The sequence below is a fragment of the Pantherophis guttatus genome, chromosome 2 (genome assembly GCF_059756535.1).
Source record: "Pantherophis guttatus breed Tessera chromosome 2, ASM5975653v1, whole genome shotgun sequence".
Classification (NCBI taxonomy): domain Eukaryota; kingdom Metazoa; phylum Chordata; class Lepidosauria; order Squamata; family Colubridae; genus Pantherophis; species Pantherophis guttatus.
In genome coordinates, this window is record NC_142064.1 from 261,185,084 (window position 1) to 261,242,161 (window position 57,078).

Genomic DNA, 57,078 nt, shown 5'->3' on the forward strand with positions numbered 1-57,078 from the left:
TATTGCCTGAAAGCCCGGTATATTCTTTCAAGAAAAGTCCTCAGGACTCTCATCTTTCTTTCTGCCTTATTTCAGATACTTTTGCAAGATTCTTACTTTAGGGAACTCCATTTTGGATTCCATAGAAGACTAAAGATTGAGAATTCTGTAGCCTCATATTGTCCCCATCATCATCCGGATCCCTTTCTGGCTCCCTGAGGTGGAATTCCCAGCCGGTTGTCACTCTCATGCTCTCTCTTTTTTTTTTTTAACTGCTGCTCCATCATCCCCCCCTCACCTGTCTCTGTTCCTCTGGTGTTAGAAGGACATTCATCTGTGTCTGAATGTCTGCCCAAGTGGGGTTATGTGTCCTTATAACAGGTAAGAATAGTGAGCACATTTTCTCTGGGTCTTCCCTATAAGTGCGATTTTGTTGCTTCTATTATAAGGGTCTGAAATAGAAAATGATGTGTAAACTAGGATGGAATCTATTTCCTCCTCGTACCACTATATTTTCTCTAAGTGGAGCCTGCATCTCAGGTTTCAGTTTTGAATGAGATTGGATATCACAAGAGTCACTCATTTTTTATTATGTTGTTCCTCAGCCTCCCCGCTTCTCTGAGATCTCCTTGTCTGGGGCCTCCCATTCCATGAGTAAGTAGGGGGTGGCAGACCAGATCTCAGTCCTCCAGTCCACCCTTCTCCTTTCTTGCCATAATATCCTTCTCCGTCTCTTCCATTTGAGTCAACAGAAGCTTCTCCTGTCCTTCTAACCAGAGTTGTAGCTCTCTGAATTCAGCCACTACATCTTTTTTCACTTCTTTGATGAGGTCCTAGAACAAGAAGGACAAAAGACATAATTTTATTTTATTTTTATTGTTTTACTTAATTATTTTTACTTTTATTTTAATTGTTATAATAATTAAACAGATTCCTTGAAGAATCCAGAAGTGAGGTGGGAGAATATCCGAAGAAGACAAAAAACCCATTTGATATTAAAAAGTGGAGGGGGGAAAGGGTTTTTTTTTAAAGGCTCTAGTTTAATGATCTCTCATGAAAATTTTCTTGGCAATCAGGGATTCCAAAAAAAGAGATAGAAAAATGTTTGTGTCACAATTTTTTCAATAGGAGGAAATATGGTTTGCCTTAATTTATTAAACAAAACAAACCCATTGTATAAAACACGGCTCATGGGATAGATGCACTTAACCCAACTGTGACTCATTCAGCCGATGGTGACATCTCAGTCCCCAGGTTAAGAACAAGTTCTGTGCCCTAATACCGTCTTTAACTTGAATTTCATTTAAGTCAGAATTTGTACTAAAACACAGGCTGCCTATTATCAAAGATGGCAGACGGTGTTTTCCTTCCTATTAGCTCAGAAGCTCTTCACCCTTGGATCAATACTTACAAGCATCTCCTTCACTGTTTGCTCTGTGTCTCCTTTGTATGTAGCTATTTTTCCTTTCTCCTCCTTCTGAGCCTTCAGGCAATCCTCCAGCTTGATCTGAAAAATACAAGTTTTGAGTTTCTTTTCCGTAAAGGATTACATCGGAGGGAAGACCCAGTTAGAAGATATATGCAATCGTCATAAATACATGGCAGTTGGCAAGCATCCAAATTTTGATCATGTGACCACAGAATGCTGCAATGATCACAAGGGTGAAAAGCATTATGTCACTTTTTTCATTGTCATCGTAACTTTGAACAGTCGCTAAACGAATGGTTTTAAGTCGAGGACTACCTGTAATGGCATTAAAGTGAGCTGCCTGAGTCTCCTGGTTGCAGTCATCCAGAAGCATCACTGAGAAATGAACGTTTGGCCTGATCCAGCAGGAGTGTTTTTCGGGGTCTGCACTCAAGACTTTGGAGGAATGACAATTTCGTTCTAGAGCAAATGTGGAAAGGGAGCTGGCAAAGGGAGCCTATTTCCCCCTACAGGCAATTTCCCTTGCTAAGCAAGACAGTTAAGTGATGTTCTTGCTGCAGTTGTTTTTTTAAAAAATAATATTTATTAAATTTTCAAACATTAAAATATACAGTATAAAAAAATAGAAAAGAACAAAAAATAAAAAACTATAACAAACAACAAAAACTGGCCGCACCTCCAACAATCCGGGGACCTGTTTTGAGAATATCCTTGCCAATCTCGCTTGTGGCAGGTGCCATCGGTAAAACATCTTATAAAGATTCTCCTTGTAAGCAGCTGACATTGTTATTTTATAGTTTCTCTCCCATAATTTATCCCATTGAGCCAAATGAATGTTATAGCCAAAATTTCTTGCCCAGCTAATCATTGTTTCCTTCACGGTTTCTTCTTCCATTTTAAATTTTAACAGAAAATTATACATTTTTGTGATCATTTTTTCTCCTGGTCCTAATAATATCTTATCCAATTCCAATTGTTCTCTGTGTATACCATATTGTTCCCTGTCTTTTTTATATTTTGTCCTAATTTGCAAATATGGCCACCAGTCAATTTTTATTCCTTATTTTTTTAAAATCCTGTTCTGTTTTTAAATTTCCAAGGTCTTGCTGCAGTTGTTAAGTGAATCACTGCAGTTGTTCACTTTTAGTAACACAGTTGTGAAGTGATTCTGGCTTTTGCTGAAGTACGTCATTAAAAGTCCCTTGAGCCGCCTCTCCAGTCTGGTTTTAATTCGCATCTACGCCAGGCTAAACCCAGTTTGTGGACAACAGAAAAAGTAAATTGGTCCAAGGATTGCCAGGAAGACCAAGGATCTGGATGCCCCTCCGCAGCGATTCCTCCTGGCTGACTCCTACCTGGTATTCCTGGAAAGCCTCCTCCATAGGGATCACCGAGTGGCCCTCGTGCTCTTTGGATCGGTCGCAGACCACGCAGATGAGGGTCTGGTGGTCCTTACAGAATAGCTCGAGGGGCTCCCGGTGCTTCTGGCAGAGGCTCCCTCCTTCCTCGCCCGGATGGCTGCTGCATAGCTTGGCCCCTTCCAGCACCCGCGCCAGCTGCCGGTTGGGGAGGAGGCTGCGGGGCGCGAAGGTCTGTCTGCATTGGGGACAGAAAGCCTCTGATTCCGACGTCCCCCAACTGCGGGTCAGGCAGCCCCGGCAGAAGTTGTGGTCGCACTCCGGGATGAGCACGGGGTCCTGGAAATAGTCCAGGCAGATGGAGCAGGTGGCTTCTTCCAGGAAACCCTGCAAGGGCGCATCGGCCGCCATCGCCGCCTCCTCCGCCGGGACAAAGAAAGAGAAAGTTAAGTTTCGTTTCTTTTCCTCCAAATCAGGTGACCGCCTTTGGGCTCTCCCCAGACGGGAAACCGAAATGAATTGTTGTTATTCTTGCGGTCAGCCTCGCTGGCTTCTTAAAGGGGAAAAAAGTGTTTTAAAAACAACAAACTGGAGAGAAGCAAACATTCACAGGATGGACCCCCGATCAATTATTATTGGCCCAATCAGCTCGTCAAAGAGAGGGGGGGAGTTTTCAAAATAATAATCCTTCTTCTTCTTCCTTCTTTCCTTCCTCCTCCCCCCCCCTCCTCCTCTTCCTTCTCCTTCATATCCCTCGTCGGACGTTGGCGATCATGTTGGCGATCCTATTTTTATCAACAGCCGCACGAAAAAGTGCTGCTTTTTAAAATCTGGGGAGAAGCAAATATTCTTGGGACGGACCCCCCAATCAATTACTGATCCAAGTATCCTGCTAAAGGGAAAGATATTGAAAAATCCTGGGGAGGAAGAAACATTCATGGGGCTGATTCACCATCAATTATTATTCAGCCAGCCACTTGTTAAAGGGGAAAATGCTTTTTTAAAAAATGGGAAGAACGAAACATTTATGGGACAGAAACGGAATGGAGTAAATTTGGCATGGCAGAAACTGGGAGAAACCCTTGATAAAACCCCAAAGCCAATGCTGCAATCGATAGGATGTCTCACAGATAAAGGAGAACGTAGAAATTATAATCCTTCCCCTAACTTCTAATATGAATATCTGGCAAAGGAAGACCTGCCTGGACTGTCCCTTTCCCAGCCAGCCAATCAGGAAATGGATCAGGAAAAGTTCTAAAATTGGGCAAAGACTACCTTGTGGATTATGCAATATATAGAATGTGGAATGGGATCATTTGCTGGATGGAAATCTTCAAGTTTGACCAATGAGCTCCCTTAAGGCAAAAGATGGATAGAAAGAGCCATTAGGAGTCTCAGGCCAACCTAGGACAGGGGGACCCATGGGGGGGGAAGGGAATCTGGTGGGTGGAGAACATCTTATAGGCCCTTTATTCAAGGGCTTTTGGGGGAGGCTTCCTTAGTCACAATGGGCTCCCCAAGGGGACATGGACACTCCCAAGCCCCTTCCTTTATCTTGCCATTTCAGAGGTGGCACCTCATTTATGGAATGTCCTCCCCAGAGAACCTCAGTTGGTACCCACAGTGGCCTCATTTTGGCACCAGGTGAAAACCCTTCTGTGTTGGGAGGGAGGGAGGGAGGGGAAGGAAGGGAGGGAGGGAGGGAGGGAGGGAGGAAGGAAGGAAGGAAGGAAGGAAGGAAGGAAGGAAGGAAGGAAGGAATCACTAATATGACTGAGGCTACTATGATGCTACTAAACAGATTTAGGGCCTGGAAACTATAGATACCAAATTTCCATAATATTCACATCTAAATCCCTTTTTAATATCCCATATTTATGTTGCAGGAAAATCTTCAACCAAGGAAGTTTAAAATTGTATCATCTAGTGTGTTAAAGGGAAGTACTGTATAGCAAAATCCTATCTAATTTTTTAAAGTCTGTATTCTAACTAGTAAAATCACTGAAAACATTTCTCTATATCTTGCTGTAGCATCCTTTTTTTTACACTAATGGACACTCTTAGGTAACAATTCTGTTCCTAACTAATTGTTGTCCCCAATTGGGGTCTGAACCTGGTGCTGAGGCCAATGAAGAATGCCAGACACGAGGTGCAGGTTTTGATTGCTTTTTATTGGGGTACCCCAAGGAAAAGGGCTCCTGGCCAAAATGCCAAGAGAGCCAAGAACAAAGGATGAAGAAAGCTTTATACATTTTCACTAAAGAAGAAGGCAGGACAAGGCGGGATAGTAAGAAATATCATCTAATAAACATTGTAGTAATAATTTTACAGTTTGTTCTATAGGTCTCTAGCTGTCCCTATTCCTAAGCCTTGGCTAATGAATGCCCCAGGAGTTATCTAATGCCCCTTTGATTTGCTGCAGGCCATCTCTATTCCTAACTTTTAGCTGAGGTCTGTAATTTGCCTAACTCTAGTTACTTTTATCAGCTTTCTAACTACCCAGAATTGTTACAAGCTTTACACATGCATATTTCCTGTGAATCAGCAGCCTTTGTTCTTGCCAGACAGACTCCACAATTACAGGCTTCCTGACTTACTTTCAAGTGGGTGCAAGACCTGGCTTCATTTTAGCAGACGGCCCATCATTTGCCCCCCCTCCCCCTTTGAATCTGAAAACTATTTAATTTTCCAAGATTCACCCAACATCATTATTCGGTTCTTAACCAGTTGGAATCAGGCAACCATCCTGTCAGTCAATGCCACCAGCCTTTCCATTCGTCCATGGGGGCTGGGGGGAGGAGTTGCAGCTATCTTTGTGATGTGTGTAGTTCGGCTGTGGAATTCCTCTGATTTGTCCAGAATCTGCACACAGCATTGTTGTCCAAGTAAGGGAGACAAACGTCCTTAGGATGCCATATATCTAGAGCCATCCTATTCTGAACTGAACTGTCATTCTCCGAATGGCTTCTTGATCTTCTGCTGCAGCAATAAAGAAACTCCCCAGTCTCATTAGCTAGGATTTCCTCCACTGCCTGTATACGATACATTTATTTATTTATTTATTTATTTATTTATTTATTTATTTATTTATTTATTTATTTATTTATTTATTTATTTATTTATTTATTGGTTCGATTTATATGCCCCCCTTCTCCGGAGACTCAGGGCGGCTTGCAATACGTTAAGCAATGGCTTTCATACTTTTGTATATACCTGTTTAGTAGGGCTTTTGGCCCCCCTAAGCGGTGTTCTTTTTTATACAAAGTCAGCTTATTGCCCCCACAATCCGGGTCCTCATTTTACCTACCTCGGAAGAATGGAAGGCTGAGTCAACCTTGAGCCTCTTGAGATTTAACCTCGTGGTAATTGCAGGCAGCTAGCAGCTAAGTGCTATTTAACAGCAATTTAGTCCACTTCGCCACCAAGGCTCCTGTAGCTGGCATTATTGAGGGTCCAGAGCCCACTGAACAAAGTAAGAATTGGTAGTTCTTCAGGTACTTTCTGGATTGTTCAAGGTCCCTCTGGTTTCTAATCTTCCTTTCAGGTAAAGTGGGCATAATATAGGTGGGTGGGAGGAGCACAGTTACATAACAAATCATATGGTCTCATCCTGACAGTAGTTAAGTCTACTTGGCTTAATATTTTAGCCTTCACATACACACACCCCAATCAGCTCTTGGTAATAATTGGCTAACTCTCCTAATTCTAGTGTGGGGAGCTACAAATACCTTTTGGGGAAATTTCCTAATTGAGAGAAGACCTATGGGAGATGGTAGTTCTCCTCTCACACAACGATGGTTCCAGAGGCTTTTCTTTCCAGAACAATAACTTAAGTCCCAGTTCTTCTACTGAGGAAGTCCCAGGCTGCACAGTCCAATAATCAGATGGTGGGTATTTCGTCACTCTGGAAGTGATCTGTCCAAGATGCCAGGCCTTCCACTTTTAGTGCCACATATGTGGTCAGAAGCACTTGAAACGGTCCCTTCCACTTCTGATCCAAGGACATTGTTAATCCCCATGTCTTTACAAGCACCCAGTCTGTAGGCTGAAACGGATGTACTGGATGATCTAGTCCAGGGTATTGATTTTTCTGCAGATAACAGGAAAGAAACTTCATAACCCCAGCGAGTTGTCTTACTTATTGTTACAAGGTCAGTTCACCCACCAGTGGGATGGACCTCTCCTCTGCCTTTAGGGAGGGATGTGGTTGCCCAAAAAGGGCCTCAAAAGAGGCTCAAGCCCACTCGCTGTCGAGGTGCAATGTGCAGCCCTAACAACATGAGTGGCAAAGTTTGCGATGAGGACAGGTGAGCCTCCTGGCATAAGTGAGCTAGCTGTTGTTTTTTTTAAATCATTACCTTTTTCTGCTATAGGACTACTTGCCAGGTGGTAGACTGAGTAAACCTCTCTATTAGTCCTGCAAGCAAAAGCCTCAGGCCATCCTGTGAAGGTCCATGCTAGTCCCACAACATACTCAAAAGCTTGCTTTCTAGGTAATTCAGTGAGGTCTATTTCCCAAATTGTCCCTGGGTAGTTGCCTTTAAGTTGGACTCCTAAGGGGTGGGCGCCTGGCTACTTTTGGATTATTTCTGGCATAGATCAGACAAACTGCTACAGCTTGGGAGGCTGCGGAATAGAGACCCTTGTCTACTACACAGCATGTCACTTAGTCTACCAGTCCCTTTGACCCCCCATTGTGTGCTGGCATGTATTTGTTATAAATGAATCCTCTGAGGTGTATTTGGTAGAATAGGTCTGCCCTCTACCTTCCACCACCCATCCTTCCTCTCCCTGCCTCCAACTGATGTGGCCCATGTCCTACCCTTGGGAGTCCAAGAGAGTGGAGAAGTGGGTAGGGAGAAATAGGAGTTAGGTAGGCTGTTTATTGTAAGTGTGGTAGGGAGGCTTCCTTAGCAGCTCCATCTGCAGCCCAATTTCCTTTTGTGTAAAGGGGAATCTTAGAATGTCCCTTGACATGTAAGACTCCTACTTGTTTTGTTTGCCAAGCAGCCTCCAATACTTTTAAAATTTGTGGGCTATATTTAACGGTTGATTCTCTTGCATTTAATACTCCTCTTTCCTTCCACAAGGCTCCATGGGCACGCAAGGCTCCAAAGGTATATTTGCTATTAATGTTTGTCCCACAGCCAGCTGTAAGGCTCTATTTAGAGTGACCAGTTCAGCCAGTTGGGCAGAAATGTTTACTGGTAATGGGTTGACTTCTACAACTTCCCTTGCTGTCACCACTGCATATCCTGCCTTTCTCTGGCCTTCTACCATAAAGCTACCAGCATTCACAGTCAGCATTTGGGATCAACTGATCACAAGTCTACCCGTCTGCCAAGCCCCCGCCAGTAGGTCTTTGGACCTACCCTGTCCTGTAGGGACAGGGGGATAGAGAGGGACCCCTCGGACGGCCGAGAGGAACGGGCAGGTTCCTGGGGCCGGAGGCTTGCCCTCTGAGCCGGCGGCAGTGGAATGGCGGCCATGGCAGCTGGACTGAGACCGCGGCAACCGGGATACAAGAATGTGCAGGAGAAGAGGAGAAGCATTTGAGCAGGGGGCTAGACTAGAAGACCTCCAAGGCCCCTTCCAGTTCTATTCTGATTGATTGATTGATTGATTGACCTTCAGTATTTGTGAGCCAGTTGGCTCAGGAATTTTTTGGAGCTGAAATCTGCAAATTATAAAAAGGCCATCGGTTCCCCCCACCCCAATTGCTAAAGGGAAAGATTTTGAAAAATCCCGGGGAGAAAGAAACATCCATTGTACAGATTGCCAAACAATTATTTATTTTATTTTATTTTATTTTATTTTATTTTATTTTATTTTATTTTATTTTATTTTATTTTATTATTTTATTTTATTTTATTTTATTTTATTTTATTTTATTTTATTTTATTTTATTTTATTTTATTTTATTTTATTTTATTCGGCTTATATGCCGCCCTATCTCACAATGGACTCAGGGCGGCTCACAACAATAAAACACAAGCCACAATATAAAATAAAAATTAAAATCTAAAAAATTTAAAATTAACCCTTAAAACCCTTAAAACCCCATCGTCAGTCCAGGTCAAGGGAATTAAAAAGCCAAGTTTTTAATTCACGGCAGAAGGTGCGAAGGTCAGGCGCTAATCGGAGCTCCAAGGGAAGTTGATTCCAGAGGGTGGGCGCACCGACCGAGAAGGCTCTACCCCTGGGGGCCGCCAGCCGCCACTGTCTAGCCGACGGCACCCTGAGTAGGCCCTCTCTATGGGCGCGAACAGGGCGATGGGATATCGTTGCTGGCTGTAAGTGGTCCGCCAAATATCCTGGTCCTAAGCCATGTTGGGCTTTATAGGTCATCACCAGCACCTTGAATCTCACCCGGAGGGCAACCGGTAGCCAATGCAAACCGCGTAGGAGGGGTGTAACATGGGAGTATCGGGATTCTCCCATCACAACCTGCGCGGCTGCATTCTGCACCAGCTGAAGCCTCCGGGTGGTCCTCAAGGGCAGCCCCATGTAAAGAGCATTGCAGTAGTCAATCTGTGAGGTGACCAGCACATGAGTAACTGTGTGTAGGGCAATTATTATTGATCCAACCAGCTTGTTAAAGGGGAAAATGCTTTTTTTTTCAATATGAAGAAGGAAACATTTATGGGACCGGAGGGAGTAAACCTGGACTGAAAGAGACAGTAAGAAGCCTTTGATAAAAGCCCAAAACTAATCCTGCAATTGATGGGTTGTCTCAGAGATAAAGGGGAAATTAAACTCTTTTCAGTCACTTTTAATTGGAATATCCTTCAGAGAAAGAACTGCCTGGACTGCCCCCTTCCCAGCCATCCAATCAGGAAACGGATCAGGAAAAGCTGGAAAATTGGGCAAAAGTCAACATAAAGAGGCAGCCTGGATCACTCTGTGGAAGGGAGACAGAGAAGACTATCTTGTAGATGTAGAATATGGAATATGTAGAATGTGGGATAGGATCATTTGCTGACTGGAAATCTTCACGTTTGACCAATGAAATGCCTCTTAAGGCAAAAGGAGGATAGAAAGAGGCATTAGGAGTCTCAGGCCAACTTAGGACAGGGGGACCCATGGGAAGAGGTGGGGGGATCTGGTGGGTGGAGAACATCTTATACACCTTTGCCCTTTGTTCAAGGGTTTTTTGGGGATGCTTCTTTAATCCCAACAGGGTCTCTGAGGGGACATAGAGAGTCCCAAGCCCCCTCCTTTATTTTGGCTTTTTGTTGGTGGCACGTAATTTCTGGAATGACCTCCCCAGAGTCCCTTAATTGGCAGCCACAGTGGCCTCATTTTGGCACCAGGTGAAGACCTTTGGAAGGAAGGAAGGAAGGAAGGAAAGGAAGGAAGGAAGGAAGGAAGGAAGGAAGGAAGGAAGGAAGGAAGGAAGGAAGGAAGGAAGGAAGCATGAATATGACTGCAACTACAGTACTACTACTAAACAGGTTTAGGGCTGGGACCTAATTTACAGAACATTCACATCTAAATCTCTTTTAAATATTCCCCAGAAGTGGGGAGATGCAACGCAGAAACAACCCTAGAGGGAGTCAACAAAGACCTAAGGGAGGGAAGCCCCACCCCTTATTTACATATAGGGAAAAGGCGGAGCTGGCTGCCATCTGGAGTTTGTTGACATGCCTTGGGATACCGTGGCCGTAATCCCCATCCCTTTCGATAGTCTGTTGGGCTAGATCAGTGGCTCCCAATTTGACATATGTGAAGTCAAATAATAAGCATTTTAACATTTCTCATTTATTATTATTATTATTATTATTATTATTATTATTATTATTATTATTATTATTATTATTATTATTATTAATTCAACTTGTAAACCGCCCTTCTCCCCAAGGGGACTCAGGGCGGTGAACAGCCAAACTTAAAACACATATAGTACAAAAGTTAAAAAAAAAACTAAAAATAAATTAAATCATCGGCATTTCCAATTTAAAATCCCAGATCTGCAAAATCGAAAAGTTCCCAATTTAAAACCCAGAATCAATAAAATCGAACATTTAAAAACCCCATTAAAACCATTTTAAGCTAGGCCAGCTTGTTGATGTTGTTAATGTATATAGACATTAAAAAGTGCTTTATGAGAGTGTTTCACACTTATGACTATTGCAGCATCCTCATGATTACTTGATCAAAATTCAGTCGCTTGGCTATTGGCTCATATTTATGACGGTTGCAGGGTCCCCGAGTCATGTGATAGATTCCCCTTGCCTTCTTTTGCAACCATCCAGGCGCCTTCCCCTGGTACAGTCCATTCCTTGTGGCTGCCACTCCACTCAGCTCCCTCACATGGTTGGGTGGGGGTCAGATGGCTATTCAGCCAGTTCTCCCTCTCTCTCCTCTCTCCCCCGCCCCCTCCTGCTTGCTGGTCTCTCCTGCCACTGCCTCTGCTCCTCCCGTGATTCCCCTGCCTGCCTCCCTTTCTCTCCATCTTTCTCCTTCCTCCTCCTCCTTTCTCAACCTTTTCCCCCACTCCTTTGTCTCCCTTTCCTCAACCCGTCCTCATGTGTCGCTTCCCCCCCTCACTTGGTGGGGTGGAGGCCAGGTGAGCCAGGAGGCCCCACTTCCCTTCTCTCCCTTCTCCCTCAGGTTTGCCCCCAAAGAGACCCACCTATCCCTCTCGCCCTCTCTCTCTATCCACTGCTCCCCTCCTTTCTCCTGCCAAAACCTCCTCCTTTTCATTCCCTTCTTCCCCCGTGAGAGTTAAAATGGGGCAAAGCTCACTTAACAGCTGTCTCACTTGGGAGCAGAAATTTGGGGCTCAATTGTAAGTCCAGGACTACCTGTATTAGGTATCTTCATTAGGATTCCTCATTTGCTCCTTTGCCAACAGCAGCTTGTCAATCTTCAGTTCTTTAGATGCTTTGAGGGGTTCCAGAGATCTGCTGTCAGCATTCAAAGTCACCATAACAGAGTTAAGTTTCACTCCCCTTATTTATTTTTATCTCGCCTTTATTATTTTTACAAATAACTCAAGGTGGCAAACATATCCAACGCATCTTCCTCCTCCTATACCTGTGAGGCTATAAAGCTTATATCGAGTGTAATACTTGCTGAAGCCCTGCTAGGGTTCCTTGGATTATGACAATTATGTCTTAAAAGGAAACTGGAGGAAAAAAGGGGGAAGGAAAGAAAAAAAGAAGGGGATGATTATAGAATATATGGAGTTATGGACACCTACACAATCATTGATTGCAACTAACATGAAACAAACAAGCATGAAACAAAAATGGGATGAAGAGCTGTGACAGACATATTAAATCATGATTGACAGGCTTAGCTGTAAGGTATCTTTAATACTGATACACCTGAACACATGATGCTAAAGCCGATAAAGCTCCTAGGACACTTCATTTTTTTTTTTATCCAGACAAATAGAAACGATGATCAGGTTATTCCTTTATAATGACTGATTGATTGACCAGGGTGGCATAGAACAATAAAGGAAGCTGAAGTAGCAAAAAGCTAAGGAATCTCTGCTTTAAAGGCTTTCGGAGATCCCTGCTTGGCAAATAGGGAGTTTTCCAAATTTTTGTTTATGGTTATCTCTTCTTTTAGGGGAGTGTCATGCAGGTGCCTTCGAACAAACAGAAAGAGGGCAGAAGGGTCTCTCCAACCAAGGAAGCGTCTGAGAATTTATGGAGCAGAGCTGCTGTGCTGGCATCAAAAAAGCTCACTTGTCCCCCTTCGCAGTTGAGAGAGATGCGGATCCTCGTGGGCTCCTCAGTCAGGAACAGGTCAGAGCGTTTTGATGGAGATACGGCCTGGTATTTCCCTAGGCATTTCCAAAACACCCAGTGTCTGGTCTGCTCATCAACATTTGTTACATTCAGTGGTTTGCTGGCAACCCCTACAGTCCATCCTTCTCTATCTCCTACAATTACTTCCCAGAAATGTCTCCCTGTGGAGAACTTCTGACAGCCAAGGACACAAGGATGACGTACAAATCTCATTGGGTCTGAGGCAAGATATTTTCCTTTAACTGGCTCAACTCCTTTGACACTTTTCCGATCTTCCGAGACTTCAAGGAGGTCAGGATTGGCTGTGTCTGGATCCAGAGTTACATTCTCTGCAAGGGGGAAGAGAAGAAGGAAGGAAGAACAAGAATATCAGCTGCAGGCCTGGTCTGTGTCTTCACCCCCAAGAGTTTAACCGTCTTGTGTGAATGGAGTTCAGCTTCCAAACACCGCCCCGCCCCCAGGACTGGAAGACTCATTGTTCTTTTAAACAACACCTAAGCATTGCCTGGTCAAGAGTCCTCCAACTTTGGCAACTGTAAGACTTGTAGACTTCAACTAACAGAATTCCAATGGCTGATGGGGCTGCTATTGTCCAGGTCCCTCTGCTCCCTTTTCTCCAAGCACTCGGGCTTTCCCACTGTCTTAGTCCCATCCTCTGTTAACTGCCGGCCTGTTCAGCGCTCCTCTGGCCTTCTCCTTCCATTCACTTAGGTTGCCTTCGCCATCTTCCAGTCCATCTCCCTCCCCTCCATCTGCCACTAAGCTGCACACCTTCAGGATACGTTGACTACCTGTACAGCTTTTGGCTCCTCCCCTCAGCTCTTCGTCTCTTGGCTCCACTGGTCAATTCCCCTAGTCTCTAGTCTCCCATGTGGCCGCCACTCTGCTGATTACCGTCCAGCTTCGCCATCCTGGATCAAGAATTCTGGGAACTGAAGTCCACAAGTCTCACAATGGCCAAGTCCTTCAAATACTTCATAGCGCTCCACCTCTTCCAGAAGATCAGGCAGAGCAAGAGGCTGCCATGTTTCAATTCTGAACTGGGAAAAGTCAGAAGGATCCCCCAGAGGTAACTTAGGACACATGATGGGATGTGAGGAGGCTCCGTCTTTTTCTCTACGAGCATCAGGGTATCACAGGGATGTACAAAAGGGGAGGATCTTATACAGGAAACGTGTGCTTTCACCAGTCCGATGGCCCACAGAGTGGAGGCAACCCTGATGCTCCAACTTTGCTATTTGCTTTGACCCAAAGGACCTAATTTCTGCTCCCAAAGACCTGGTCTCTCACCAACTTATAGTCAGGCAGTAAAATCAAGAGGATGTTATTAGCTTGGTAGGAATTCAAGATTCCTTTCACTCCCAGGTCATATTTTCCCATTTGTCCAGGTATTTCATTCTACACCAAGATTGGCTTCAGTTTTTTAGATTACCGTATTTTTCAGAGTATAAGACGCACCAGAGTATAAGACACAGCTTAGTTTTTGGGGAGGAAAATAGAAAAAAAATCTGCCTACCAGGTATTCATCTGGCTATCGTCCTTAGTCTGGTCAGCTTCAGCACATTAGTTTGCTGGTTTTTTATCCCCTGCTTGGGGATAAAAAACAGCTTCTAAGGCACAGCTGAGAGGAAGCAGCAATGAGAAAAGCAGGCAAAGCTTCACTCGGCTGGTACCTGGTTAGGGCAGAAAAAAGCTTCTAAAGAACAGCTGAGAGTCGGAGCAAAGCAGGGAGACCGCTTCACTCGTGGGGAGTTGAGGGAGCAGGCAAAGCTGGGAAGATTGCTTGCTAGTGCTTCATTAGTGCCTCAGTGGGGCTGAAAAAAAGCTTCCAGAAAGCTACATACAGAGTATAAGTTGCACCCAAATTTTCAGCCTCTTTTAGGGGGGGAAAGGTTCGTCTTACATTCCAAAAAATATGGTATCTATAGAACGGAACGGAGCGGAGTAGCAGTAGAGGAGTAGAACAGAACAGAACAGAACAACCGCTTGATTTGGCCAAATGTGATCAGTCACACAAGGAATTTTTCTCCACTGCATTAGCTAATATTGTACATATAAATGGCAAGTAATAGTTCATAAATCATATAATCATTAAAGTTTACTGGATCATCATAGTCTTATATAGTGATTAATCCAATATTTTTCTTTTTGATCTATTATGTTTCTCTTCACGTTACTGCATCAGAGCTTAAAATAGCAAGGAAATCCAATTACTATAACTCATATTTACCTTCCTGTAGTTGAAGTCCACTTTCCAGAGTATCTGGGGAAGAAAAGGGAGGAATTCAGCATCTCATCCCTGGAATTGGAGCAACAGAAGGGCCTCCCTCAGATTCCCTGGTTTGCTTTCCTTGGCCTCAGATCAGGAAATAAGGAATAGGGAAAGCTACAAGCCAGAATGTCATTGGTGGCTATATATATATTCCATCAGGTATAAATATATTCTACTATATATGCACCTCAGTGGTGAAGCGGACTAAAGTGCTATTAAGTGCTAGCACTTAGCTGCCAGCTGCCTGCAATTAGTGCAAGTTCAAATCTCACCAGGCTCAAGGTTGACTCAGCCTTCCATCCTTTCGAGGTAGGTAAATTGAGGACCCGGATTGTGGGGCCAATAAGCCAACTTTGTATAGAACAACACGAAAGCCCTAATAAGCAGGTATATTCAAAAAAGTATGCAGGCTATTGCTATAATGCATTGTAAGCCACCCTGAGTCTACGGAGAAGGACGGCATATAAATTGGACTAATAAATAATAAAAATAAATGAATAAATTCCATATACAGGTAGTCCTCAATTTACAACTATTTTTTTAGTGACGTTATAGCAGCACTGACAAAGGAGCTTTATGATCGGTTCTCACACTTATGACTGTTGCAGCCTCCCCAGTCCCGTGATCAAAATTTGGGCACTTGGGAACCAGCTTGTATTTACGATGGTTGCAGCATCCCGTGATTCTGGGATTGTCCTCTTCAACCTTCTTGGGGAGCTTCTGACACGCAAAATCAATGCATGAATCCAGATTCATTTATCCATGATTCCCTTAACTGCCGTGATTTTCTGAATAACTGTGGCAAAAAAGTTCGTAAAATGGGGCACTGTTCACTTAACAACTGCCTTGCTTAGCCACAGAAATTTTCAGCTCAACTGAGGTCGTAAATCAAGAACTACCTGTATGTATTCCATTATACTTTGTGGAAACTTATTCTGCTTCCCCAGTGATCAGGGCATATGGATTTGGGCCAGGGGTGGGTTCCACTTACCTTCACTACCGGTTCACAATGTGCGTGCGTGCGCAGAGTGTCTGTGATGATGTCCAGGTGGATGGGCAGAGCCTCCCACCGCCGCTACTACCAGTTTGCAAGATCCAGAGCGAACCGGTAGGAACCCACCATTGATTTGGGCTACAAAGACTACAGGTAGTCTCCATTTACAATCCTAACTGAGACACTGATCCTGAAATCGATCCCTGTTTGATCCATGTGACATTGACCCAGAATCTCTCTTGGATGCTCAAAATGTCATCTAGCTTAAAACTCCAGCGGCTGTTTTTTACCTCTCAGTTTTTTCATGGCACCTTTCAGAAGCTCAGTCATATCACTGTAATCCCAGATTGTCCACTTCGGTTCTAGAAGTAAATCCACCGGATTTTCATATGTTTCCTTTGCCTGGTATCTGGCAAGACAAAATAGCAGAACAACAGAGTTGGAAGGGACCTTGTAGGTCATCTAGTCCAACACACATACCACCAACCCCTAAGCAGGAGACCCCACACCGTTTCTGACAGATGGCAGTCCGGCCTCTTCTTGAAAGCTTCCAGTGATGAAGCTCCCACAACGTCTGAAGGCAAAGCTCTTCCAGTGGTTCATTCTCCTCAGTCAGAATTTTTCTCTTATTTCCAGGTTGAATCCCTCCTTGATCAGTTTCCATCCATTATTCCTTGTCTGGCCTTCAGGTGCTTTGGAAAACAGATTGACCCCCTTCTCTCTGTGACAGACCCTCAAATATTGGAAAACTGTTGCTATCATGTCTCCCCTGGTCCTTCTCTTCACTAGACTAGCCATGCCCAGTTCCTGCAACCTTTATCAACCTGCCAATAGAAGCTTTCTAAACCATCAGATGGTGCTTGAGGATTGGCTAGCTACAGGATCCAATCTGAGTTGGTCACTGGACGTTTTGACTTCTGAGCTTTCAGACTCGTGCTGGAGCCCATCCGTAGGGAACTTCTCTCTCTCTCTCTCTCTCTCTCCAGAATGTGTGCACTGGACTGTTCTACGCATTGTATTTATGTGGTGCCTGGTTGTGTGTGGCTTTTAGTTGTTAAGTGGGGTGTTGATGGACAGCTATTAACTCATTGATTGTCATTTTCTTGTGTTGCCCTGTCCTCGGATCCTAAGTACCTGGTAAGCTGGTGGGAAATCAGCACTCCTGTTGACTGAGAAGGGCCCTGTTTCCCAGGCTTCAGTCATTTCTCTGGCTAGCTATTCAAATATGGGCACCATGTGCGACTCAGTGGATCCTGATCCAGAACTGCACTCATCCACCTTCGTCAAGTTCAAGGAGAGATCTAGTAAAGGCCAATAAGTTTCAGTTTTGGGGCTCCCTACTCTTGAAAATTCTTGTGAATCTCTTGGCCAAAACAATGGATTGTATTTTACCAAATGATTGATGACACATGACTACTATGGGTGACGTAGGTAATTAGACGATGGATATAACATTCAAACTGATCTTGATGGATTTTAGTTCTGCATTTAACACAATTCTTCCACATAGACTAGTGTCTATCTAAACTTAAGGACCTTGGACTTTCTCATTCAATCTACCTTTGGATTATGGATTTCCTGTCTGGCTGCTCTCAAGAGGGTCAGATTAGGTAATCACACCTCCTCGGCCCTTATTCTTAACACTGGTAAACCACAGGGTTGTGTGTTGAGTCCCTTACTCTATACTCTTTACGTACATGACTGCATTCTCACTCACGCCACTAATACTATTATTAAATTTGCAGATGATAGAACAATGGTAGGACTCATCTCCAGGGGGGATGAGTCTGCCTATTGAGATGAAGTGGACCAGTTGCTTTCACTGTGTAGAGACAATAATTTCGTCCTTACCACCAATAAGACCAAGGAGTTTATAGTGGACTACAGAAGGAATAGATCAGATATCCAGCCCTCGCTTATCAATGGAAACCAGGTGGAGCAAGTGGCCAGGTTTAGGTTTTTGGGTGTTATCATAAAAGAGGATCTGACCTCGGGTGCTCACACTGCAGCACTGGTCAAAAGGGCCCAGCAGAGATTATACTACTTGAGACTACTCAGGAAAAAACAACCGAATGAAAAACTGCAGGTGACCTTCTACCGCTGCACTATAGAGAGTATCTTAACTTACTGCACCTGTGTATGGTTTGCCAATTGCACCGTGGCAGATAGGACAGCGCTCCAGAGGGTTAACATCATTGCCCAGAGGATCATTGGTTGCCCCCTCCCCTCCTTGGAAGAGCTTTATAGCTCCCGCTGCCTTAAGAAAGTTCAAAACGTTCCTAAAGATCCATCTCATCCTGGGCACCCCTTTTGTTGAACTACTGCCATCTGGCAGACGGTAAATAAAAACAAGGAAAAATAGGCTGAAAAACAGCTTCTATCCCAGAGAGGTAACTATGTTGAATTCTACTGTATAGTGCAATACTAATGCAGTATCACAGGTTTTCAATTTAATTGTGTAGAATGTGAAGCATATGTGTTTTTGTTTTATTATAATTATTAGTAATAATAGATGTATACTGAAGATGGCATTTAATTTCATTGTACGAGGTGCAATGACACCAAAGTAAACTTAAATTTAAAGGTAATGCAATGAAATTGCAGATAACATCTGTCACAATGTCCCTGTAATCACAATTCAGGTGCTTGGCAACTGGCATGTATTTATGACAGTTGCATTACTTGGAATAGCTTACATCCTACAATACCTTTAAAACCATCAAACATCTGTCTCTTCTTAGAAAGGACTCAATAGGTGGAAAAAAATGCCAAATTAAATCTAAACGTCTGGTTGAGTGTGTGACGGACTATAACAATTCACCATATCAAATAATGCTAATTATGTCCTGTTGAGGTTGTCTAAGGAAATTGATGAGTATTTGTTAGCAACCAGTTACAACGGCTCTCAAAAAACTGACTCACAACCATTTTCACACTTAACATCTGTCACAGTTTCCCTGTAATCACTATTCTGGTGCTTGGCAACTGGCATGTATTTATGATAGTTGCATTACTTGGAAGAGCTTACATCCTACAATGATACCTTCAAAACCATCAAACATCTGTCTCTTCTTGGGAAGGACTCAATAGGCAGATAAAACGGCCAAATTCAGTCTAAACGTCTGGCTGACTATGCAACCAACAATAATTGATCATCTCAAATATTGCTAATTATATTGTGTTGAAGTTATCTGAGGAAATGTCTAAAAAGCCCTGAAATACAGTACGCAATCTTTACATTAAAATACTGTGAAATACAGAAAGACCTTTCCAAAATAGGAAAACTGTTGGAGGAGCTGCTGATCTCTGAGACTGTAAAGAAAAGGGTGGATTTACTTACTTCTTCAAGATGCTTCCAATGTCCTAAAAAAAAGAGAGACAACGCATTGAAAGGAGCCATTTCCTAGGCAGAAAATTAAATTCTTACATTTACAAAACAAATGAGTGAAACCTCTGGACAACTAGACACTAACAGACAGATAAAGTACTTCCATTTTTTTAAAGAAAAAAAATCCCATTGCTCTTTTTTCCTCAGCTGTTCAACCTCTTTTGGAGAGGTATTGTTTTTACTTTTTTGCCTGAGAAAAATTATACCCTACTTGAATTCAACACAATTACAGAATATATATACATATAAAAAAAACATAATAGCAAAAAGAAAAGACCATTTGAAAAACAAAACAGTGCATCAATAGAATAAAAACATGTCCTGCATTTATGCTTCCAGAATGAAGGCACTTTGGAAAATCCAGGTGGTTATAATACTTTGTAGAAAGAAATCAGTGTAGGGTTTTTCCTTGCCTGGAGATTAAGGGGAGGGGGAGACCCTACAAAGAACACCCACCACTACATCCTCTAATAGGGGACAGGAACCTCAAATTGTGAAGAATATAGAGACAGTGACCAGTACTTTGAATTCCTGCTTTTTGCATGGCCTGCTTTTTCTGTATCAAATTATGTATCTCTAATTTAAGCCAATACAGTTACTCCTTGACTAAATAGCTCATTTGGTGACCGTTCCTTTCCATAGAGTCAAATGCAGCCAGAATCCTACATGGAGACATGGGAAGGTATATCAACCTCCACAAGAGAAGAAGGGATGGAAAAAGTGATGGAGCTAGAAAAAATGACAAAATTGACTGCTTTAATTAGATATGACCCATTGCTTCTACTTGGAAGCTGCTTCTAAACTTTCTGCTTGAGATAGAAAAAAAAAGAACTCTTGATACTTGATTTTTCTTATTAGACTAATCTGTTTTTATACACATGGCTAATAATGAGTAAATATAAAAAAATAACTTGAGGCTGTAATTTTATTTTGTATTTTACTGTGCTGAAAATGTTTTGTTTTCCCTTTATCTGACACTTCCTTCCCATTCTTATCCTTCTCCGTTTCCCTATTTTCTTTATTTCCATTTGTACTTTTCACTATTATAATTTCAATTAAATTTCTGGGGAGGGGGAAGGGAAGAGTCAAAAAGAATATTCTGTGGAGGGGCTAAAGCAGGCTATTCCATTTCATCTTTGGTACACCATGATACCAAAAAAATGCTGAGACAGAGAGGAGCAATAAAGGTGATAAGGGCTCTGGAGGCCAAACTGTACAATGAATGGCAAAGGGGACACGGTAGGCTCAGCCTAACAAAGAGAAGGCTTAGGGGAAACCCTACAGCCATCTTCCAATACTTGGAAGGCTGTCATAGAGAAAAGGGCATCGATTTAATCTCCGTAGCACCTGAAGGCAGGACAAGAGGCACAGGGTGAAAACTCATCACAAAGAGATCCAACCTAAAATACAGAAGAATTTCCTGACAGTGAGAAGTATTTATCAGTGGAACAGCTTCCCTCCCAGAGTTCTGGGTGATCCATCACTGGAGGCTTCCAATAATAGATTTGTTCCGGATGGAATAAGGACTCTGCCTTCTGCAGAGAAGACCTCCAAGGTCCCTTCCAGCCCTAGGATTCTATGATCTCTATGATATTACCTGACCTGTAAGAGTTTGCTGGCTGGCTGCTGAAGCTTCTCTTCTATCTCCTGGATGAGATGGTCAAGAGAGCCCAGTTCCTCCATGTGCTTTTCCTTTCTTGCCATAATATCCTTCTCCGTTTCTTCCATTTGAGTCAATAGAAGCTTCTCCTGTCCTTCTAACCAGAGTTTTAGCTCTCTGAATTCAGCCATTACACTTTTTTTCACTTTGTCGATGCGATCCTAGAACAATAAAGAGAAAAAGCAAATGGCATAATTTTATTTTATTTTAATTATTTTATTTAATAATTTTAATTTTGTCATGATAATTAAATGGATTGCTTGAAGAATCCAAAAGTGAAGTGGGAGAATTTCCTAGGAAGAAAAAAACCCTTTTGACATTAAAAAACACAAGGGGGAAGTTTCTAAAAAGAAAAAAAAAGGCTCCAGTTTAAATGATCTCTCATGAAAATTTTCTTAGCAATCAGGGATTTCAAAAATGTAGACAGAAAAATGTTTGTGTTCACAATTTTTTCAGTGATGAAATACGATTTGCCTTAATTTATTAAGGAAGCCAAACCTATTGCATAAAACACAGCTCATGGGATAGGGGCACTTAACCCAACTGAGACTCATTCAGCCAATGGTGACATCTCAGTCCCCAGGTTAAGAACAAGTTCTGTGCCTCACACAGTCTTTAACTTTGAATTAATTTAAGTCAGAATTTGTACTTACAAACAGGCTGCCTATTATCAAAGATGGCGACTGAGGTTCTCCTTCCTATTAGCTCAGAAGCTCCTAACCGTTGGATCAATACTTACAAGCATCTCCTGCACTCTTTGCTCTGTGTCTCCTTTGTATGTAGCTATTTTTTCTTTCTGCTCCTTCTGAGCCTTCAGGCAATCTTCCACCTTGATCTGAAAAATATAAATTTTGAGTTTCTTTTCTGTAAAGAATTACATAGGAGGGAAGACCCAGTTAGAAGACCCAGTATATTCAATCATCATAAATACATGACAGTTGGCAAACGTCCAAATTTTGATCCTGTGACCATGGAATGCCTGCAATGATCACAAGGGTAAAAAACATTCTGTCACTTTTTTCATTGCCAAGGACTCCCTGCAAGGGCATTAAAGTGAGCTGCCTGAGTCTCCTGGTTGCAGTGATCCCAGAAGCATCACTGAGAAATGAAAGTTTGGGCTGATCCAGCAGGACTGATTTTGGGGGTCTGGACTCAAGATTTGGACTCCATGACAATTTCGCTCTAGAGCAAATGTGGAAAGGGAGCTGGTGAAGGGAGCCTATTTCTTCCTACAGGCAATTTCTGTTGCTAAGCAAGACAGTTAAGTGAAGTTTTGCCTCATTTTACAATCTTTCTTCCAAATGTTGTTAAGTGAATCACTGCCGTTGTCAGGTTAGTCACACAGCTGTTAAGCGAATCTGGCTTCTCCATTGACTTTGTTTATCAGAAGGTGGCAAAGGGTGAACACAAGAGCCCAGGACAACACAACAATACAATTGACAAGCATCTGAATTTTGATCAGTGACAACAGGGATGTCAACCTGTTTTTTAAACATTGCAGGCAGGGAGATAAGGGGTGGGATAAAGCAGGAGGAAGCAAGTAAAGAGGTAAAAAGACTGCGAGGGCTGGCACTGGATGCCCCTCCGCAGCGATTCCTCCTGGCTGACTCCTACCTGGAATTCCTGGAAAGCCTCCTCCGCAGGGATCACCGAGTGGCCCTTGTGCTCTTTGGATAGGTAGCAGACCACGCAGATGAGAGTCTCATGGTGCTTACAAAAGAGCTTGAGGGGCTCCTGGTGCTTCGGGCAGAAGCTCCCTCCTTCCTCCCCCCAAGGACCTCCGCATCGCCTGGCCACTTCAGCCACCCACGCCAGCTGCCTGTTGGGGAGGAGGCTGTGGGGCGCGAAGGTCTGTCCGCACTGGGGACAGGAAGCCTCCGATTCCGACGTCCCCCAACTGTGGGTCAGGCAGCCCCGGCAGAAGTTGTGGCCACACTGGGGGATGAGCAGGGGGTCCTGGAAAAAGTCCAGGCAGACGGAGCAGGTGGCTTCTCCCACCAAATCCTGCAAGGACGCTTCGGCTGCCATCGCCGCTTCCTCCGCCGGGACAAAGAAAGAGAAAGATAAGTTTCGTTTCTTTTCCTCCAAATCAGGTGACCGTCTTTGGGCTGTGCCTAGGCAGGAAACCAAAATGAATTGTTGTTCCTCTTGCGATCAGCTTCACTGGCTTCTTAAAGAAGAACTGCAGTATGTTGAAAGGAACAAATTGGGGAGGAGTAAACAGTCGCGGGACGGACCCCTGATCAATTATTATTAGCCCAACCAGCTCGTTAAGGGGGAAATTGTTTTAAAAACTGGAGAGAAGGAAGCATCCCTGGGACTAATCACCAATCAATTACAATCGATCCCAGCATCCTGTTAAAGAGAAAAAAAAGTTTTTAAAAACTGGGGAAAAGCCAAAATTCATGGGATGCTCCCCCACCCCATCAAATATTGATCCAAACATTCTGCTAAAGGAGAGGTGGGGAACCATGGCCCCTTTATGACTTGTGGATTTCAAATGGTATATACAGGGTCTCCTGTTTGAGCAGGGGGCTAGACTAGAAGACCTCCAAGGGCCCTTCCAGCTCTATTCTGATTTATTGATTGACTGATTAATTGACTTATTCGTGAGCCAGCTGGCTCAGGAATTTTGGGAGTTGAAGTCTGCAAATTATAAAAGGGCCATAGTTCCTCCCCACACACACACACTTGCTAAAGGGAAAGATATTGAAAAATCCTGGGGAGAAAGAAACATCCATAGGACAGATTCCCAATCAATTATTGTTGATCCAACCAGTTTGTTAAAGGGGAAAATGGTTTTCAAAAACTAGGAAGAAGGAATCATGTGACCAGAGGGAGTAAACTTGGAATGAAACAGACAGTAAGAAGCCCTTGATAAAAGCCCAAATCTAATGCTGCAAATGATGGGAAATTAATCTCTTTTCTTTGGTCACTTTTAATACAAATATCCAGCAGAGGAAGAACTGCCTGGACTGCCCCCTTCCCAGCCAGCCAATCAGGAAATGGACCAGGAAAAGCTCTAAAACTGGCCAAAAGTCAAGGTGAAGAGGCAGCCTGGGGCAGTCCGTACAAGGGAGATAAGGCAGAAGACTTATCTTGTAGATGTAGAATATGGAATATATAAAATGTGGAATAAGATCATTTGCTGAATAGAAATCTTCAAGTTTGAGGTGCCTTAAGGCAAAAGATGGATAGAAAGAGTTATTAGTAGTCTCAGGCCAATTTAGGAGGGGGGAGGGAGGAAATCTGGTGGGTGGAGAACATCTTAGACACCTTTGCTCTTTTTTCAAGGGCTTTTTCAGGAGGCTTCTTTAATCAGAACAGGGTCTCTGAGAGGCCATAGACAGTCCCAAGCCCCCTCCTTTATCTTGCCTTTTTGGTGGTGGCACATAATTTCTGGATGACCTCCCCAGAGTCCTTTAAATGGCACCCACAGTGGCATCATTTTGGCACCAGGTGAAGGCATTTCTGGGAAGGAAGGAAGGAAGGAAGGAAGGAAGGAAGGAAGGAAGGAAGGAAGGAAGGAAGGAAGGAAGGAAGGAAGGAAGGAGAGCACCACGAATATGACTGCAACTACAGTACTACTACTAAACAGGTTTAGGGCCTGGAAACTTTAGAGACCTAATTTATAGAATTCACATCTAAATCTCTTTTAAATATTCCCCAGAAGTGGGGAGATGTTGCAAAGCAGGAACAACCCTAGAGGGAGTCAACAAAGGCCTAAGGGAGGGAAGCCCCACCCCTTATTTGTGAGGAAGGCAGAGCTGGCTGACACCTTGAGTTTGTTGACATGCCTTGGGACACCCTGGCCGTAATCCCCATCCCTTTTGAGGTTCTGTTGGGCTAGATCAGTGACTCTCAATTTGACATATCACTACCTCAGAATTACAGGGCTCTATCTGACATTTTTGTCAAAAATGAGTTAAGAATGTGACAAGGTTCTATCTACCATGACTTAATTTTTTAACAACTTATTTCGTAAAATTTCTAAATAGATTCGCCACAAAAGCAAAATGACAAGGTTCTATTTACACTATCGCACGAAAACTCAGAACTACAGGGTTCGATTTGCAGCAGGCAATTGTCGTGCTTGGCTGCTCCCATGTGACGGAGCAAGGATGGAGCCTGCAGCGCTCCATCCTTCTGGACACGTGAATACCAAAATAATGTCTCTTTTCCATGATAGGGAAGCAAGTTCAGACTTATAGGAACCACGTGGATCCGAGTATGTTCCAGAAACTGAAGATGACCAATCGGATATGGAACTTTTAATTGCGTATTCTGTGCTTTAAGTCTATACCATTCACTAACGCTATTACAGTGCAGGCCCGGAAAATTGGAACACGGTCACCATCTGTGCCTTTGAAAACAAGATGAGGAAACTTGCTTTGCCAATACCGCCTGCTGCATCTGTTACATTGCCTGTGCCTAAGACAGAGCTACAGCAGTGGTGGATTGCCCCCCGGTTCGGACCGGTTCTATAGAACCGGTAGTAAAACCAGCGGGAGGCTCCACCCACTGACCTTGATGTTACCAGAAGCGATCTGCGCATGCGCAGAAGCAAGGCGGGTGCGCGAGCGATCCCGTTGCGAACCGGTAGTAAAGTTAAGTAGAACCCACCCCTGAGCTACAAGTACACACACTATCCAAAGCAAAACAAGATGACATAGAAAGTATGCTCAAATGGATGCTTAAAGTCGATAATGACTATTACTGCACCATTTTGAAGGAACCGTTATGCAAAACTGGGGTTAAATAGTAATTCTCGGTATTCAGACATGCATTCTTACATTTAATGCTGAACCTTCAAATAGTAATTTACAAGCATTTTATGGTCACAAAAACAAATTCGAGTTAATATCAAGTTGAATTCAGTACTTTTTTCAAAAAAATTTTTTATTAAGCTTTGTAATTCTCATTTTTATGGTGTAACTTAGTGTGACAAAGTTCTATCTGATATTCGGAGCCTCTAATATGACCCCAAGATGAGTCACCATCGGCCTCATTTTTTTTTCTTGCATGCACCATTTGTTGGTAGGCTCACCTACCAAACGTTTTCCTTCTACGTACAATGGGGTAACCAGTACAATTTTTCAAATGTTTAAGGCTCATTTCCCAAAAAATGGTTGCGACACACATAGAACCCTGTAATTCTGAGGTAGCGATATGTGAAGTCAAATAATAAGCATTTTAACATTTCCCATTTATGAGCATCCTTATGGTTACTTGATCTAAATTCAGTCGCTTGGCAATTGGCTCATATTTATGACGGTTGCAGTGTCCCCCCTTTATGACCTTCTGACAATGGGGAAATGGAATTCATTAGCAACTGTGTCACTAACATGACACATGCAGTGATTCACTTAACAACTGTGACAAGAAAGATCATCATGTAGGCGCTATCCCCAAAAGGGACGCTGGGGTCCCCTTGCCCTCTTTTTCAACCATCCAAACGCCTTCCTCTGCTACAGTCTGTTTGTTATTGGTTGCCACTCCATTCGGGTCCCTTGCTCAGGCACCTCCACTTGCCCTGCTCGGCTGGACTCTGCTGCATTGCCCTTCCAGTCGGTCCCTTCCAGAGTCTCCTGACAGCAGGTGGATTACGCGGCTGGAGGTGGTCAGACGGCCAGTCAGCCAGTTCTTCCTCTCTCCCCTCTTTATCTCTGCTGCTTGCTGGTCTGTCCTACCACTTCCTCTGCTCCTCTGTTGATTCCCCTGCCTGCCTCCCTTTCTCTCCATCTCTTTCCCCTTCCTTCTCCTCCTCCTTTCTCAGCCTTTCCTCACACACTTTTCCCTACCTTTCTCCACACTCCACTCTCCTTCACATTCCTTTCTCCCCCTTTCCTCAACCTGTCCTCATGCGTCGCTTTCCCCTCTCACTTGGTGGGGTGGAGGCCAGGTGAGCCAGGAGACTCCACTTCTCTGCCTCCAAAGAGAGTCACCTGTCCCTCTCACCCTCTCTCTATCCCCTGCTCTCCTCCTCTTTCCTGCCAAAACATCCTCCTTTTCATTGCCTTCTTCCACCATGATTCAGTTAAAATGGCACAAAGCTCACTTAACAGGTGTCTCACTTGGCAGGTCTCACTAGTCCAGGATTACCTGTATTAGGTATGTTCATTAGGATTATCTTCAGTTGTTTAGATGCTTTGAGATGTTCCAGAGAGCTGCGGTCAGCAAGCAAAGTCACCATATCAGAGTTACGTTTCACTCCCCTTATTTATTTTTATCTCGCCTTTATTATTTTTACAAATAACTCAAGGTGGCAAACCTATCTTCCTCCTCCTATTTTCCCCACAACAATCCTGTCAGGTGGTTTGGACTGAGAGAGAATGACTGGCTCAGAGTTACCAACTGGCTTTCATGGCTAAGGCAGGACTTGAACTCACAGTCTTCCTCTTCCTCTTCCAAGCAAGAGGGAAAAAGAATGTTATTGTCAAATAATGCATTTATTTCATAATGTATTTCATTTGTACCATTCTATTAACAATTCTTTTTGACTTTTGGCTTGAGAAAACTCACGTTTTCTATCTTGATAACAAATGCTATGTTTTATTTTATTTTTTTTCTGTCTTCTGTGCATCTTCTGTTTCTATGTATTGCACTGAATAAATTTATTGGCATAAAATTGTAATCCATGAGACACCTACTGTATAAAATTACAGTCAGTCTTACAATCAGTAATCCGATTGTTGTAGATAACCTACGTAAGTATAAAAAGATAGGAAAAATACTAGGATTTGTTTTTAAAAAAAACCTATGAGGCTATAAAACTTATGTTGAGTGTGATACTTGCTGAAGCCCTGCTGGGGTTTGTTGGATTATGACAATTATGTGTTAAAAGGAAACAGGGAAAAAACGGAGAAGGAAAGAAAAAAAGTTAAAGATTACAGAATATACTGAGTCATCGACAATCATTGATTGCAACTAACATTAAACAAACAAGCAAGATCCATAAATGGGATGGAGAGCTGTGACAGACATATAAAATCATGATTAACAGGCTTATCTATAAGGTATCTTTAATACTGATAAATCTCAACACATGATGTTAAAACCGATAAACCTCCTAGGACACTTCATTTTTTTTTTATCCAGACAAATAGAAATGCTGATCAGGTTATTCCTTTATAATGACTGATTGACTTACCAGGATGGCATAGAACAATAAAGGAAGCTGAAGTAGCAAAAAGCTAAGGAATCTCTGCTTTAAAGGCTTTCGAGATCCCTGCTTGGCAAAGAGGAATTTTTCTAAATTTTGTTTGTGGATGCCCCTTCTTTTAGGGGAGTGTCATGCAGGCACCTTGGCTCAAATAGAAAGAGGGCAGAAGGGTCTCTCCAACCAAGGAAGCATCTGAGAATGTATGGAGCAGAGCTGCGGTCCTGGCATCAAAAAAGTTCACTTGTCCCCCTTCGGAGTTGAGAGAGATGCGGATCCTTGTCGGCTCCTCAGTCAGGACCAGCTCAGAGTGTTTTGACGGAGATATGGCTGTGTATTTTCCTTCCCATTTCTGAAACTCCCAGCGCCTGGTCTGCACATCAAGGTTTGTTAAGTTCAGTGGCTTGTTGGCAACCCCTATACCCCATCCTGCTCTATCTCCTACCATAACTTCCCAGAAATGTCTTCCTGTTGAGAACCTCTGACAGCCAAGGACACAAGGATGATATACAAATCTGTTGCAGCCTGAGACAGAATATTTTCCTTCAACTGGCTTAACTCCTTTGACGCTTTTTAGATCTTCGGAGACGCCAAGGCGGTCAGGATGGGCTGTGTCTGGATCCAGAGTTACATTCACTGTAAGGGGGAAGGGAAGGAAGGAAAAAAAAAAACAGGAGCTTCAGCTTGAGGCCTAGTTTGTGTCTTCAACTCCCAAGGGTTTAACCCTAGAGTCTCCTTTGTGAATGGAGTTCAGCTTCCAACACCACCGCTACTACCCAGAACTGGAGGAGTCATTGTTTTTTTCAACCACACCTCACCATTGCCTTGTCCAAGGTTCTCCAACTTTGGCAATTGTAAAGAATTGTGGACCCCTGGGCAAGTCCTTCAAACCCTTCATAGTGCTCCACCTGTTCCACCCTCCATACACAATTCTCATTAGCTTCCATCTTGCATATGAGATTAATGGGTTTGGGAGTGAAGAGTAGTTGGCTTTGCCTTCAGTGAGTTGCTTTGACGGCCCAGGTTGAACAGGGACTCTGCCTGGAACATTAATCCAGAGGATCAGGCAGAGCAAGTGGCAGTCATGTTTCAATTGTGAACTGGCACAGTCAGAAGGATCCCCCAGAGGTAACTTAGGACACACGATAGGATGTGAAGAAGATCCGCCCTTTTCTCTGCGAGCATCAAGGTATCACAGGCATGTACAAAAGGGGGGGATCAAAATGGGGGATAAAAAACCAAGACTGATTAAGAAAATGTGGTATCAGAACCAAAAACAAGGTGGTTTAGGAATTCCAAAATTATTAAACTATTATAGAGCATTTAATATAAAAACAGTAGTAAAAATTTTAAAAGGAGATGTTAAACTTTGGGGTAATTTGGAAATGAAGGAAATAAAGAAGTTTCGTTATAAATGGTTTTTGGAAAGTTTTAAAAGTAAGGTTAAAATTTGTAATTATTGGTTAAATAATTTGACTAAAAATTGGGACAGAGTAGCAAAAAAATTAATACCAGATGCATTGTATTTAGGTAAACTGAAAGAGAATTGCCCAATGAAATTAAATAGTAACAGAGAGAGGATTATAATAGAAGAGAAAGTGGAAACAATTAGTGAATGGTTGAAATTTATAGAAAATGAAATGAGGAAAGAGGAAATTTATGGAAAATTAAATATTAATTGGTTTGAAAGAATTCAAATGAATAAATGGAATAGGAAATGCAAAGAAAGGAACGATGAGAGTAGAAAGGAAATGGAATTTGAAAATTTGACATCTCGAATAATAAAAGATGAAATTGGGCCAAAGGGATTAGTTAGTAAAATTTATAAAATTATTAACTTTGATAATAATTCACAAAGGGTAATGAAAGAGAATTGGGTAAAAGAATTGGGTATTGAAATTTCTGATCAAAATTGGAATATGAATTGGGTTAGCAGAATAATGAGGACATTATCAATAAGGATTAAAGAACATAATTATAAAGTTATTTGGAAGTGGTATTTGACCCCAATAAGACTTTTTCAAATGGATAATAAAGTGGATAAAATGTGTTGGAGATGTAAAGTGGAACTCGGGACATATGCTCATATGTGGTGTAAATGTAATGGGGTTGAACTTTTTTGGTCTAGGATAGAAAATGAAATATTTGAAATAATTAAGAAGAGGGTCAAATTGAAATTGGAAACCATATTATTATTAATATTGAATGAAACAACATTAACAACTGGAGAAAGAGAATTGGTGAGGATTTTGGTTATAATGGGGAGAATTATAATTGCTAGATATTGGAAATTAAATGTTGACTTAAAATTAGAAGAATGGTACAATGAAACATGGAAATTTGCATTAAATGATAAATTGACTTGTGATATTAAAATTAGAAGTGGTATATATAAAGAAAATGTTTTTTGGAACACTTGGCAACCATTTGTGGACTTTGCACTTGGGAGATTGGATGAATGGGCACCAGTACCTTATCAAAGAGATTTCTGGAAGAATTGAAGACTTCAAGTTCCTAAAACTTCCTTTCCGTTTGTATAGCACGTTGGGGGAATTTTTTTTTTCTTTCCTTACTATTGATTTTTTGTAATGATTTTTTATTCCTTTTTGTTATTCCTTAACAATAAAAATATAATAAAAAACTTAAAAAAAAACAGAAGGGGGGGATCTTGCGCAGGAAACCTCTGCTTTCATCAGTCTGATGGCCCACAAGGTGGAGGCAACCCTGATGCTCCAACTTTGCTATCTGCTTTGATCCAAAGGACCTAATTTCTCTGCTCCCAAAGACCTGGTCTCTCACCAACTTATACTCAGGCAGTAAAATCAATAGCTTGATAGTATTATTAGCTTGGTAGGAATTCTATGTGTCAGCCCTGGAACCATTTCCCACACACATATACACACCTTGGCATTTCAGGGCTGCCACAGTGAAGAAGATCGAGCTGTGGGAGGGGGAAGGAAGAGACAACTGGGGGATTGTAGCCATAATCAAATTCTTTCTCCTGAGAACCAAGAGTTTTCCCACCAGGTGCAAGGAGGTGTGGTCTCAGACTGAGTGACCCTTGGACTGTGACCTGATTGGACCATGTAATAGACTTCATGGGGAGGGAAGGGAAAACTTTACTTTTAATTAGGGGGAAACCCGAGGGGGGCTCTGAGTTGGGTTTCCCCAGATGTGCCAATATGATGTGCCTAATAAATCTATACTTTGAGGAACATGGCTGCCTTGGAGTTTTGATTCTGTTGGGTCTGTTACTTGGAACCCTGACACTATGTGCTTTTCAGTCCCACCCCATATTTTCCCATTTCTCCAGATTTTTCATTCTGTATCAAGACTGACTTCAATTTTCTAGATTATATATACATAATCATACATAATGAACAGAATAGACTAAAATTGGGATGGGATGAGATGGGATGGGATGGAGTAGAGAAGAGTAGAGTAGAGTAGAGTAGAGTAGAGTAGAGTAGAATAGAATAGAATAGAATAGAATAGAATAGAATAGAATAGAATAGAATAGAATAGAATAGAATAGAATAGAATATGGATGAAAAAATAAGGAACTTCCAGCAAATGATAGCTAAAAATGAACAACAAATTAAGATAATAGAAGAGAAATCAGAGCAAGCAGAGAAAAGAATGGAGGAGATGAAGATTAACACAGGCAGACAAGGATTTGGTAATCAACTTAGAAATCGAAAAAGCCATTTCCTGAGATTCCAGAACATTGAAGAAGTAAAAGGGGAAGATCTCATTGATATGATGGCAGAGTTGATGGCAGACGCCTTGGAGATAAACAAGAATAGACTAGACCAGACCAGACCAGACCAGACTAGAACAGACTAGAACAGAATTCTTTATTGGCCAAATGTGATCAGACACACAATGAATTTGTCTCCTGTGCATAAGCTCATAGTGTACATAGAAACAGCAAGTAATAGGTCATGCATAATAAAATCATTAAAGCTTACTGAATCATCATAGTCTTTACGGTATCTACTCCTATATTTTTCTTTTAGGTGACTCTATCATGTTAAAGTTAATGGCATAAGAGCTCAAAATAGCAAGTGATTGTGATTCTTAGAACTCATATTTACCTTCCTGTAGTTGAAGTCCACTTTCCAGAGTATCTGGGGAAGAAAAGGGAGGGATTAAGCATCTCATCACTGGAATTGGAGCAACAGAAGGGCCTCCCTCATATACCCTGATTTGCTTTCCTTGGACTCAAATCAGGAAATAAGGAATATGGAAAGCTACAAGCCAAAATGCCATTGGAGGCTATATATATATCATCAGATACACAGTATTTTTCAGACTATAAGATGCTCCAAACTATAAGATGCACTTAGCTTTTGGGGAGGAAAACAAGAAAAAAAAATCTGCCTCTGCCTCCCAGCAATTTGCCTCCTTGCAGCAAACAGCCTGGTCAGCTTCAGCACAGTCTGATTTAGCATGAGCAGCTGATTATTGGCTGTATCTGCCTCCTGGAATACCAACGATTAGCTGTACCAGTCTGTAACAGGGGTGAAATGCCCGGCTCGGACCGGCTCGGGTGAGTAGGTAGCAATGGCGGCGGGCAGTTCAGAGAACTGGTAGCAAAAATCCCTGCCCCCGCCCCCCATGCCTAGCTGAGCCGCGCGATCATCAGAGCCTTATTTTTATTTTAAATGGTTCTGACGAGCCAAGCTCTGACGATCCAAGCTGAGTTGCCTGCTAATCAAGCAACTCAGCTTGGATCGTCAGACCCATTTAAAAGAAAAAAGTTTTTTTCTTTTAAATGGCTCTGATGATCCAAGCTCTGACAATCCTAGCTGAGTTACCTTAGCTGCTGGTCGCAACGCCTGTCTTGCTTCTCTTGCTGTAATACCTGCAATCCATTACATCAGCAAGCAACTGAATCTCCCTGCCTGCAATCAAGCTCATCGGTGAGCAGCTCTATCTGCCTGCCTGCCTTCCTGCTGTACCTTCTATTGCAGGGATTTCCAACCTTGGCAACTTTAAGACTTGTGGACTTGTGAACTCCCAGCAAAACTGGCTGAGGAATTCTGGGAGTTGAAGTCCACAGGTCTTAAAGTTGCCAAGGTTGGAGACCCCTGTTCTATTGGGTAAGTTTTTTTCCCCTTTGGGAGCTTTAAAAAAATAGTTAATTGGGGTTTTTTTTAGTTGTTCTTTTTTTAGACCTAGCCATTTAAAGTTTAGGAAGTTTTAAATTTAGCTGCTTTTATATAAAAATGAAAATAAATAAAAATAATATAATATTTGTTCAGTTTTCTGAGATTTAGTGTGTTTCTGTAGTGTTTCACTCTAACTACACAAACATACAAAATCTCACAAAGCTGTATGTGGAATTTTGTGTGTGTGAAGTGTGAAAGTTGGTTTTTTGGGCTTTTTGTGGCTGTGTGAGGTTCCTGCTTGTTTCAGAGGACATTTTGGGTCTAGCACAGCTACTTTTACATTGTGGGTGAGCCAGTTGTGTTGTGTTGTGTTTTGTAGGTTAAAAAAGGGAAAAGAAGTGACATTGACCTGGCCACGCCCACCCAGTCACCTTACCACCAAGCTCCTCCCACTAATTAAGCCACGCCCACAAAACCGGTAGCAAAAAAAAATAGATTTCACCCCTGGTCTGCAGGGATCGCCATTGCCTATTGTTGCCTCTGCGTGCCCTCAATAAAATGACTTACATCCATTTTCACACTTAACATCTTCATAGTGTCCCTGTATTCACATTTCGGGTGATTGGCAACCGGTGTGTATTTATGATAGTTGCATTACTTGGAAGAGCTTACATCCTACAATGATACTTTTAAAATCATCAAACATCTGTCTCTTCTTGGGAAGGTGGATAATAATGCCAAATTCAATCTAAACATCTGGCTGAGTGTGCAACCAACCATAATTGATCATATCAAATATTGCTAATTGTGTTATATTGAAGTTATCTGATGAAGTATTTAAATAGCCCTGAAAATACAGTACGTTCTCTTTACATTAAAATATTGCTTCCAAAATGAAATTGCTGGAGGAGCTGCTGATCTCTGAGACTGTAAAGAAAAGGGTGGATTTACTTACTTCTTCAAGATGCTTCCAATGTCCTAAAAAATAAAGAGACAAAGCACTGAAAAGAGCCATTTCCTATGCAGAAAATTAAATTCTTAGAGTCACAAAATAAATGAGTGAAATGTCTCGACAACCAGAAACTTTCATTTTTTAAAAAATCCCATTACACTCTTTTACCCAGCTGTTCATCTCTTTTAGAGAGATATTGTTTTTACTTTCTTAAAGACTATTTGAAAAACAAAATAGTGCATCATTAGGATAAAAAAATCCCCTGCATTTATGCTTCCAGAATGAAGGCACTTTGGAAAATTCAGGTGGTTATAATACTTTGTAAAAGGTGATCAATGTTGGGTTTTTCCTTGGCCTGGAGATTTAAGAGGAGGGGGAGACCCTACAAAGAACACCCACCAGCACATCCCCTAATAGGGAATAGGAGCCTCAAATTGTGAAGAATATAGAGAAAGTGACCAGTACTTTGAATTCCTGCTTTTTGCATGGCCTGCTTTTTCTGTATCAAATTATAGATCCCTAATTTAATTACAGGTAGTCCTTAACTAAATAGCTCATTTTCCTTTCCATAGAAAGAGTCAAAAAGTTTACTAAATGAGGAGTTGAAAAAAGGATTTTGAATTTTCCTGAGTACAGCCAGAATCCTACAGGCAGACATGGAAAGATATATCAATCGCCACAAGAGAAGAATGGATGGAAAGTGATGGAGCTCGAAAAAATGAAGAAATTGACTGCTTTAATTAGATATGACCCCTTGTTTCTACTTGGAAGCTGCTTCTAAACTTTGTGCTGGAGACAGACAAAAAGAAACTCTTTGTGCTTGATTTTGCTCATTAGATTAATCTGTTTTATAGACATGGCTAATAATGACTAAATATGCAAAAATAAAAAGTTGAGGCTGTCATTTTAGTTTGTATTTTACTGTGCAGAAAAAAGTTGAAAGACAATGGGTTTTTTTTTCTTTTTTTCTTTATCGTACACTTCTTTCCCATTCTAATTGTCACGAGTGTTTTCAGGATTGCTGTGGCTACTTGATCAGTCACAAACAGTATGGATCCAATCAAGCCATCTCCTGTTTGCAATTAACTGCAAGCCTTCCCGCCCTAGTTAATTGCAGGTTAACTCCCCATATAAGCACGGACCTTTCTGCTTGCTATTCGGGTTTAGACGCTGTTTAGGCCTAGATGCAGAGCCAGTGCTGAAGCACATGGACGCAGAGCCCGGAGCAGAGCTGCAGAAGGGAGGAGAACTCAGCTAAGGAGTCCTGACGGCTGCAGCAGAGATAGCAGCAGAAAAGGAGCTGAAGAGCTGTGTAAAGATACTCCCACGGAGCTAGCTGCAACTGTGAGTTGAGATAGCTGGGAGCCTTTTGAAGTCTCCAATTTCGGCTTGCCTTTTGCTGAGTTGAAGCATGCAAGCCAACATCTGAACTGTTGCTGCTGGACAGTTTCCCTCCCAGGAGCTTCAAGCCACGTTTGCTGATTGAATTGTTTTTCACAGGTGACTTTTAGCTGTGAAGCCTACGCTGCTGCCCTTCTACCACCTCGATGTATCGACACCGAAGCTGTTTAGTGTCATGTTAGTTTTTTTTCTTATGGACTGTTTCGGTATTGTGGAGAGGAATTTAGGGAGATGGCCTGGCTTCATTTAACCAAGATAAGACTTTGTTGTTAATGTGCCTTTTTAAAGATATAGTGTTTTTTAAACATTTTCAAGTAAAGTATATTTTTATACAAGACTCCTCTGCTAGTTGTCACCTCCCGGCTGGACTATTGTAATGCTCTCTACATGGGGCTCCCCTTGACGAGCACTTGGAGGCTCCAACTGGTCCAGAATGCGGCCGCGCGGGTGGTTATGGGCACAATTCGTTGTGCCCGCATGACACCCCTCCTGCGCGAGCTGCACTGGCTCTCAGTGGTCTTCCGGGTGCGATTCAAGGTGTTGGTTACCACCTTTAAAGCGCTCCATGGCATAGGACCCGGGTACCTTCGAGACCGTCTTCTGCCACCAATAGCCTCCCACCGACCAGTTCGCTCCCACAGAGAGGGTCTCCTGCGGGTGCCATCGGCCAAGTTATGTCGGCTGGCGACACCCAGGGGGAGGGCCTTCTCTGTGGGAGCCCCAGCCCTGTGGAATGAACTGCCCCCGGAAATACGTAAGATCTCTGATCTCCGGGTGTTTTGCTGCGCATTGAAGACCCTGTTGTTTCGCCAGGCCGGGCTATCAACATAATTTTAAATTGGGGTATTTTAAATTTTTTGGGGTTTTAAACCGGCCAAATTTATTTAATTATTTTAATTTTTAATCACTGTTGTGTCTTGTGTTTTTCAATTGGCTGTACACCACCCTGAGTCCTTCGGGAGAAGGGCGGTATAGAAATAAAATTATTATTATTATTATTAATAATATTAGTTTTATTTCAGTCCTAGTGTGTTTGCTTGTGAGCTGGTTCACGGTTTGGGGACAACCCTCAACCCCATCCTGACACTAATCCTCCTCCATTTCTCTATTTTCTTTATTTTCATTTGTACTTTTCACTACTGTGTTTCCCTGAAAATACGACTTACCCCCAAAGTAAGTCCTAGCTTGATTTTTACATGTGTGCCCAATATAAGCCCAACTGCCATAATTAGTTAATTAATTAATAATTAACCACTCCAAGGTGCAGGAGGTGGGGCAAGGCGAACGGATAAAAATTAAGCTAGGGTAGGGATGGGGGCATGGAGCTGCCCTACTTACCTGGCCTCGCATACCCTGACACTTGCCTTGCTTTGCCAGCCTACTACTTCTGAGAATGCTTGCATGGGTCACCCCCAGCGTCTGTTTCCCCATCAGAGGCCCTTCCAGAAAGCCCTCGGCAGCTGATAACAGAGCTCTGGAGCAGAGGATTGGACTAGAAGACCTCCAAGGTCCCTTCCAGCCCTAGGATTCTATGATCTCAACTTCCTGCCTGACCTGTAAGAGTTTGCTGAGTGGCTGCTGATGCTTCTCTTCTATCTCCTGGATGAGATGGTCAAGAGAGCCCAGTTCCTCCATGTGCTTGGCCAAACCCTTCTCCTTTCTTGCCATAATATCCTTCTCCCTCTCTTCCATTTTAGTCAATAGAAGCTTCTCCTGTCCTTCTAACCAGAGTTGTAGCTCTCTGAATTCAGCCACTACATTTTTTTTCACTTTTTCGATGATGTCCTAGGAGAAAGAAAAAAAGAAAAAGGCATATTTTTATTTTAATTATTTTAATTGTTGTAATAATTAAACAAATTCCTTGAAGAATCTGAAAGTGAGGTGGGAGAATTTCCAAAGGAGAAAAAAAAAAAAACACTTTTGACCTTAAAACATGCAAAGGTTTCTAAAAAATTTTTTTTTCTTGGCAATCAGGGATTTCAAAAAAGGAGACAGAAAAATGTTTGAGTTCACAATTTTTTCAATAAAATGAACTATGATTTGCATTAATTTATTAAGCAAGCCAAACCCATTGTATAAAATACGACTCATGGGATAGGGGCACTTAACCCAACTGAGACTCATTCAGCCAATGGTGACATCTTAGTCTCCAGGTTAAGACCAAGTTCTGTGCCCTAACACCGTCTTTAGCTTGAATTTCATTTAAGTCAGAACTTGTACTTACAAACAGGCTGCCTATCATCAAAGATGGCGAATGAGGTTTTCCTTCCTATTAGTTCAGAAGCTCCTCACCATTGGATCAATACTTACAAGCTTCTCCTGCACTGTTTTGAGATTCTTTTCCGTAAAGAATTACATCGGAGGGAAGACCCAGTTAGAAGATATATTCAACCTTCATAAATACATGGCAGTTGGCGAACGTGCAAATTTTGATCATGTTACCACAGAATGATACAATGATGACGTGTGAAAACCCTTATATTACATTTTTCATTATCATTGTAACTTTGAACAGTCACTAAACAAACGGTTCTAAGTCGAGGACTCCCTGCAAGGGCATTAAAGTGAGTTGCCTGAATCTCCTGGTTGCAGTCATCCCAGAAGCATCACTGAGAAATGAACATTTGGGCTGATCCAGCAGGAGTGGTTTTCTGGGTCTGCACTCAAGATTTTGGAGGACTCCATGGCAATTTTCCTCTAGAGCAAATGTGGAAAGGGAGCTGGCAAAAAGAGCCTATTTCTCCTTACAGGCAATTTCCGTTGCTAAGCAAGACAGTTAAGTGACGTTTTGCCCCATTTTACAACTGTTATTAAGTTAATCACTGCAGTTGGTATGTTAGTCACACAGCTATTAAGCGAATATGGCTTCCCCACTGACTTTGCTTATCAGAAGGTGGCAAAGAGTGATCACAAGAACAATTGACAAGCACCTGAATTTTGATCAGTGACAACAGGGATGTCAACCTGTTTTTTTAAAATTGCAGGCAGGGAGATAAGGGGTGGGATAAAGCAGGAGGAAGCAAGTAAACTAGTAAAAAGACTGTGAGGGCAGGCACTGGATTCCCCTCCCCAGCGATTCCTCCTGGCTGATTCCTACCTGGTATTCCGGGAAAGCCTCCTCCGCAGGGATCACCCAGTGGCCCTCGTGCTCTTTGGATCGGTCACAGACCAAGCAGATGAGGGTCTGGTGGTCCTTACAGAAGAGTTTGAGGGGCTCAAAGTGCTTCAGGCAGAAGCTCCCTCCTTCCTCCCCCCAAGGACCTCCGCATCGCCTGGCCACTTCAGCCACCCGCGCCAGCTGCCTGTTGGGGAGGAGGCTGTGGGGCGCGAAGGTCTGTCCGCACTGGGGACAGGAAGCCTCCGATTCTGACGTCCCCCAACTGCAGGTCAGGCAGCCCCAGCAGAAGTTGTGGCCACACTCCGGGATGAGCAGGGGGTCCTGGAAGAAGTCCAGGCAAACGAAGCAGGTGGCTTCTCCCACCAAATCCTGCAAGGGCGCTTCGGCCACCATCGCCGCCACCTCCGCCGGGAATGGAAAGAGAAAGTTAAGTTTTGCTTCTTTTCCTCCAAATCAGGTGACCGCCTTTGGGCTCTGAATTGTTGCTGCACTTGCGGTCAGCTTCGCTGGCTTCTAAAAGAAGAACTATGGTATTTTAAAAGGAACAAATTGGGGGGGGAGCAAAGATTCATAGGACGCACCCCTGATCAGTTATTTTGGGTCCAACCAGCTCGTTAAAGGGAAAATTGTCCAGCTCTATTCTGATTGATTGATTGATTGATTGATTGATTGATTGATTGATTGATTGACTTCAACTCCCAGAATTCGTGAGACAGCTGCCTCAGGAATTTTGGGAGTTGAAGTCTGCAAATTATAAAAGGGCCATTGTCATCCACACACCCCTCCTCCCACCCCACAGCTTGTTAAAAGGGAAATGCTTTTTTTTTAAATAGGAAGAAGGAAACACTTATGGGGCAGGATTTTTTTACTACTGGTTCTGTGGGCGTGGCTGGTAGGCATGGTGTGGCTTGGTGGGCGTGGCTTGATGGGCGTGGCAGGGGAAGGATACTGCAAAATCTCAAATTCCCACCTCACTCCAGGGGAAGGATATTGCAAAATCTCCATTCCCACCCCACTCTGGGGCCAGCCTGAGGTGATATTTGCCGGTTCTCCAAACTATTCAAAATTTCCACTACTGGTTCTCCGAACTGCTCAAAATATCCGCTACCGGTTCTCCAGAACCTGTCAGACGCTGCTGGATTTCACCCCTGGACGGGATGGAGTAAACCTGGGATGAAACAGATGGGGAGAAATCTTTGATAAAAGCCCTAATCCAATGCTGCAGTTAATAGAATGTCTCAGAGATAAAGGGGAACAAGGGATAGAAATTATAATTCTTTCTCTAACTTCTAATATCCCCTTCATGGATTACTGCCTTGTCGTGGCGAAAGAGCTTGCATAGCTCAATGAAGCTATGAGCTATGCCGTGCAGGGCCACCCAAGACGGACAGGTCATAGCAGAGAGTTCTGGCAAAACGTGATCCACTGGAGAAGGAAATGGCAACCCACTCCAGTATCTTTGCCATGAAAACCCCATGGACAGTACCAAAAGGAAAAAAGATATGACCCCTGGAGATGAGCCTCTCAGGTCAGAAGGTGTCCAATATGCTACTGAGGAAGAGCAGAGGGCTAGTACTAGTAGCACCAAAAAGAGTGAAGTGACTGGGCCAAAGCCGAAAGAATCAATAAAATCAATAATCAATAAAAGAGTAGGAAAAGCAATACTGGGATACAATCCCCAAAATGACAGAATGATATCTGTTCGAATCCAAAGCAAACCATTCAAAATCACAGTAATCCAAGTCTATGCCCCAACCACTGGTGCTGAAGAGGATGAAATTGACCGGTTCTATGAAGGCCTACAGCACCTTATAGAATTAAGACCAAAAAATGATGTCCTTATCATAATGGGGAATTGGAATGCTAAAGTAGGAAGCCAAAAGATAACCGGAATAACAGGCAAGTTTGGCCTTGGAGTACAAAATGAAGCAGGGCACAGGCTGATAGAATGATGTCAAGAGAATACGATGGTCATAGCAAACACTCTTTTCCAACAATCCAAGAGACGACTCTACACATGGACATCACCAGACGGTCAATGCAGAAATCAGATTGACTATGTGCTCTGCAGCCAAAGATGGAGAAGCTCTATACAGTCAGTAAAAACAAGACCAGGAGCGTCTCATTGCAAAATTTAGGCATAAATTGAAGAAAGTAGGGAAAAGCACTAGGCCACTCAGGTATGAACTAAATCATATCCCTGATGAATATACAGTAGAGGTGACAAATAGATTTAAGGAATTAGATCTGATAGACAGAGTGCCTGAAGAACTATGGATGGAGGTTCACAACATTGTACAAGAGGTAGCAACTAAAACCATCCCAAAGAAAAAGAAATACAAGAAAGCAAAATGGCTGTCTGAGGAAGCTTTGCAAATAGCTGAGGAAAGAAGGGAAGCGAAAGGCAAGGGAGAAAGAGAAAGATACACCCAATTGAATGCAGAATTCCAGAGAATAGCTAGAATAGATAAGAATGCCTTCTTAAATGAACAGTGCAAAGAAATGTTATTATTATTATTATTGGTTAATCTTTAGTGAGATTCACAGCCTTTGAGGCTGGTTAATAGCTCAGCAGCTCGAGTCCTAACCAAGGACCTAGGAACTGTTAAGGTATCGTCGGAGGATGTAAGCTGTTCCGAGTAAGGTGGTTTTTTGTAGAGTCAAAATGTTCAAGTCCGGCAAATTTAGAATTTCTAAATAGCGGGGTAGCCCTTTGGGTATTACTCCAAGGGCTCCAATTACAATCGGGACAACACACGATTTCTTTTTCCACAGTCGCTCAACTTCAATTTGCAAATCCCGGTACTTTGTGATTTTTTCTTGCTGCTTACCTTCAATCCGTGCATCACCAGGTATTGCAATGTCAATGAACCATACTTTTTTCTTTTCAACTGTTGTTATGTCAGGTGTGTTGTGGACCAAGTGCCTGTCAGTCTGAATCCTAAAGTCCCACAAGATCTTGAGTTTCTCATTCTCCAAAACTATTTCAACCTGATGTTCCCAGTGGTTTTTGCTGTACTCAAATCCAAACTTCTGGTACAATTTCCAGTGAATGATCTTAGCAACATGGTCATGGCGTTGTAGGTAATCAGTTTGTGAAATTTTGCTGCACCCACTGATCAGGTGGTCGACTGTCTCATCTTTCTCATTGCAGAGGCAGCATTTGCTGTTGGTGGTAACATGTTGAATTTTTGCCTTCATGCAGTTTGTGGCTAGGGCTTGTTCTTGAGCTGCCAAAATAAAGCTTTCTGTTTCTTTTTTCAGTACTCCTGATCTTAACCAGTTCCAAGTTAGTTTCTGGTCAGCTTTGCCTTCAATACTTTTCAAGTATTGGCTATGCAGAGCTTTGTGTTTCCAATTTTCAGCTCGCTGCTCAATTACTTCTTTCTTATATTCTGCTTTTGTTTTAGTTGTCTTTAAAAGGCCTCCTTTATTTACTTCCTTAATCATTGGTTCTTCACTTTTCTGGATGTAATCATTCAAGCTGCATTTTTCTTCTTCCACAGTCTGCTTTACTTGTAGGAGTCCTCGACCACCCTCTGCTCTTGGTAAATATAATCGGTCAATATCACTTTTAGGGTGCAAGGCATGATTCATTGTCATAAGCTTCCTTGTTTTTCTTTTTTTTTTTTTTTTTATTGAAAAAGTTTTCAAATACAAATTTTTCCCCCTTTCCCCCCCCTTCCCCCCCTCCCTAACCCCCCCTCCCCACCCTTCCCCCCCTGTGACTTCTTCGTAACAAAAAAAAACCCTAATTCATAACAGATTACTTACTCCCTCCTCAAAATACTGACCTTTACTTACTAAAAGTATTATAAATCCCCCTTTATCCATACATTTCAGAGAAGAAGAAGAGAAAAAAACAAAAAAAAACAAACACATTATACTATAACTATTATAAAATAACTTCTAATTTAGCATAATAGTGTTTTATATCTATACATTATTGCAACAATTCAAAACCACCTTCCACTTTAAAACTATACGATAAGTCCTACTTTAATAACATTTCAAAGCGGGCTCCCCATAAAATCTAATTTAACATTTATTCCACTCTATCCATTTCCTCCACTCCCCTAAGTGTATCACTTAAAAATCCCTTTTCTTAAACTAATCAGTCTGTAGCTAGCTTATTCACCCACTGTCTTACAAATTTACCATACACAACAATTCTTGATATCTTTAATTCACTGCCCACACTACTTAAATATATATATATATATATATATTCCATTATATCTAAATAAAAAAAGAAAAGACAATAACTTTAAATTTATAGTCCATATAATATCTTCTTGAAGTCTTTCCACTGGATTGTTAAAACCAACATCCATAATAGGGTAACATAGCTTGCTGATGCAACAGTTTATTCAAGATCTCCAATCATATCTGCCCCCATCAGTAGTAAACATCTTCTTATATATATAAAAGTAAAAACAACCACCCGAGTGACATTATAATTATATTCCATATAATAATAATTGTGGGTTTCATCAAGATTATTAATTTCCATCATCGTATTGGGTAACAACCCGATCTTCTGCATGTCCCAATGTGATTCTCTTGCCTTATAATTCAAAATAATTATAATATATTTATCAACACAAAAAGAAGTTTCAAAATAGATAATTCAAAACCATCAATTTGAGGCTCTTTCCATGTCCCAAAATTACGGCAATGCAGAGATCTGCCACTATCCTCAGGATGATATTGACCAATATGTCGCCTCCTCTATGTTTTCACATAATCATTCATATTTTAAAATCACTGGCTTCACTGTTGCTTGGGTTAGAAATTTCTATTTTTGTACAACCTATTTCTTTTTTTGTTTTCTTTTTGTGGGTTTGACTTCCATCCTAATTTTTTGTGTCTCGCGTTTCTTTTTTATCCCTTGTATATCCTCTAATTGGTTTCCATGCTTGTCCTTGCCTTGATAAGTCATCACATTAAAATCAGATAGCACTTCTCTCAAATTTGTAGATAATCCAGCTGGGGTATCCGATAAATCCAAAGGCAATTTATCTGGTACAATCTCTGTCTTTAGTTCCAGCTCCTTCTGCTTATCCTGTATTATATCTGAAGACGTTAAATTCATTTTCAACCTATTTTGATAAAATTCTTCCGCTCTTTCAACAGTATTTAACTGGTATCTTTCTCCTTGATATCTCAATATAATACCAACTGGGACGTCCCACCGGAATTGAATATTTCTCCTTTTTAACTCAGACACCAGAAAGCCAAATTTCTTCCTTTCCATTAATATCTTAGGTGGGAGTTCCTTGTAAATCCAAATCTTTCTTCCATACAATTGCAAATTAGAATTGAAGGAATTTTGCACAATTTTATTCCTAATTTCTTTATCTGAAAAATAGATTACCACATCTCTAGGCAATTGCCTTTGCTTGGCAGTCCAGGAGTTTATTCGATAAGCTCTGTCAATCCTACAAAACACTTCCTCAGGTTGAATCTTTAAAATCCCAGCTAGAAATTCAGAAGATATTTTCCTTAAGTCATCTCTGTTATTTTCCTGCAAACCTCTAAGTCTTATTGCATATTCTGTGAAATTATATTGTATCTTTAGAACCTCTTTTTCAATCCTCTGTTGCAGATTTTCTACATTACCAGACTTTTGGTCAGCATCCATTTTAAATTTTTCTTCTGAACTATAATCCTGAATATTTAACAAATCATTTTCAATTTTTTGAATTCTATTGTCCAATTTGTCTTGAATTTCATCCATTTTTGACTCTAGTAAATTAGTATTTGTATCCAACCGAATCATGAATTCTGACACTTTTAAAATTTTTTGCTGCAAAAAGTCAAACTTGGATTTCACCAATTCCTTAGTTTCCTGCTTAAATTTTTCAAGTTGCTGATTCACAATCTCATCCCTTCTTTCAATCTCCTCTAAGAGAAATTCTATTATATTAAAATCAGGTTTCTGGGACTGAAGAGTTAAAACTTGTTCCTTTAAATTCTTGGTGGGGGAATCCCCCCCACCTATTTGTTTGTCTGACTTCACAAGCCTCAGTGCCATGTTTCCGCCTAAGCAGGCTTTGTTAGAAGAAAAAAAAAACAAGACAAAAGACTTCCAGCCAGCAACAATCAGGCCTCCAGGGGAAAAAGAGAAAAACAAAAACAGGAGCGGAGTTTTGTCTACAAATGTAGCCAGTGGTATTTATTCCGCTACATTGTAATAATAAAAAACGGAAGAACTTTCCCTCTCAAACTCTTCTCCAGCCGCGGCAGACGCCATTTTAAAAAAAAACTTTTTTCCTCTTTCTCTTCCTCTATTCTCTTAAGTAATTTTTAAAAGATAAGTAAAATACTTGCGCTTCAGTATTACAGGTCCAGCTCACATTTTCTTTGAGTAATCTGTCAAATTCGCAGGCTTGCTTTTGACGCCTGGCTCTGCATTAGCAGAGGTCTCCCAAAGCCCGGAGCAGCGGCTGGGGATATGGGGCATCTCATCCGCTCCATCCCAAAAGTAAAAGAAAAACTTTTGGGACTCTGCAGAGAGTTCTACCCACCCCTGCCGGCTCTATCTCCGTTTCCTCATGGGAACGGAGTTTTTTCGAGCCGCCGTTCCGTTGTGAAGGCGGCTCTGACAGGCTGTGGAAGCTGACGATCCCAAAGGAACGTCTGGCGGCGGCCAGCAGCAAACAGGAAGTCCCAGCTTCCTTGTTTTTCTGTCCAAATTGTCTAACTCCATCTGAGTCCAGTCAATTATTCCTGCAGAGTATCTAATCACAGGTATAGCCCAGGTATTTATGGCTTTTATGATGTTTCCTCCACTCAATTTGGACATTAATATCTTACGAATTCGCCGAATGTACTTGGCTGAAGTTAATTCCTTGACTTTATTATGCATTAAGTCAGAGGCTTCTAATATCCCCAAGTACTTGTAGCTTCCTTCTGATTTTACTGCCTTTATCATTTCTTCATTCTCTAGTTCTATTCCATCCTCTTCTATGATCTTGCCTGCTTTAGTTGCTATTGTTGCACATTTGTCAATTCCAAACTGCATACCGATGTCTTGGCTGAATTCTTTTGTGTTTTCAATTAATAAATTCAGTTCAGCTTTTGTTTTACCAAACAGCTTCAAATCATCCATGTACATCAAGTGTGAGATTTTCAGTCCTTTCTTGCAAGTTCGTCTCCACAGTTCATCTTCTTCAAAATGATTGTCAGTGGTAGCATTGAGAGTATAAAAAGTAGGGGTGAAAGGGAATCACCCTGGAAAATGCCTCGTTTAATTTCAACTTGACCCAGTTCTTCTTCATTAGCCATAAGTTTTGTTTTCCAGAGGTTCATTGAAGATTCCATGAATTTTTGTATGTTGCTGCTGATGCCTAAGATTTCCAGGCATTTCTTGATCCAGCTACGGGGAACTGAATCAAATGCTTTCTTATAGTCTATCCAAGCCATGAATAGGTTGATTCGTGTTTTCTTTGAGTTCTTTAGGATTAGCTTGTCGATCAGCAATTGATCCTTTGTTCTTCTTGAGTTTTTGCAGCATCCTTTCTGTTCTACAGGAAGCAAGTTATTTCTTTCCAAGTATCCGTAGATTTGGTTTGCAATGATACCAGTAAGAAGCTTGTATGTTGTTGGCAAACAGGTGATTGGCCTATAGTTTCCAGGGTCCTTTCCTTTTTCTTTATCTTTTTGGATCAAAAATGTCCTTCCAGCTGTCATCCATTCATCATTTTCAGGTGTTTTTAGGATCTGGTTCATCTGGGTTGCCAATCTTTTGTGCAGACTTGTAAGTGCCTTTAACCAGAAGCCATGCAGCTCATCCGGTCCAGGTGCACTCCAGTTCTTCACTTTTCTTGACTGTCTTTGCACCATTGCTTTTGTTATTTTCACATCTTCCATTTTATGCACTTTAATAGAGTCCTCAACCTGTTTGATCCATTTTGCATTTCTGTTGTGCTTCTTGTTGTTTTCCCACAAATTCTTCCAGAATTTCAGAGCTTTCTCTTTATCAGGCTTTGTTGTTACTCCGTCTCCATTTTCTAAGCTCTTATAAAACTGGTGCTGATTTGCTCTGAACTGTGAGTTTTCCTTAAACTGAGATACTTGGTTTTCATACTTTTTAATCTTTTCAGCGATGGCAACAATCCTCTGCTTCAGCTCTTCAATTACTACCACAATCTCCTTATTCCTCAGATCGTGTCTTGCTTCCAGGCTGCTTTTGACCTGCTTGTTCTTTAGCTGACCTTGCCTTAGGTTCTTCAAGTTGCTCAAATCTCCACGTACTTTTTTGATCTTCAATTCTAACCGAATTTTCCACTTAGGCTTCCCCTTCTTGCCTCTTTGGTTCTTTTGTATTTTCAACCCCAGTTCTTTGGTGGTTATGACGGCTGCTGCATACATCAGTTGGTTTGTTTCGGCTAATGTAGTGGTTCGAATAGTTTGCACAGCCACATTGACCTTTTTTAGTACGTTTCTCAATTCTTTCCAGTTCACTTGGTTGAGCTTTGGCAAACGTGTTCTTTCAGCATCTTCCATTTGGTGCTTTATTTTTCCAGCTAATTGAGCACTATCTGTTGATGTTTGTTCTTTAGTGCTTCCTTGTTCTTTATCTTCATCCATTTCAGTATCCTCTTCTTCCCTTTCTTCCTCAATTTGCTTTTGAGTCTGGAAATCATTCTTGATGTTACTCTTCTTTGTTGATGTACTCAGACCATTAATTGCTTTCTCTCCTATTGCTATTAATTCTTCTGTAGTGAAAAATTTGTGGTTTAGGATTACACATCGTTGGTCCATTAACCTTTGTTCACTGGTGTCACAGTCCGTATGGTTCATCTTCCAAATCTGATACATTCGTTTTTGAAATCCATGTTTTGCTGGCTCAGACTGATAGTAAGCTTCCATAATAGAGGTGTTTTCTTCCCTGGTCCAGATTTTTCGCTTTTTGGGTTTTTCTTCCAGTAGCTTGTCAGCTCCATGCCCTGGTTGCCTAGCAGAGGGAGCTGAGCCCTGTAACTCATTTTGCGTAGAATTATTATTATTATTATTACTACTACTACTACTACTACTACTACTACTACTACTACTACTACTACTACTACTATTATTTATTAGATTTTTATACCGCCCTTCTCCTGAAGGACTCAGGGCAGTGTACAGCCACAGTAAAACACCATAAAATACAAAATTTAAAAGCAATTTAAAAACAAATTAAATATTTTGGCCCCAGAATTAAAAACTCAAAAATTAAAATACCCAATCCAATTTCTTATTAAGCCAGCCCAGCCTGTTGGAATAATAAAGTCTTAAGGGCATGGCAAAAGGTACACAGGTCAGGGATCATACGTATCACCGGGGGCAGTTCATTCCAGAGGGTGGGTGCCTCCACAACTATTTGGCCTGTTTTCAACAGCTTGTCTTCCTTCCTGAACCACTCACCTTCCTGAGTGGAGATGGCTCCCTCAGCACAAGGAATGCAGTCATAGCAGCAAATTGGCCGTCCTCTCTGAATCACTTTGAGGAACCCAGGACGGCATCTTTCCACGTATCTGGAGGGCGGCAGACTCTAAGCAGCAAATCAAGAAAAACAGTGTGTCTTTACTAACACTAGGGACAGGGATATTAGAATAGAATAGAATAACAGAGTTGGAAGGGACCTTGGAGGTCTTCTAGTCCAACCCCATGGTCAGGCAGGAAATCCTACACAATTTCAGACAAATGGCTATCCAACATCTTCTTAAAAATTTCCAATGTTGGAGCATTCACAACTTCTGGAGGCAAGTTGTTCCACTGATTAATTGTTCTAACTGTCAGGAAATGTCTCCTTAGTTCTAAGTTGCTTCTCTCCTTGATTAGTTTCCCCCCGTTGGTGCTTTGGAGAATAGCTTGACTCCCTCTTCTTTGTGGCATCCACTGAGTTATTAGAACACTGCTATTATGTCTCCCCTAGTCCTTCTTTTCATCAAACTAGACATACCCAGTTCCTGCAACTGTTCTTCATATGTTTCAGCCTCAAGTCCCCTAATCATCTTTGTTGTGCTTCTCTGCACTTTCTAGAGTCTCAACATCTTGTTTACATCGTGGTGACCAAAACTGGATGCAGTATTCCAAGTGTGGCCTTACCAAGGGACTATAAAGTGGTATTAACATTTCACGTGATCTTGATTCTATCCCTCTGTTTATGCAGCCTAGAACTGTGTTGGCTTTTTTGGCAGCTGCTGCACACTGCTGGCTCATATCTAAATGGTTGTCCACTAGACTCCAATCATTGCTGAGGGTGAGTTGTAAAAATGCAATAGAAGATATACTTCCAGAAATATCTTTAATGTCTTCATTGGAATGTTGAAAACTGACTTCTTCACGGCATGTATTGCATTGTACAGCGGCACTGCAAGAAAACAACGAAGGTCTGAGAGCACCAAGGACCCCTCATTTTGAGTTGCTTTGAAATGAGAAAGGTGGCTTGATCAGCTCAAGGTTGACTCAGGCTTCCATTTTGCCAAGGTGGGTAAAATTATTGGGGAAAAGATGCTGACTCTGTAAACCACTTAGAGAGGACTGTAAACCAGTATAAAGTGGTATGTAAGACTAAAGTGCTATTGCTATTTTGAGTTGTTTTGAAATGAGATAGATGGCAAATAAACTTACTAACTAAAAAATAAATAAATAAATAACATTTCAACCCTGAACTACAAACATTCTCTTTTATCAGGATGATGATGATGATGATGATGATGATGATGGTATTCATTCAGTTGTTCCTGACCCTTGCTTGGTCTATGGGCCAGGTCTCTCCACATCTTCTGATTTTGCACTACTTATCAGTATTGTACAGTATCTCAAAGCCCATGGAGACAACAATACTGAGAAGGGATCAGAAGATCTAGAGGCCCACAGAGAAAATCTTCAATATTTATACTGTAGGAGAAAGGAAGTGACATGGAATGACTTCTTTTCCTCACCTGGTTGAGCCATTTGGGCCATATTATAGCTTCATTGTCAATCTTGAATAGGGGCTCCGAGGAAGCTTTTCTTGCTATGCTTCCAAATTTCACACTGACAACAGACTTATTGGAAAACTTCACCCAATTGACAATGTCCAAATCGGCTGCTAGTTCACCATTCACATCCAAATATACTCTGTCGATGGAAGTGTTGTAAAACTGAGAGTCTTGCAAGAAATGGTGAAACTGGAACAGCAGAGAACAGAATCTGCCTTTAGTAAAGATGAACACCGAATGTCTACTGATCAGTCCTATAAACTCTGAAATAGTTGCTTTTACTTAATTTTCTTTAAGGATGATAAGAATGATATATTTTGAACTAGTTTCCTCTCGTAGAAACTTAATGGTCTCAGGTCTTCAGAAATGAGATGCACAGACTTCTCCCAAAATAGTTTCAATGATCCCGTGTCTCTCTTCAAGGAATAGATCCTTGAAGGGGGATCCTAGTCTCCCCTCTGAAATGTGCTGAGGAGGGCAGAATGAATTCATTCTTTCAGCCATCTCAGACTTCTGAACGTATTTTGCCTCAGATGGAGGGTGTGGCTAACATACAGGCCTTTAAGAAGACACTTCAGATTGTTTTAAATCACAAGGCCAATAGATGCTAATGATGACAGGCCGGATTTAAGACAGATTGTTCATTTACCTCAAATGGGCTACTGCACAGAATGCATCCAAAATTCAGAACACATGGCTCCTGAGGAATTGAAATTTGGCATATTTTATAAAACGCTTTAAGACATTAAACTTATCACAAAACATTTTATGACCTACCAATCTCATAAAATATTTTATGACATAATATAAAATAAAATATCCTAAAACATTTCTTATGGTCAGTTCCTGTGGTTTAATGGTGTTGTAGAGTATCACATCAGTGATTTTCCAGGCCAATACATCTCTGGAAATCACCTATGAATTTTTAATAACTTTTCCAGTGAAGGGAATAGTTTAAGAGCTTTGCCATTGCTTTGGGCAATCTGGTAGGAAATTATCTCTGAAACAAGGACCCAGTTGGTCAGACATTGCCTATTTCATGGATATTTATACATGGTTATCATGGGACTCTAAATTGCCATGAGCCTTAGGTTGCAAATATTTGGAGATATTAGTAAATAAACCCACTCTCCACTAGAGCTGACACATTCTAAAGATTCTGGAATCGCCTATGAATTATTAAGGAATGCAGTGGCTCAGTGGCTAAGACGGTGACCTATTGATCAGAAGGTCAGCAGTTCAGCGGTTCGAATCCCTAGTGCTGAGTAATGGGGTGAGCTCCAGTTACTTGTCCCAGCTTCTGCCAACCTAGCAGTTCAAAAGTACATAAAAAATGAAAGTAGAAAAATAGGGACCATTTTGATGGGAAGGTAACAGCGCTGCATGTGCCTTCAGCATTTAGTCATGCCGGTCTCATAACCATGGAGACATCTTCGGACAGCACTGGCTCTTTGTCTTAGAAATGGAGATGAGCACCGCTCCCTAGAGCCGGAAAAGACTAGAACTCATGTGCGGGGGAACCTTTACCTTTACCTGTATGAATTATGAATTCCACATCTTCAGTAGGAGTTCATCGTGATGGAAAAGGGAAAACCTAGAGCCTTGGTGGTGCAGCAGACTAAAGTGCTGTTAAGTAACACCAGCTGCCTGCAATTACTGCAAGTTCGAATCTCACCAGGCACAAGGTTGACTCAGCCTTCCATTCTTCTGAGGTAGGTAAAATGAGGAACCGGATTGGGGGGGGCAATAAACTGACTTTGTATAAAAAAGAACACCGCTTAGCGGAGCCCGGAAGCCCTACTAAGCAGGTATATACAAAAGTATGAAGGCTATTGCTTAATACATTGTAAGCCGCCCTGAGTCGCCGGAGAAGGGTGGCATATAAATTGAACCAATAAATAAATAAATAAATACCTGCCATGGTTGGAGAATTTGCAGTACCGTTATTCCTCCACCACCTTTCAGTCTCCTCTTGGATCGGGTAGAATAAGCCGCATCTAAGGCCCGTGCCAGGGCCCAGACAGTGTCATAGATGTAGGTACTCTCTAGAGACACCGTTTTTTCAATGTCTTCTTGGGGAAGGGCCTCCACTCCTTCTTTCTTGGTGCATCTTGTCCAGCCTTTCACAGTAGAAGCGGTCTTGGAGTATAAGCAATCAAATGCTTTATGTGCAAAATAATGCAGAGAAGTAAAAAGAGGAAGAAAATCAACATATTTTGTCTTTTTCTTTTTCTGGATGAGGAAAGAAAAGAAACCAAGAATGTATTCATGTATTATGGAGCTGTATACCAAGTCCATGTTGAGGTCCCACAAAGCTGTGGTGACAAAGATCTTCCCTGTGGGTGTTGTAGATTCCACACTGTTTGATTTTATGTCCAATATTAATTTTTTAATTAATGCCTCTATTACCATTATTCCATCTAAAAAGAAACCGGGTTCTGAAAAATAAATAAATACATTGACCTCTTTCCACTTCTTTACTGCGCCAATGTCGACATTAAAGTTATACTTAGTGTTCATCCCAGAAAAGGTTTGTGAGAAAACAACACAAATCCCGTTCTTGAACAGCACCGGAACTATCGTTGCTATGAAATGCTTCCCATTGTCCGTGTCCGGAGCAAAGAGACCAACTGATGTCCATTGGAATTGCAGGAGCAATTTGAGGATTCCCAGATATTGGACTCCTTCTTTGGGGACCATGGTGTAGAAAAAGGGAAACTGAGTTTTGTCACTCAGAAAATGGGAAACAAAAGAGTAACTGACCTGGTAAAGAGAAGAACTTGGTGACTGATTCAGTTTCAGGGCAGCATTTATTATTGTTTTGCTTCCAAACCCTTATTAATCTTGACTAAGTTTTCAGAAATTGAAATATCTTCTTATTAGCATAGAGTGCCCTATTTATATTAATGATTGTTAATACTTTCATTTACTTGACTCCTAAAATCCTCTGCAATAATCCAAGTCTTACAGAAACAGGATCCTTGGTGACCTAGAGTGTTCTCCTTATACCATATTTCATTGGTTCCTCCACTAATGAGATGCAATCAGCAGGGATCTAAAAATGTCTTGTGATGTGTCCATTGTATCACCATCTCATTGCCCACTGTATCTAACATTTCCTGGGAATTTATAGGGTTTTCATTTGCATTTCTATCATCTCATCTATGATTTTCTTCAGATTGTACTTGTTAAAGAATATACTTATTTTGGAGCAGAAACAAACACTGAATTGATACCCATTAATACATTAGCCCGATTCCAGCTAATTAGATTCTTTTTCTCCATTATTACACTTTAAAGTGGAATTAAAGAAGGGACTTTCTCACCTGGGGGATTTTGTAGTTGGCTGACATGGATGAAATCTGGATGGAGATGTCACTTTCTGTCCCTTCAATTATAGCTAAGAGGTTATTCTGTCTTCCTCCACACTTGTAGTTTGGAACAATTGCCAGCCCAGGAGAGAGCAGATCTGCCAAAGCTTCCGATGTTGTTCTGGCATCAAAATGATTGTCATGAATGTTGTAGCCCAGGGTGAGGTTGGATAAGATACGGGGATCCTGGTTGATCTCATGGACAGCAAACAAGAAGGACAGGATTCTCCAGTACTTTGTGGTTACTTTCCTGAAAACACACACAAACGATAATCATTTTGTGTCAAAGGGAAGTTGTGAGGTGAATATTGCTTTCTTTGATTCTCTTGATTTCTCTTTTTTAAAAACAGATCTTATTAAGTTTTTAAAAATGTAAAAATCAGAATAGAAATTTGCAAGAAAACGGGAAAGATTGGTGAGTGGAACAATACAGAAACTTTAACAAGTGACATAGAAAAAGACACCAAAAATAGTATTAAGAAGTTCCTTCCAACTCTCTTTAATCTGTATACCTGATAATAAAATATCCTCTTGTTTTAGTTTAACAAAAGAAAGCAGATGAAAACTAAAATGGTATGTATGAAATAATCAAATAGTAACAGAGAAATATATAATATAATAATCTCTTAATCTAAATAAACATATAACCCATAATGCATCATAATATCAGTTCCAGAAATATACGTACTACTAAGTTATGATCAAAAAGCTGTAATAAAACTTCCTCTAAATTTAAACAACTACAAAAACCTAAAGTAAAAACATATATCTGATAAATTTCAACGGTACACAACATTTCTATCATGAAATCCAAAAATCAAAATGTTCTTTTTCCTTATATAAGAAATAGAACAGGAAGACGTTTGGGGGCATTTCTGGAGCACTGTTTTTGGGTAGTGTGCTTTTGTCAGTACTGTGCCTCAAGGAGAAGGAGAAAGAGCAGGAAAAAAGCAGGATATGAGAAAACCTTCCCCTGAGCCAACTGGCTTGTCCTAGTCCTGTCTTCTGAATTTCCTCTTTATTCTTCCTAGCATTGGAGGGAAAGAAAAGGGATGGAAAATCCCCAGCCCCATTCTGTTGACTAAAAGTCAATAGAAGGTGTTTTTTTCTTTTCTGAAGTGAAGGAGCCTTGGTGGCGCAGCGGATTAAACTGCTGTTAAAGTAGCACTTAGCTGCCAGCTGCCTGCAATTACTGCGAGTTCAATTCTCACCAGGCTCAAGGTTGACTCAGCCTTCCATCCTTCCGAGGTAGGTAAAATGAGGACCCGGTTTGTGGGGGCAATAAGCTGACTTTGTATAAAATAGAACACCGCTTGGGTGGGGGGGAAGCCCTACTAAGCAGGTATCTACAAAAGTATGAAGGCTATTGCTTAATGCATTGTAAGCCGCCCTGAGTCTCCGGAGAAGGGCGGCATATAAATCGAACTAATAAATAAATAATAAATAAATAAATAAATTAGCAAAATATCTTGCATTCTGGAAGCTAAGGAGCTGCAGGCCAAAATGGCATGGTGGACATTGAGTGGTGCCTTGGTTTTCATTCAATCCAGACTTCTGTCTCCAGTGATTCGGCTAAGAGAGATTGCTCATAAAGGAAGGCTTTTCTTCATGGGTGTGTGTTTATGTCAGGGAACATCTACAACTTTTGGAACCAGCAGTAATCAGAGGGGGAAATTCTCTCTTACCAGGAAACTTTGTCCGTTGGAGCCTTTTTGAAAGTGAATGGTCGAAACATCGTGGTTGTTGCAGGAGTGATTCCAGTAATGAGGTAGTCTCCCGGCTTGAAATAATTCAATGGATCGGTCTCATCCCTTTCTAAAGTTAAGGGGCACTTGGCATTCAACATCTTGCAGGGTATCTGGGAGAAGAGAAGCATCAGGAGAAATAACAGAACCATTTCCATTTCTTGCAGAGTCTGGTGGCTCTCAAAGAATCAGAGGAGCAGTTCACGGAGACAAAAGGCCCTTGCAATACCACAACTGCTGTTGTGCCTTTGCTGCCACAGATGGAGGCTGGAGTCCAGAGTCTCAAGGTTAAAAGCACAGAATAATAACTACTCAATGATACCAAAGGCTTTTATGTCCCCGAGTTCCCAAGCTCTGATGAAAGATGCCTCCTGCATTTCTCTTGAATGTGATATTTATGTCAACTCAGCAGTGAACTTTGGAGAATTCCCTGGAGGTGAGCTTGGAAGGCAGTCAATAAATCAATGTGATCTCGATAATGATCAAGAGAAGAGGCATCCCCTGTACTCTCCCTGTCTCCAGGCTTGAAGAAGGGAACAAGGAAGGAAAACTTGTTAGTGAGAAGCCTCTGATGTAGTTCCAGAAGAATTTGGAAGCCCATGGACCGAACTTTGTCCGGTGAAACTTTTTTGTCAGAAATTATGGAGAAATCAAGCCTGTGGGGTTTTCTCCACTTGACTGTGTTGTTGTTGTTGTTGTTGTTGTTGTTAGTCACAAAGTCGTGTCTGACCCATCACAACACCATGGACAATGTTCCTCTACGCCTTCCCGTCTTCTAACATTCCTCGGAGTCCATTTAAGGTCACACCTACTGCTTCAGTGACTCAATCCAGCCACCTCATTCTCTGTTGTCGCGTTCTTCTTTTGCCCTCAATCTTTCCCTGCTCTTCTCCAGTGAGTCCTTTCTTCTCATTAGGTGGCCAAAGTATTTGAGTTTCATATTCAGGATTTGGCCTTCTAAAGAGCAGTCAGGGTTGATCTCCTCTAGGACTGACCGGTTTGATCGTCTTGCAGTCCAAGGGACTCGCAGGAGTCTTCTCCAGCACCATAGTTCAAAGGCCTCAATTCTTTGGCGCTCAGCCTTCCTTATAGTCCTACTTTCACAGCCACACATTGCAACTGGGAAAACCATAGCCTTGACTATACACACTTTTGTTGGCAGGGTGATGTCTCTGCTTTTTAGAATGCTGTCTAGATTTGCCATAGCTTTCCTCTCCGGAAGCAAGCATCTTTTAATTTTTTGGCTGCAGTCCCCATGTGCGATGATCTTGGAGCCCAGGAAAATAAAATCTGTCACTACCTCCATTTCTTCCCCATCTAAAATGCTTTTCAGACTAAAATTAACAAGGTCACCTAAATTCCTGAGCTCATTCCTAGGACAATAATGAGGTTTAGGAGCCTTCTGAATGATGGCAGAATGTTGGCTACTTTTTAGAAAGATTGTTATTCCTGAAGTCAACATGCCAGCAGAAAAGCCAAGCTTCCTGGGTTCACCAGATCACACTTCTTTTATATATATATATATATATTATAAACAAACAAACATACAATTCATAATCAATCATACAGTGTATGATCTGAGTACATATTTTATGTCTTCTTCTTATTCCACCAATATTTATCATATCTTGATTTTATCATTTCGTTTATTGTGACATTTCCCCCAGTTTCCTTACTTTTCTATTAATACATTTATCTATACAACAATTTTATCCCCACCCATCCTTCGACCCCCCCCCATACCCCCCCGACTTCCCAGAGCAAAAACAGGGTATAACAATTAACAAACATAAGCTAAAATATGCTAACTTACTACAAGATTCAAAACTCCCTCACACTTTTTAACTCCCCTTTTAAAAATTATTCATCAACCTGCCCTTTATAAATTCTCTTATCACTTTTCACATTTATTAAATTATGTCTAACTTAAACATTTCGTCACGTATACCTTTTAAAAATACAATAATCTTAGGTTAAACATTTTATGATCTCTTAATACATCAATAAGACATTCTTCAAAATATGAGTTTCAAAACTTTTTAAAAAAACTATCCATTAAATTTTAAGTGAATCTTTTTAATACTTCAATAAGTTTTAAAAAGCTATCCAATTTTTTTTTATTGAAAAAGTTTTCAAATACAAATTTTCCCCCTTTTTTCTCCCCCCTCCTCCCTAACCCCCCCTCACCACCCATCCCCCCTGTGACTTCTTCACAACAAAAGCCTAATTCATAACAGATTACATAATATTTTACCATCCCCTTACTCCCTCCTCTAAATACTGACCCTTACTTGCTAAAAATATTATTAATATTATTACTTCCCCCTTTTACCATATATTTCAAAAAAAAAGCATTCTACTATAACATTGTATAACTTCTAATTTAGCATAATATTATTAT

At 41.5% G+C, this 57,078-nt stretch overlaps 2 protein-coding genes across 4 annotated transcripts; both read right to left on the reverse strand.

Moving 5' to 3' along the window:
- Positions 1-545: 545 nt before the first annotated feature.
- LOC148115721 (E3 ubiquitin-protein ligase TRIM17-like) lies at positions 546-3,249 on the reverse strand. The gene is made up of 3 exons (XM_087883972.1): positions 2,764-3,249; positions 1,391-1,486; positions 546-812 (listed from the first exon to the last, which is right to left on the reverse strand). Exons 1-3 carry the CDS (start codon positions 3,175-3,177, stop codon positions 660-662), a joined length of 663 nt encoding a protein of 220 aa, XP_087740098.1. The 5' UTR covers positions 3,178-3,249; the 3' UTR covers positions 546-659.
- Positions 3,250-11,705: 8,456 nt separating this feature from the next.
- On the reverse strand, positions 11,706-37,240 carry LOC148115722 (E3 ubiquitin-protein ligase TRIM39-like). Of its 3 annotated transcripts, XM_087883957.1 has the most exons (7): positions 22,459-23,177; positions 21,584-21,679; positions 20,787-21,005; positions 19,137-19,159; positions 16,087-16,205; positions 14,761-14,793; positions 11,706-12,859 (listed from the first exon to the last, which is right to left on the reverse strand). In XM_087883957.1, exons 1-7 carry the CDS (start codon positions 22,870-22,872, stop codon positions 12,345-12,347), a joined length of 1,419 nt encoding a protein of 472 aa, XP_087740083.1. In that variant the 5' UTR covers positions 22,873-23,177; the 3' UTR covers positions 11,706-12,344. The 3 variants fall into 3 exon arrangements, with proteins under 3 accessions (XP_087740083.1, XP_087740084.1, XP_087740085.1); XM_087883958.1 differs by lacking the exon at positions 19,137-19,159 and having other exon boundaries at positions 20,782-21,005; positions 22,459-23,178; XM_087883959.1 differs by lacking the exons at positions 20,787-21,005; positions 21,584-21,679; positions 22,459-23,177 and adding an exon at positions 37,025-37,240.
- Between the last annotated feature and the right edge of the window lie 19,838 nt (positions 37,241-57,078).

Excerpts from the sequence above, each read along its gene's own strand:
- LOC148115722 (XM_087883957.1), bottom strand. The coding sequence starts at position 22,872 with ATGGCAGCCGAAGCGTCCTTGCAGGATTTGGTGGGAGAAGCCACCTGC. Across the intron at positions 16,206-19,136 it reads ATTGGAAGCATCTTGAAGAA|ATACCAGGCAAAGGAAACAT; the intron begins GTAAGTAAATCC and ends TTGTCTTGCCAG. Across the intron at positions 14,794-16,086 it reads TGCCATGAAAAAACTGAGAG|ATACTCTGGAAAGTGGACTT; the intron begins GTAAAAAACAGC and ends TTTCTTCCCCAG.
- LOC148115721 (XM_087883972.1), bottom strand. The coding sequence starts at position 3,177 with ATGGCGGCCGATGCGCCCTTGCAGGGTTTCCTGGAAGAAGCCACCTGC. Across the intron at positions 1,487-2,763 it reads AGGCTTTCCAGGAATACCAG|ATCAAGCTGGAGGATTGCCT; the intron begins GTAGGAGTCAGC and ends TGTATTTTTCAG. Across the intron at positions 813-1,390 it reads AAACAGTGAAGGAGATGCTT|GACCTCATCAAAGAAGTGAA; the intron begins GTAAGTATTGAT and ends TTCTTGTTCTAG.